General features: G+C 38.3%; 1 protein-coding gene, 1 non-coding gene and 1 pseudogene across 2 annotated transcripts; 1 reads left to right on the forward strand and 2 right to left on the reverse strand.

Annotated features, from left to right (window-relative positions):
- Nucleotides 1-9,929: 9,929 nt before the first annotated feature.
- LOC112754905 (thioredoxin-like 1-1, chloroplastic) lies at nt 9,930-13,510 on the forward strand. Its single transcript, XM_025802705.3, has 4 exons — nt 9,930-11,121; nt 11,283-11,459; nt 11,918-12,082; nt 12,756-13,510. The coding sequence occupies exons 1-4, from the start codon at nt 10,852-10,854 to the stop codon at nt 13,011-13,013; spliced, it is 870 nt and encodes a 289-aa protein (XP_025658490.1). The 5' UTR covers nt 9,930-10,851; the 3' UTR covers nt 13,014-13,510.
- Nucleotides 13,511-26,792: 13,282 nt separating this feature from the next.
- Nucleotides 26,793-26,899, reverse strand: LOC112761796 (small nucleolar RNA R71). Its single transcript, XR_003182173.1, has one exon. It is a non-coding gene; the product is annotated as a small nucleolar RNA R71 (small nucleolar RNA).
- A 19,639-nt stretch (nt 26,900-46,538) lies between these two features.
- On the reverse strand, nt 46,539-50,822 carry LOC112757500 (U11/U12 small nuclear ribonucleoprotein 65 kDa protein-like; annotated as a pseudogene).
- Nucleotides 50,823-72,089: the final 21,267 nt, after the last annotated feature.

Genomic DNA, 72,089 nt, shown 5'->3' on the forward strand with positions numbered 1-72,089 from the left:
GATGCCTGTTTTTCACAAATTCTCTTTTTATATTTTATTAATTTAATATAATTGTTCTTACAAATAGGTTGTTAGTATGAAAGACTTGGTAATTTAAATTAGACATTAAACACTTGATATATGCTACTCATGCCTTTGCCTGCATGCCAATAAACACCTTGCATTTAATTGTCTTCATATGCACTGCTATATTCCCGTTTAGGATTTTTCACATGTAGTCATGACCATGTGTCAACATCATTTATCTTTTAATGTGCATTAATTACCACCTCTCCTATTCTCTTCCTTGCTCTATCCCTTTGAATTTAAGTTACTTTCTTCTTCCCTTTTCAGGATGGCCACCAAGAAGGGTAAAGCGAAAGCTACTCCTAAACCACCGGCAAGGAAAGGAACAAAAAGAGCCCCAGCTGAGGAACCACAACCCCCATCCACTTGCACATCCTAGCATGCACCGAGGACGGTGCAATCTTTAAGTGTGGGGAGGTCGATACCGATCTCCGTGGGTTAGTACTTTCCTGTCTCAACACCAATGTTTAAATTTTGTTTGTTCATTGTTGCATTTGCATGTTTAATTACATATTTATTTGATTTTATGCATTTAGTTACTACTTGGTTAAAGTAATAAATTTCTTTTTAGGACTCTAATTTTGAAAATTTTCACTAATTTAAATTGAAAATTTTTTTATGTTAAATTTGTTTGAAGTTGTATTTGGAACATGGTTTTTGAGCCAAAAAACACACAACCTGTGAGATTTGAGCTTATTTATATGGTTACATTATTTAACCATAAATATTTTATTCTTGTGTGTTTACTTCTCTATAATTGCAATCTTTACTTTGTTCCACTCTATATGTCCATTATTTAGTGTATTTACATGCTTACATATGATTGAGGCCATTGTTTGATTTTAGCTCACTTATCCCAAATAAGCCTACCCTTTAAATCACCCTTGTCAGCCACTTTGAGCCTTTTAATCCCCATTTATTCTGTATTTTACCACATCACTAGCCTTAAGCAGAAAAATAATTAAATATCCTAATTGAATCTTTGGTTAGCTTAAGATAGAGATTGTGTAACAATTAAGTGTGGGGAAACTGTGGGAACATGGGTTAATAAGGGAATGTATCATGTTTCTAATTTTGAATATTGAGAAATTTGGGTACCTACTCATGTAAAACAGAAAATTAAAAATTCCATATGCATTGATATGTTATTTTAGTTTTTATGTTAAAAAAAAGAGAATATATATATATATATATAATATAATATAAATAAATAAATAAGGGGACAAAATTACCCCCAATGTTAAGTTAATAAAAGATCAATGCATATGTGATAAAATTAAAAAAAATTGATACATGAGTATGTAATGCAAAAGTGAAGACTATGGGTAGCTAGGCAGGATTATAGAGTTATATAGAGTATATGTATGTTAGGTGAAAGCTTAGGTTAATTAAAGATTCAATTTATAAAGCTCACTTCGCCATATATATATATACCCTCACCCTTACCTTAGCCCCATTACAACCTTGAAAAGACCTCATGATGTTTGCATTGGTGCATTAAATTTTTGTTGATTGGTTAGATGAAGAACAAAGTTTAGAAAGCATGACTAGAAAAGAGTAGAGTGATTAACCCTAGACACTTGAGAGTTAGAGTGATATACACCACCAGTAAGGGTTCAGTGCTTAATTCTATGTTCCCTGCTTTCATGAGCTATCTTCTTACAAGTTTACTTGTCTTTTATTGTATGATTTAGATTAGTGGAATTTGATTTATATTTGTCTTGGAGAACTTATTTACTTTTGACCAAGTAGGTAGAAACATTTTTGTATTTAGTTGCATTCATATAGATAGGTTGCATTTCATATTAATCTACCATTCCTCTTCATCTTTATAGCTTCTCTTGAGCTTAAGCATGAGGACATGCTAATGTTTAAGTGTGGGGAGGTTGATAAACCACTATTTTATGGTTTATCTTGTGCTCAATTGAGTGGTTTTTATCAACTCTTTACCCACTTATTCATACTATTTGCATGGTTTTACAATTCCTTCCCAGAATTTGTGCTATGACTGAAAACATGCTTCTTTGACTTTAAATTACCAAATAATAATCCTCCCTTATTACCATTAGATGCCTTGATATGTGTGTTAAGTGTTTTCAGAGATTACAGGGCAAGAATGGCTTAGAGGATGGAAAGGAAGCATGCAAAAGTGGAAAGAATACAAGAAGTTGAAGGAACTGCAAAGCTGTCCAGCCAGACCTCTCTGCACTCAAACGGTCATAACTTGAGCTACAGAGGTCCAAATGATGCGGTTCCAGTTGCGTTAGAAAGCTAACATCTGGGGCTTTGATTTGATATATAATATGCCATGGTTTCCTTGATGATAGGCGACACGAACGTGTGCTCCACGCGGTCGCGTCGCAGTGACAAAAAATCAGCGTGTTTGAATTCGCAACTAGCGAATTCTGGGCTGTTTCTGACCCAGTTCTCGGCCCAGAAAACACAGATTAGAGGCTATAAAGTAGGGGAATGCATCCATTCATAAACAAGCTTTCATATTTACAATTTTAGGATTAGATGTAGTTTTTAGAGAGAGAGGTTCTCTCCTCTCTTTTAGGATTTAGAATTAGGATTCATTTCACTTTATGATTATTTCATCTTCTGCAATCACAGGTCCAATGTTCCTTTTTATTTATTTTTCCAATTAAATTTATGAACTTTTCCATGTTATGATTTGAATATTTTATTTAATATAATTGAGGTATTTCAGAATTATGATTGCTTTCTTTTATTTATATAAATAATTTAGATTTTTCCCTTTTGGCTTTGGTTGAGTCATTGGAGACACTTGAGTTATCAAACTCATTGTTGATTAAAAATTGGAATTCTTCAAGAATTAATTCGAGTTCCAATAACTCTAACTTTTCCCAAGGAAAGACTAGGACCCGAGGAATAAAAATTAATTCATCCACTTAACTTACCTTCATAGTTAGAGGTTAACAAAGTGGGAGAAAAATCCAATTCTCATTACAATTGATAAGGATAACCAGGTTATGACTTCCAGTTTTTATACCTTGCCAAGAATCTATTTTATAGTTATTTATTTATTTTATTCTTCTTATCATTCAACATACTGCTTCCTTACTTTCAAAACCCCAATTTACAAACTCATAACCAATAATAAGAACATACCTCCCTGCAATTCCTTGAGAAGACGACCCGAGGTTTGAATACTTCGGTTATCAATTTATTTAGGGGTTTGTTACTTGCGACAACCAAAACGTTTGTAAGAAAGGTGGTTTAGTAACTATACTTGCAACGAGAGTTTACTATAACTTCTAAACCATCAATCTTCAGTTTTTCAAAAGACTAGAGTTATTGGAGTACAAATTAACTAGCAGAGAATTCCAATTTCAATCAACAGCTGAGTTTGATAACTCAAGTGTTGCTAATTACTTAACCAAAGCCAAAAGGGAAAAATATCTTAAATTAAATTAAAAGCATTCATAAATAAAATAAAGCAAAATCAAATCTGAAATACCTCAATTTATATTAATTAAGAAAATCCTAACATGAATGGTTCATAAGCCAAATTGGAAAGATAAATGACAATTAAAGTAATAGAATCAATAAAGGTAGAAAATAAATTAAAGGAACATTGAACCTGTGATTAAAGAGATCATAGCTTAAACATAATAGAAATCCTAAATCCTAATCCTAAGAGATAGGAGAGAACCTCTCTCTCTAAAAACTACATCTAATCCTAAAATTGTGAATTATGAGAACGTGTTCTAGTATCTCCTGAGTCTCTGCATGTTCTCTGGCTTTATTCTGCGTTTCTGGGCCGAAAACTGGGTCAAAACGCGGCTCGAAATCGCCCCCAGCGATTTCTGTTAATTCTGTAGATCGCGCTTGTCACGCGTACACGTTGGTCTCGCGTACGCGTCACTGGTCGAATTTTCTTTCCACGCGTGCGCGTCAGGCATGCGCTCGTGTCGTTGTGCTGATCTGCTTCTACGTGTACGCATCAAGCACGCGTTCGCGTCGCTGCGAATTCTCCATTTCGTGCGTTCGCGTGGGCCATGCGCTCACGTCATTTCTCGCTGGTCATCTCCTTAGTTTCTTGTGTTCCTTCCATTTTTGCAAGCCTCCTCTCCAATTTCCAAGTCATTCATGCCCTATGAAGCCTGAAACACTTAACACACGGATCACGGCATCGAATGGGATAAAGGAGAATTAAAATATATAATTAAAAGTCTCTAGGAAGCAAGTTTTCAACCATGGAGTGATTTTGGAAAGGAATTGTAAATACATGCTAATCATATGAATAAGTGGGTAAAGATTTGATAAAACCACACAATTAAACACAATATAAATCATGAAATAATGGTTTATCAATCATCCATCAAATCTCAATTCTTGGCCGATTTCATTGCCGAATTCACAGTCCCAGATGCAACCGAAGATTCACCGGAATGGTCTTTATATGTAGATGGCTCCTCTAACCCACACAGGTGTGGAGCTGGAATCATACTAGACGACGGAAATGGTAATGTCGTCGAACAATCACTGCACTTTTCCTTCAAGGCAAGTAACAACCAGAGTGAGTATGAAGCTCTTATTGCCGGGCTCAGACTCGCAGCCGATCTCAACATCGTCGAGCTTAAGGTATATTGTGATTCCTTGCTCATCGTTCAGCAGGTAAACAAGCTATACCAGGTAAAGGATCCTTTATTATCCAAATACCTTGCAATTGTTCAAACCTTACTTTCAAAATTTCATAAATGTGACGTTGAACATATACCTCGGGAGGACAATAGCAGAGCTGACACCTATCTAAGCTCGCCAGCACTCAAACAAATAATTCCTCCCTTCACCAATCTACGCTAATTATACCCAGTATACAATTAATAGAAGTTCTAAATGTTACACAGGATGCAAACTAGAGAACACCATACATAAACTATCTTCAGACAGGGAACTAGCCAGGCGAAGTCGAAAACATTCGACACTTTCGTTGGCAAGCTTCGTTTTTTACTATATATAACAATTGCCTATATAAATGAGGATTCTCTCATCCTTTACTAAAATGTCTCTGCAAATCAGAAGCCGATCTTGCTCTAGCCAAGGCACATGAAGGTATTTGTGGTACACACCTTAGAGCCAGGCGCCTGTCTTCCAAAATCCTCCGAGCTGGTTTCTACTGGCCGACATTGCAACAAGATTGTAAAATAAAAGTCAAAACCTGTGACAACTGCCAGAAACACAGTCTAATCACACACCTCCCAGCAGAACTCCTACACAGTTCCGAGGTAAGTTGGCCGTTCAACCAATGGGGGCTCGACATCCTCGGTCCCTTACCCTTAGCGGCCGGGCAGGTAAAATTTTTAATAGTAGAGATTGCTTACTTTTCAAAATGGATAGAGGCGCAACCCTTAGCAAAAATTGTCTCACAACAAATGGTTTCCTTTGTATGGAAACATATTATCTGCAGATTCGGCATACCTCGGCACATTATCACTGATAATGGTCGCCAGTTTGTCGATCAAAAAATCATTTCCTTTTTGTAGAACTTAAAAGTCAAACAGCATTTCTTATCAGTAGAACACCCATAAACAAATGGGATAGCAGAAAGCCGCGAATAAAGTCATCCTACATGCCTTAAGGAAGAAACTCGATGAGGCAAAAAGCCTTTGGGCCGAACTCATTCCAGAGATCATATGGGGATACAATACCACCATCCACTCAACAACAAAGGAAACACCTTTCCGAATGGTGTACGGCTCCGACGCAATGATACCTGTGGAGATCTCTCAGGCCTCACTCCGAACTCATATGGCCGACCATACTACAACAGATAAAGCTCGGCAATCCAAACTAGACCTCCTTGAAGAACTCCAATCTTCAACAGCAATCACACACCGAGCTATGCAACAACATATAGCCCAGTGATACAATCAGAAAATTCACCCAAGGTCCTTTGAAGTAAACAATCTTGTCCTCAGAAGAACAAAACAGGCCAGAAAATCACCAAGCCATGGCAAGCTGGCAGCTAACTGGGAAGGCCCTTTCCAAATTATTGAGGTCATCGGCAACGGAGCCTACCGATTACAAACCCTAGATGGTAATATTATACCTAACACTTGGAATGTATCATCTTTAAAGTTATACTATAGTTAAAAGTCAGGGACAGGTGAGTACTCTTTTTCCTACTGCCAAGATTTTTCCCAAAAAACGGGTTTTGCTTAGAGAGGTTTTAACGAGGCTGGCCTACCTGCACCTTTGTAATCAAAGGTCTTTCAATATACATAAGTTTCTTATTTTTGAATTCCTTTTCTCACATTAAGTTCCTTTCTTTTCTCAAACTATACTCTTATCATTCCGACCTCTATTCACAATCAAACCCGTCAGGGGTTACCGATCAAACAACACTTACCGAGCAAACAAGAATTGCCGATCAAATACAAATGGCCGATCACATTGGAAAATTACCGATCACACAACAATTGTCGATCAAACTACAAATAAACAATCACCAATCAAATCGGACATCACCGATCAAACAATAATTGTCGATCATATGACAATTGCCGACCAAATCAGACAAACCAATCTGTTCATCTATATACAAAGAATCGGTATCGTACAAATACATCCTTCTATTCTTTGTAATTTGGCAAAATAGAAATAAAATCATCTATCTTCCCAAAATCCCAATTGGTGGATCATTAATCCATCCTCAATATTCAACTAAGGTTCAAAAACTACAGTTTCAAAAGGCATCCTTACAGCAATGCCTACTCAAGCAAATTACTGTTAAAAACCAATTCATGGAAACTAACTTCATATATTGTCATGGAATAAAATGCCTTTTTAGACAAGGTATCTACAAAAACATTCAAAAAAGCTCCAAAAGGAGCGACCAGTTTAATTGCACCAATTACTCAAGAGTTCAAACCAACAAACAAAATCTAAACAAAATGAATTAGAAGACACAGTAATCTATTCAAACATTTTCGGCCTTTTCCTCTGCACCACCATCATCTTCAACCATGACTCCATCCTGAACTATCTTCCCCGGATCCATCTGAGAAAAATCGGCTCCTGCCATAAAAAACTTTGCTTGGATAGATGCTCGTTCAAAACCTTCCACAAAGGAGTCCAATATTTTCGTCTCTTTGCTTTTTTCTAAAGCCTTCATTTGGGCAGTTACCTCAATCATCCTCGTCTCTATGCTTGTCAAATCAGCCTCCTTTTTCTTCAAATCATCGACTCCCTTGACATAGTTCTCCTTCAGTAACTTCAGTTCCTCCTCACTTTCACCCAACTTAGCTTCCAACTGAGAAATCGTTGCTTTCTTTGACTCCAACTCCTCCTTTAATAAGCTCGGATCTTCTGTACGACCAACCAGCTTCTTATGCTTCAGCTCTTGGCTACGACCCAGATTGGCAAACCTCAAACTAACAACCTAAAAACACAAATGATCAGTACACGAAACTGTTCACTATATATATATATATATAACCTAACCACTACCTGCATATACTGGCCAATAGCCACCTCCCCGAGCTTCTTTGCCAAGCTCACTTCAGTAGATAATTGGCAAACATCATCAGCTACAACCATGAAAGGAAAGTCTCTACTCCAAACAGATAAACCATCACTTTGATCAGTAGTGACATGAAGCTTTTTATGGTTATCCATAAAATTATGAATTTCCTCAATGCGAAGTTCATCGCCATCATTATCCGATTTCCCGGACAGATCCACCACATCCGTTTTTCTCTTCTTCAAAATGACCTTCTTCCTTCTCGGACGAGGTTGATTAACCTCTCCTACAGTAGTGGCGACCTTCTCTGGTTTAGAAGTCGATCCCTCTTTGTCTACATTTTTACTCCTAACCCGAACCCTCAACGTAGCTGTAGACTCTAGGATATTTACCACCTACCAAAAACATCAGAAAAATTTTTCGTAAGGAAAATTGAATATCTAATAAGCAGAATGGTCAAAACACAGAATGGATACCTAAGTAATCCATCACAGCATGTCTATTATCGTCTCACTGTAACAACTCAAAAACAGATATCAAATTTTTACGGTCAACAACTTCAACCAAATACTGAATCACACACTCAACTCTCGGATCAATGGTTTCGAATCCGAGGATATTCTGAGGTTCCGAACACCACCACAAAGGAAACCTCTCACACAAGTCCTCGTCTAAATAAAAAGGAAAATCATCCTCAACACTCCGAACTTTGACGTACATCTCCTTAAAATTCTTAAACGAAGATTTATACAGCTTTAAAATAGCGAAACCCAGCGAGCTATTCAGATTCACCCAACCCCCTTCCACACCCCTTTCGCCTGAAACATCGAAAAGAACAACTCTAATGTGGGTTTCTCCTCCAGATACTCCGTTAACACTTCAAAACCTCGAAGGAAGGTCCAACCATTAGGATGAAGCTGAGACGGAGCACAATTCATCTGTTTCAAAACTTGGCATTGGAACTCTGAAAAAGAAAGCTTCACCCTCAACTCCTCTAAGATGCAACTATACATATAGAAGAACTTAGAAGAACCACCTCTATGAAAAACACGATCCTCCCTAGAGCAAAGATAACAACTCCAAACGTAACCCAGAGCCTACTCTCATTACCTTTTTCAAATCTATTTCTTTAATGGCATCAGAGTCACAAAACAAAGGCACTCGACTACTGACGTCTTCATTAACCCAATCGTACGACCAATCTATCCTCTCCTTCTTATCTCTCTCAAACCCCATTAGCAAATAACAACAACAGAACGACAAACACAGAAACTCAATAAAGCAGAAATTAGAAGGGGAAAAATCTACCACATACCTCTTTTATTCATTTTCTTTTCTCTGGAACCTTCACAACCAATTTTATCTCAAATGTCACAAATGATTTGGAAACCACACTATTCGTATTCCAATGCAGTTAACCAAGAGTTACACAACCCGTTCAACCGTCGAGGGAAGCATTGGAATGACAAGCTACTTAATGCCACATTACTTCTCTCTCTCTCTCTCTCTCCTCATTAAAAACGGTTACTTTTACTATTCTTTAATTTTTATTTCATATTTTTAATAAAGCATCTTGAACTGGGGGCTCCAAGCCTAACCCATTTGCCGAAGTTATGCATCTACTCAATGGCCGACTTATGCTTCATTAAAAGTTCAGCCTGCTTCATTAAAACACTTTTTCAGGCTAAACTTGGGGGCTATGAACCGGCCGTTACAAATCCAACATCATAACTCGACATTATCAATCATAACTCGACAAGTTACATTATTACTCGGCAAGTTACGTTATAACTAGACTCAACGAATTATGTCTTGAAATCAAAATGCCCAATGTAACGTCATCACCCATCAAAACCTAATCATTACTCTTCAATTCAGGAGACTAACAGAAATGTAACCGACCTATCTTACTTCACCTATAAAGATATGATATTCTATCTTAAAGAGAACACATTAAATTCTCAATACTAATTTAAGTTTCGGAGTGCCTTTGTAGGTATACTCCCCCCTTTTCTTGTTCATACTCTACACGAAAAGCTCGAAACTATCCCAAGGGTCATAGATCGGTATCGAAGATAACTCGGCACCGATTCTCAGCAGCCGAAATATCCATACAGAAACACTATAAAAATAAAAATAAAAATAAAAAATCTAATACATTTTAGTCAAATCGCTATACATTGTTTATTTTGATAAATAAATAAATTTATTTATTGAAAAAAAAAATCCTACATATTAAGTAAATCTTTAAAAAAAAAATTGTGCTTTTCTGACTTCCAAGTCACAATGAGGTGGCAAACAAAGAAGCTGGCGGGTGGCCTTATCCAAAAGCACTAATTCAATAACTTCAAAATCAAAACCCATCACAACGATTATGAAACGTGTTGCAGCCTGCGACCTTTCACCACATACAATGCTCCCCACCAAACCTTAAATAAATTTAAAATACTTACTCTTGTGTAGTATAAAATTGCGTTCCACCACGGGGCCACAAGAAATTAACACGTGTCCAAACTGATCAATCCACACCATCCGATCTTTCCGACGACCCCATCAGAAACTCGAAGTTCAATCCAATCCACGCAATAATTCAACATTATCTGTTTTATAATCTTACCCTTTAGCCACTACTAGGTTTTAGAGGCTTCGGTTATCGGTATCGGTTTTTTATTTGCACATAATTAAAATTTTCAATAAAAATAAATTTTTACAATATACATTAAATTTTTCTAAAGTTACCTAAGGAATAAGTATTTTCAAATTTTATAGTCTCTTAATATAAAAATAATACAATAAATTAATTTAGAGTTTAATTCAAATTAATATTATATATTTAAATAAAAATATAAAAAATATTTTATGCGTTAACATTTATTATGTTATAAAATAATATTTAATTGTTAGGTAAATCCTTCAAAAATACCAGAATAATCGCGCCATAATTGTTTTTGTAAGAAAAATTATTTTTGTTATTTTTTTTTTTGGTGACTAATTATTTTTGTTATTTGTTTATTAATAACGTAATATGTTATATATTGCTTTTCTAATACTTCCGTTTACCGTTTCAAACAACTTGTATCTTTTATCCCACTTCTCACGTTTGTTTGACGTTGCTTTTCAATAAAGCTTTTTTCTTTTCAATCCCTTATCCGTCGCCGGTTTTTTCTTTTTCTTCCTTCTCCATCTAAATTTTCTCGACAAAACCCGAATCCGAAGATAAAATATTGAATCTGAACGGAGAATTTGTTCTGATTTTGTGAAGTTCTGAAGAAATTTCAAACGGAGATAAAGAAAAAATGGCCGAGCTTTTGACCAAGACGAGCTTGGTTTCTTCATGGCATGGAGATACACAACATCATCATAATCCTAGGGTTTCTGTCGTTCCTAAGAGTTATAGCTTTGGTTATGGTTTGAAGAGATTCCCTTCTTTGAAGATGAAATCACAGGTGCTCAGATCTTCAACTCTGTCATCTGATTTTCATGGCAAAAAGCTCGTATTTCGTGTGAATAGATCATCATCGCCTAACAGGGTTAATTCGCAGCTTCGGCCTTCTATAGTGTCTCAGGTTGGTTAAAATTAATTTTTTGTTTTTAAAATATACTTTTTGCTTGAATTTGAGAAAAGACCCCTTCTTTTCTCTGGATATTAGGGATTTTGTTATTTTTTCATGAAATAGTATCCGATTTCTTCCAATTCTCTTTGTTAATTTTTAATTTTTTTGGTCAGATGACTGGTAGAATTGGTAAGGTTCAGAAATGGTGGGAGAAAGGGATTCAACCTAACATGAGGGAAGTGATTTCCGCAGAGGACCTTGTGAATTCACTATTGAACGCAGGGGACAAGCTTGTTATTGTTGATTTCTTCAGTCCTGGTTGTGGTGGCTGCAAAGCCCTTCATCCTAAGGTATATAAATTCTTCACAAACAACCCCCTTCTCTTTTGGTTTATAGTTATAGAGATTAGGGTCAGGGAAAATAACTGTTTCAAATTTTGGGTGCTTTGTTTCAGATTTTTAAAGAAATAATTGTGTGTGTTTTTGTGGTTTTTTTTTTTTTGCCCCGCGCCGGGGGGGGGGGGGGGGGGGAGGGGCTCCGGGTTTGATTATTTTATGAATTGTTACAAAATATGAAAAATGTTTTTTTTTTTTAAAAGTGGTTTTTTGGTCCCTAGTGGTTGAATTCATGTTCCTTATATGTATATTCTCTTGTATGAGAGACTAGATCTGAAACTGTTGACTCTGCCATCAACAGTTCAGACTAAATCCCATATCTATTAAGCCCTATCTTTGTTCATGACTCTTATATTTGGCTAATTTGGAACGTTTCTGATTTTTAGTGTTACTTTTTGGTTGTGGTTTTGCAGATATGTCAATTGGCTGAGATGAATCCTGATATTCAGTTCCTTCAGGTGAACTATGAGGATCATAGATCCATGTGTTATAGCCTCAATGTCCATGTTCTTCCCTTCTTCCGCTTCTATAGAGGAGCTGAAGGTCGTTTATGCCAGTTTAGCTGTACCAATGCTACGGTTAGTGCAGCATTCTGTTGTCAATCTCAATCTTGTTCCATATGTGATCAAATACTTGTTTACTTTCCTTGTTTGGTTAATTCATATTGTGCATGTTTGAAATCTTTAGCACAAGCCATGGTCATTATTGTATTGTTCCCCTTTTCAATGTTAACTCGTTGACGATGAGTTTACAGTTCACAATTAAACTCTTAAAACTTTGAAGTTGTATTTTTCCAGTCTAAGTAGAGTTTGATTACCTTGCCCACTTTATTGCCTAATATGGTATTGGATAAGATTATGAGCTATGACTGTTTGATTTGAGGAATAATGTTAACGTGAGACCAAGTATTGAATATTTAGAAATGTTTGGGAGACAATAAAAACTAGTCCAAATCAATCCAAAGTTGTCATATTTTACATTCATTAATTACCTCTGAAATAAGTACATAACATTAGATGTAATAAGTATGTATTTTTGGACGTTATATACATGAATTTTAGATGTTAAGTTAATTGTCACCCTAGCATTATTGTCAATATTTGCTTTCACCTTCATAAATTATAGATGTTTAATTCTTGTATTTCCTGACGGATTTGTTCATTTTCCTTGTTGGCTTAATTGGTAGGGAACATAATAATTAAACAGTATTCAAATTTCAAACTCACTCAGTTTATTTTTATCAAACTACAGATAAAGAAGTTTAGAGATGCATTAGCTAAACACACTCCAGAAAGATGTAGCTTGGAGCCAACAAAAGGGTTAGAAGAGAAAGAACTTCTAGCACTTGCTGCCAACAAAGAACTCAACTTCACATACACACCAAAACCAAAACCAAAACCGAAACCAGTTCAACCTGCTGCACCCAGTTTAAATCCCCTCCGTTTACCCTCATTCATAGCAAATTCTGATGTCTCCAACGACAGAACCTTGGCCACTTCTGGGAGATGATAGATGTGGGGCCAGTTTAAGCAAAAGAACCCCATGTAACTTCATCCCTTGTACAGTCTGTAATATATATAGCCTGTGATATTGAGAATGAGGATAATCATTGAAGATGAGGGCACACAATAGGTGTGTGAATCCTCCATGTAACTTCTTCATCCCTTGTACAGTGTGTACTATCTCCTTGTAATATTATAGTATGTGGGGTTGAGAATGGGGATAATCATTGAAGATGAAGTCACAATAGTGTGTGTATTCCTCCATGGGTCTTGGATTTCTGTTTTTTTCGAATCCAAGCCTTGTTGGATGGTATTAGAGGGAAGTTAGGGGATTTTTTTTATGCATGTCTCCTCCATGCTTTTGGTTAGGAGGTGGGGATTATAGGATTATTATTAGTTTCCATTTTCTTTGTTTGGTGTGTTTTAAGAAAGCACTGAATCATATTTATGTAAGATAAGAGCCATTATGTTATTGAATGAGAGTTTACTTTTCTGTTCTATTTATTTATATAAGCCTACTATTATTTCTTGAGAACAACCCCCCCCCCCCCTATCTTTCTCTCTCTCTCTCTTTAAGAAGTAATAATTATAAAACTGATACTGCATTCGTGTTTAATAGAATAGAATATAATAGTAGGGTGCTAAGAAGATCTTTTATATTCTACAATGCGCTTACACGCATACGAAACATGACACAAACACGTAACGTATATATATAAAATATAATATAAAGTATTTGATATTCTATTAATATTAAAATTAAAATATAAATTAATTTTTAAATTTTTTTACACTTAAAAATTAAGAAAGAAAACAAAAGCGAGGAATTGCTTAAACAAAGAATAGTCTCGCTTAAACAAAGAATAGTCTTGCTTAAGACCATTTTTAAATTCCTCCCAAAAAAAGGGAAGTTTTATTTGATTAAGTTGTAATTTTATTGACATCTTTATCATGCCATAGTGTGTTTGCATATCTCATAATAAAACGAAAGTTTACTCATTAATTCTAATACATGATATTCTTTATTTTAAACACCAACAGATTAATAAATCCAAAATCATCTTTATGATTAGTAATAAGATTAAACGTCTCCACACAATTCGTCTCACAAATAATATCTTGTGGATCCACATTCTATACTAAGAGATAATCTCTTCAAATAGCAAATAATTTTCCTACTATTACTCTTAATCATTTCAAACACCTTCTTTCCCAACACCTATTACAATCTCTAATAACGAGAGCAAAATCAATACTATCATCAAAATCAGGATAACTAGCATCACAATTAATCTTAAAAGTATCTATTGATACGGATTTTACAATTCAATATCCGCAAAACTACCGGCAAGTGCAACGGGTCGTACCAAGTAATAAACTCACGGTGAGTGAGTGTAGATCCCACGAGAATTAATAGATTAAACAATCAATGGTTAATTAATTGTTCTAGTTAGATGATTCATACTGGGATGATGAGCAATTAGAGAATTAAATGACTTAAACAAACATAAAATAAAGCAATAACTGACTTGAATGTAAATAGCGAAAATGTAAATTATTGGGAATTAAAATGCAAGAATATTAAATTGCAAGAATAAAAAGAACTAGAAAGTAAATAACAACGAATTAATAAACATTCAATTGACTAGAGAAGTAAGGATAAGCTGTAATTAAAGAGAATAAAAGGAAAGCATATAGATAACTTGTAATGTAAGAGAGCAGTAAAAGACTAGAAATTTGATATGAATTAAAGACATTAGGGATTGGAGATGCTGAATCTTTCGGAATAATTCTCACTTCCCTCTTAATCATGCAAAGTTAGATTTCTGACAAATCATAAGTAACTGAATTCCAATTCCTTGACAATTCAATTTCTCTAAACTTGATCAATTGTCAATTCCTTGATCTATTGCTCATGAGAAGAGGTGAAGCATAAATTCTAATCCCAAGCCACACAATTCTTAAGATCTTGATTTAGACCGAGTATATGTCACATATCAGATTCTGAATAAAAAAAATCAGAAGACTTATGAGGATAGAGTTTTAAACCAAATTACTATGATCCCTTTTCCAAATTTTCATAGAATTCAAATAGATTCAATTCCTCTTCCGATAGAATTGAATCCGTGAAGAGCAAAAACTCTCCATTAGATTAACAAAGCTTGAATCAAGAAGAGAAGAAAGAGAACATTAATTCATTATTATTCAACAACGCTCCTCCCCAATGGAGAGAAAAGTTAGTGACTCATAGCTAAAAACATCCTTTCAAAAAAAATTGAAAAGCTAAAAAGAAAAAGAAGAGGTCCCTTTCTTATGTCTTCATTCTGCAAGGTTAATACTCAAATTAGTCCCTGAAAGATCACGCGATCTTCATTTTCGTCCCCGAATGATATTTTTAATCAAATTAGTCCCTGAAAGATAAAATGTAAGTCAAATTAGTCCTTCCGTCAGTTGGATGATGACGTGTCACGTGAAGTGCCACGTGGCATGATGACGTAACACGCCACGTGGCATGATGTCGTAACACGCCACGTGGCAGGTCAATGACACGTGATATGCCACGTGGCAGGTCAGTGACACGTGTCACTTGACATGTAAAAAAAATTTTTATAGTCAAAATAGTCCTTGAAAGTCCAGACGTAAGTCATTTTCATCCCTCAAATTTTAAAAATTAGTCAAATTAGTCTTTATATAATTTTTTATAATATTAAATTTACAAAATTTTTTGATACTACTAATTTTAATATTTTTTTTTAAACCTTAATAAACAAAATTCTCTTTACATAAAATAATAAAAATAATTAAATTTTTATAAAGTTATTTCGTCATTTGTATTTTAAAATTTTACATTTTCAAATTGTAATTTTTTATGTGAATTTTTTTTATTTAAATGAGTTTATCAAATTATTGTTGATTATATATTTAAAAATTTAATATTTTAAATTTTACTAAATAATATAGTAATTATTTTAAATTTTAAATCTTTTAAATTTTTTAAAATTATAATTTTTATTATTGTTTAATTTATATAGTAAAACTCAATAATTGAAAAACTGATTTATGGAATCACTTTTTGAATCTTAATATTCTAATATAATTTTTTAAATATTTCATTTAAAATAAAAGGAATTTTATTTTAATACGAAGCATATCTATTTATATAATGTACTAGTGCGGAGTAGCCTGTGTTATGCATAGGTATAATGTTTCCTATTTCATTTTATCTCATTAATTTGTGAAATTAAAAGAAAAATTTGTTTAGGTTAACATACATAAATTTTGATTTTGAGCATATAACTTTGTTTAGGTTAATAAATACATACATTTTAATTCTGAGTATATATATATATTCCAGCAAAATGTAATAATGTAAGAAAAAGGTTTTAAAATAGAAAAGAATATGAGAGATTTTGAGAAGAATTAAAGGAGAGAGATAATTTTATTGAAAAAATTTTAAGAAGAAAAGATACAATTACTAATGTTTTGTTTGTCAATTACATTTCTATTAAAATTAGTAGTATCAAAAATATTTCAAATTTAATATTATGAAGAAAAAGTAAAAAAAAATTATATAAGGACTAGTTTGACTAATTTTTAAAATTTGAGGGATGAAAATGACTTACGTATGGACTTTCAAGGACTATTTTGACTATAAAAAACTTTTTTACATATCAAGTGGCATGCCACGTGTCACTGACCTGCCACGTGACGCGTGCCACGTGTCACTGAACTGCTACGTGACGTGCCACGTGTCACTGAACTGCCATGTGGCGTGCCACGCGTCACTGACCTGCCATGTGATGTGCCACGTGTCACTGACCTATCACGTGTCGTGTCACGACATCATGCCAAGTGTTACTTAACGTGACACATTATCATCCAACTGACGGAAGGACTAATTTGACTTACATTTTATCTTTCAGGGACTAATTTGATTAAAAAAATCATTCGCAGACGAAAATAAAGATCGTGTGATCTTTTAGGGACGAATTTGAGTATTAACCCTTACTCCGCATTTATATACTACTCTAGCCTTCCAAATTCAAATTCAACTCAAATTACAAATTTACATTTCGTTTACTACCCATAAGGCTTGCTCTTCTGAATTGGATCTCTTTTTTGGGCTCTAAATTGCAGATTTCAGGATAGATTTTTAGCTTTGGCGCTAGTACAATTAACGCTTTGAGATTGACAGCGTTACTAATGCTTTGGCTTTGGTCCAAATGGAGTTCACAGGAATTACAACATCATTTATGGTGTCAGTGAAGATGGCGCTCCCTCAAGGCTGCGTTACTAATGCCCAAAATGTGCCAATTTGAAGCTCTCAGGTCCTATAACTCGTCGAAGGTGTTAGTGAAGGTAACACCTCACTTCATTGGCGTTACTAACGCTTCTGATTCTCCATGCAAGATAATGGTGTTGTGCGAACGCATGAGTGTCGCGTACGCACAAGTCTTTTTTTTTTTTTCGCGTACGCAAAGGTGTCGCGTGCGCATGAGTGCCTTGATTTCTACATTTTTGTACGATCGAAGGTGCCTCCTGAAGTAATGCTTTAGCTTTGAGGCGTTACTAACGCCATGCTCCTAATGTCATTTCCCATTGTTGCTGGCGCCCCCTTGGATGGCGCTTCCTCAAGGCTGCGTTACTAACGCCATGCAAAGGCTGGAGGGCTTGAATACTGGAGAGTGCTGGCACTCCCTCTGAGTAACGCTTCACCAACTCAGCGTTACTAACGCTTCTTTGTTGTCAAATTTCATGCTCTAGGGTGATGGAAGTGTCGCTGGCACCCCCTTGAAGTAACACTTCACCAACTCAGCGTTACTAATGCTATGCATTCTGGAGCTGGGACTTAGTGAGGGCGTGGTCGGAGGTGGCGCTTTGTTGCATGTGTTGTTGAAAGTGGCATTTCACAAATGAAGTGTTACTAACACACCATGCATTTTTGTGAACTTGAAAGTCTTGGGAAGTTGCTTGTTGCTTGCTTCATTAAGCTTCTAAGTTATGATTATGCATGGCTTGCATGCATGAATACACAACATAATCTTTAATGCCATTTCTTATTTTTCACTAATTTCATCCTTGAGCAACTTGAATCTCACACCATTCTTCACTATCATTCTTCTAAAAATCATTAAACATAACTGTATCAATGCTTGGTTCTTAATCTCATGAATTAACACAAAATGAGCTAATGTACATAAGTGCAACAAACTTAGTTCTATTAGTCACAAAATTACCTAATATACACAAGTGCATCAATCTTAGCTCTTATATTCATGAAATGATTCTTTGCATGCAACATAATTGGGAATTAACCACAAAAACACTTGATTAGTAAGCAAGATTCATGATTTATTTGATGAAAAAGAGTCTTAAACTAACTAGCTAAGATGCACGTGCATCACAACACCAAGTTTAAACATTACTTATCCTCAAGAAAGCTAGAGCAATGCACAAATGTTGTTCTTAAGCAACTTGAGTGAAGGAAGTTTAAGACCTGTGTAAGGCAATCAAGAGATGATGAGATAATTACTATTGTAACCATGCATGAAATTCCTCAATTGTTAATTCCTACATTGAAATTCTCAAAACTTGGGGATTCCTTTTAAATGATGTCACAGAGGTCTCTTTATATGTTGTCACCTTGAAATAGCATTGCACTTTTTCTTTCATCTTTATTTTCCTTTCTTGATTCTCTTTTTGCTTAACTGCAACTCTCAACTCTAGATGTTTTATCTCAAAGCAGCTCTTTAGATAAGTTTTCAATTAACACTCTCAAATCAGTTGGTCTAAGGTGCTAGGTGTAGATGAAGCACCCCTAAAATTTTACTTGCTCAAGTCTCTCTCTTTGACACAAGTTCACCACAAGCATTTACTAGGATCATACTCTTTGAATTTCTTTTGTTTCTTTCTTAGATTTTCTAGTAATTGATGCTCAGAACTTTGGGCCACGATTTCTTTTACTCATTTGTGCTACTACTTCTTAATTGTATAGATGTTTGAGAGCCTTTGTAACATCTCTCCAAATGTCTTCCTCAATCATAAAGCTTCATTTTATGGTTTCATCATCAAATTTTACTTCCTCTCAACTCATTTAAATTAATTTTTTAAATTCAATTATCTTCTTTTATCATGTTTGTCATCAAGAGAGAGATTGTTGAGTTAGGTTTGATTTTGGGGCTCATATATGATGACAAACATTATTTGGATTGAGAGTCCAAGTTGGTTTAATGTGTGTACTAAGTGATGCAGGCCCATTTATATGTTGCTTCAGTCCAAGTTAGTATTGCTTTAACATCTTAAAGAGTTACAGCTCCAACACTTAAGTCCATTACTTGCTAATGGGCAACAAATCAGTACATGAGCCAAGAGAGAGAGAGAGAGAGCACCGAATACAAATGGTGGGAACAAAAAGAAGAAAAAGCAAGAAGAACATTTGGCATTACACAAGGACAGCTGTAACACCAAGACAAAAATAAGGACAGTTGGGGACACTCTCAGTACAAGGACATCAGCAAATCAAAATGCAGAAGATCACAAGTAAAGTTTGTAAGAGTAAAACAAAAACACAGAGCTATAGACAGCAGTTGGAATGGCTCAAAAATAGAAGTGTTTTGCATTCCAAGGAAGACAGCAGCTCCAAGGACAACAGAGGTTGGTAGATCAGACCCTCCAACAAGCAGCGTTAGTGGAGCAGAATGGAGCAAGGAAGAACCAATGGGAAGAGAAATCTGATTCTATAAGAGATGCCCCACTTCAACATTTGATAGCAAGAAAAAGAGAGCACATTCAAGAGCATCATCTCAACACTTGAACTGAATTTGTTTTCTTCTACTAGAGCTTCATTTATGATTTATTTTGTTATGGATATCTTGTGTCATCTTTTGTATTGAGAAAAGGCTGAATATGTGAGTAGAAAAAGTCATGAGAGAAAAGGCAAGAGTGATGCATGAAAGAGCCATTGAAATTCTGTGTAATTGAGTTGTTGAACTAGGACTAGTTCCCCTTGCCAAGTTGGGTTAGCACTTTGTGAGTTTGAATCTGTTTAGGTTCTCCTTCCAAGTTGGGACAGCACTTGAGAAGCTAAACTTTGGTGAAGAAAGTTTAGTGGTAGATACTAGTTGAATTAAGTTGTAATTCAATAGTATTAGTGATTGTAATCAGTTGATTATAGTGGAAATTCCACCATGGTTGTGGTGGAGACTGGACGTAGGATTCATGACACTTAGAATCTGATCCAAGATACATGTTGGCCTCTTTCTCTTCTTTCATTCTCTATTTCTTTTCTAAGTATGAGACAAAACAAAAAAATCTCCTGCAAAATTAGCTTCCGCAAAAACAGAAGTTGAAACGTTTATTTTTGAGCCAACTTGATTCAACCATCCTTTCTCAAGTTCAACAGTTCTATCAATTGGTATCAGGAGCAAGGTCTCAAGGAGTCAAGCTTCACAGCTTGGAGCAAAGATCCATGGCCAACAATATGGGTCCTAACATCATGGCGTACACTCTCACTGAAGGATAGTCGAATAATAGACCTCCTTACTTCAATGGCAGTAACTATTCCTTCTGGAAAGAGAGAATGAGAATCTTTGTGCAGTCAATCGACTACAACATTTGGAAGATTATTCTCAATAGATCAGATGTTCCAACTAAGCAAAATGCTGATGGAGAAGTTGTGGCTAAAGAAGACAACGAGTGGACAGAGGAAGAAAAGAAGAAGGTTGAACTCAATGCAAAGGCAATCAACCTAATGCACTGCACAATCAGTTTTGAAGAATACAGAAAAGTTTCAAGGTGCAAGACAGCTAAAGAAATCAGGGACAAGCTCAGACTCACCCATGAAGGTACTAAACAAGTAAGGGAAACCAGAATTGATATGCTGATGAAGGAGTATGAAATGTTCAATATGAATGAGGAAGAGAGCATCGATCAAATGTTCGAAAGGTTTTCAATAATCATCAACAATCTGGATGCCATGGGAAAGAGCTATTTTGAAGAAACCTTGGTAAGGAAGATCTTAAGGAGTCTTACGAAGAAGTGGGAAGTAAAAAGCACAACCATCTCTGAAAGAAATGATTTGATAAAAATCACCTATGATGAGCTAACAGGCATGCTGCTGGCCTATAAAACTACTCACATGTCTCAAGACAAAGATGACAAGAAGAAAAGTGTAGCACTGAAATCAAGAATGACAATCAAAGAAGAAGAATCTGATGACAGTTTCTCGGATGAAAAAATGGTGCTCTTTGCTAGAAAAATGAGGAGATTACTGAGATTAAAAAACAAAGGCAAAGGAAGTTATTCATCTAAAGATTTCAAGAAGGATCAAGCCAAGTTCACATGTCACCACTGCAAGGAACCAGGTCACTTCAAGTCAGATTGTCCTCAATTAAGGAAAGGCGAAAAATCAAAGAAGGACCAAAAGAAAGTGATGATGAAAACATAGAAAGACTTGGAAAATGACACCAGTTTTGAAGACTCAGATCAAAAGGCTCAACTATGCTTGATGGCTGATCACGATGATGAAGATGAGGTAGATCTCTGTGACCTATCTATTGATGAATTGCACTACATTATCAAAGACTTTACTATGAACTCTAAGAAACTCTTAAAAAAATATGTTAAATACAAGAAAGATAATGAAGCATTGAGAGATGAAAACGATTTCTTACTAGAAAAAGTAAAGGCAACCGAAGCTTGTGATGAAATTTCTTTAAAAGAAGAAAACAATGCTTTAAGAGCTGAATTAAACATATTCAAACTCAAGCATACGGTCACTGCCTCCACTAATTTAATTGCTAAAAATAAAAGGTTAATGAACAAATTAAAAACTTTAATGAAGACTTAGCAAAATTTATTCAAGGTTCACAAAATCTTGATAAATTACTTGCTTGTCAGAGATTTAGTGGTGAAAAATCTGGACTTGGATTCAAAGAGGAAAGTAAGGCTGTTTTCAAACAAAATGTTAAAAAATCTGAAGCTTCCTCTTCCAAGATTTTCAAACCAAAAATTTTCAGTAAACTTAAAAAATCAGTGAGTAAGAACCATTGCTATAAGTGCAATAGAAAAGGTCATGATCCTCAACAATGCTTCATCTTTCTAAGGTCTTTTGGTAATGATAGTAAATTATATAAAGTTGTTCATGATTATAATGCTCTTGGGCAACCAACAAGATTTCACATAAGAGGATCCAAATGGATTTGGATATCTAAGGTCAGTTGAAGAACATGCAGGTTTGCCTTACATCCAAGAAGAAATTGGACATGTTGTATCTTGATAGTGGATGTTCAAGGCATATGACCGGAAAGGATACTTTCTTCATTAAACTCAACAAGTATGATGGAGGATTTGTCACTTTTGGAGATAATGGTAAAGGTAAAATAATTGCCATTGGTAAGGTTGGCAAAGATTTTTCTACTTGCATTGATAGTGTCTTTTTAGTAGATGGATTAAAGCATAACCTATTGAGCATAAGTCAATTGTGTGACCTTGGATATGTTGTAACCTTTAGGAAAGTAGATTGTATGGTCATTAATGAGAAAACAGGGGTTGTTTTGTTTGTTGCAAAAAGAAGTGACAATGTTTATGGTCTCACACTAGATGATCTTAAAGTTTAAAATGTGACTTGTTTCTCTTCAATGGAATTTGAAAAATAGATGTGGCATAAGAGATTAGGACATGCTAGTATGTTCCAAATCTCTAAACTTGTTAAAAAGGGCTTAGTAAGAGGTCCTCCTAACATCAAATTTGATAAAGATATCACTTGTGATGCTTGTCAAATGGGTAAATAAACAAAAACCTCTTTTAAACCCAAGGAAGATGTCTCAACTAAGAAACCATTGGAGCTGATGCATCTTGATCTGTTCGGACCAACTAGAACTCAAAGTCTTGGAGGAAAAAATTATAGAATGGTTATTGTGGATGACTACACTAGGTTTGGTTGGGTGTTTTTTCTCGCTCCTAAACATGAAGCATTTTCTTTTTTCGAAAAATTCAGCAAGAAGATTCAAAATGAAAAGAGTTTAAAAATTATTTCAATTAGAGGTGATTGATGAGTGGATAATTTATATGCTTTTTGGCATTGTTTTTAGTATGTTTTTAGTAGAATCTGGTTACTTTTAGGGATGTTTTCATTAGTTTTTATGTTAAATTCACATTTCTGGACTTTACTATGAGTTTGTGTGTTTTTCTGTGATTTCAGGTATTTTCTGGCTGAAATTGAGGGACTTGAGCAAAAATCAGATTCAGAGGTTGAAGAAGGACTGCTGATGCTGTTGGATTCTGACCTCCCTGCACTCAAAGTGGATTTTCTGGAGCTACAGAACTCAAAATGGCGCGCTTCCAATTGCGTTGGAAAGTAGAGGGCTTTTTAGAAATATATAATATTTCATACTTTGCCCAAGTTTAGATGACGCAAACTGGCGTTCAACGCCAGCTCTCTGCCCAATTCTGGCGTCCAGCGCCAGAAACAAGTTGCAAAGTGGAGTTCAACGCTCAAAATGGCACAAAAGCTGGCGTTCAACTCCAGAAAGAGACTCTGCACGTGTAACATTCAAGCTCAGCCCAAGCACACACCAAGTGGGCCCCGGAAGTGGATTTATGCATCAATTACTTACTTCTGTAAACCCTAGTAACTAGTTTATTATAAATAGGACTTTTTACTATTGTATTAGACATCTTTGGATCATCTTTTGATCTTCGGATCATCTTTGGACGCCTGGTTCTTAGATCATGGGGGCTGGCCTCTCGGCCATGCCTGAACCTTTCACTTATGTATTTTCAACGGTAGAGTTTCTACACTCCATAGATTAAGGTGTGAAGCTCTGCTGTTCCTCAAAGATTAATGCAAAGTACTACTGTTTTTCTATTCAATTCAACTTGTTCCGCTTCTAAGATATTCATTCGCACTTCAACCTGAATATGATGAACGTGACAATCATCATCATTCCCTATGAATGCATGCCTGACAACCACTTCCGTTCTACCTTCGATTGAATGATTATCTCTTAGATCTCTAAATCAGAATCTTCGTGGTGTAAGCTAGATTGATGGCGGCATTCATGAGAATCTGGAAAGTCTAAACCTTGTCTGTGGTATTCCGAGTAGGATTCAGGGATTGAATGACTGTGACGAACTTCAAACTCGCGAGTGCTGGGCGTAGTGACAGACGCAAAAGGAGGTGAATCCTATTCCAGTATGATCGAGAACCTCAGATGATTAGCCGTGCTGTGACAGAGCATTTGGACCATTTTCACAAGAGGATGGGATGTAGCCATTGACAACGGTGATGCCCTTACATAAAGCTATCCATGGAAATGAGTAAGATTGATTGGATGAAGACAGCAGGAAAGCAGAGGTTCAGAGGAACGAAAGCATCTCTATACGCTTATCTGAAATTCTCACCAATGAATTACATAAGTATTTCTATCCTTATTTTATGTTTACTTATTATTTAATTTCGAAAACTCCATAACCTTTTGATATCCGCCTGACTGAGATTTACAAGGTGACCATAGCTTGCTTCAAGCCGACAATCTCCGTGGGATCGACCTTTACTCAGGTAAGGTTTATTACTTGGACGACCCAGTGCACTTGCTGGTTAGTTGTATCGAAGTTGTGACAAATCATGAATTGAGATTAGAGCACCAAGTTTTTGGAGCCATTACCAGAGATCACAATTTCGTGCACCAAGTTTTTGGCGCCGTTGTCGGGGATTGTTCGAGTTTGGACAACTGACGGTTCATCTTGTTGCTCAGATTAGGTAATTTTTTTTTTGTTTTATTTTCAAAAATTTTTTCAAAAATCTTTCAAAAAAATTTTCTCCTGTGTTTTCGAAAAAAAAAAATATAAAATCCAAAAAAAATCATAAAATCATAAAAATAAAAAATATTTCATGTTCTTGTTTGAGTCTTGAGTCAAGTTGAAAGTTTGGTGTCAATTGCATGTTCATCTTGCATTTTTCGAAAATTCATGCATTCATAGTGTTCTTCATGATCTTCAAGTTGTTCTTGTAAGTATTCTTGTTTGATCTTGATGTTTTCTTGTTTTGCATCTTTTCTTGTTTTACATGTGCATTTTTGCATCTATAGAGTCTAAACATGAAAGATTTCTAAGTTTGGTGTCTTGCATGTTTTCTTTGCATATAAAAATTTTCAAAAATATGTTCTTGGTGTTCATCTTGACATTCAAAGTGTTCTTGGTGTTCATCTTGACATTCATAGCATTCTTGCATGCATTCATTGTTTTGATCTAAAAATTTCATGCATTGCATCATTTTCATGTTCTTCTCTCTCCTCATTAAAAATTCAAAAAAATAAAAAAAAATATCTTTCTCTTTTTCTCTCTTAAAATTTCGAAAATTAGATTTGACTTTTTCAAAAATTTAAAAAAAAATCTAATTGTTTTTATGAGTCAAATCAAATTTTCAATTTAAAAATCCTATCTTTTTCAAAAATCAAATCTTTTTCATTTTTCTTATTTATTTTCGAAAATTATAAAAATATTTTTCAAAAATCTTTTTCTTAATTTTATCTCATAATTTTCAAAAATAACATCATCAATTAATGTTTTGATTCAAAAATTTCAAGTTTGTTACTTGCTTGTTAAGAAAGATTCAAACTTTTAGTTCTAGAATCATATCTTGTGAATTCTTGTGAATCAAGTCATTAATTGTGATTTTAAAAATCAAATCTTTTTCAAAACTAATTTCAATCATATCTTTTCAAAAATATCTTCTTATCTTATCTTTTTCAAAAATTTGATTTCAAAATATCTTTTCTAACTTCCTAACTTCTTATCTCCTTATCTTTTCAAAATTGATTTTCAAACTTGTTTCAACTAACTAACTAACTTTTTGTTTGTTTCTCATCTTTTTCAAAACTACCTAACTAACTCTCTCTCTCTAATTTTCGAAAATATCTCCCTCTTTTTCAAAAAAATTCTTTTTAATTAACTAATTATTTTAATGTTGATTTTAATTTTCGAAAAATTACTAACCTTTTTCAAAAACTATTTTCGAAAACCACTAACTCTTTTTCAAAAATAATTTTCGAAAATCCCCCTCTCTCATCTTATTCTATTCATCTACTAACATCTCCTCATCTCAAATCACTCCTCCTATCCTTACCCTTGTGTTTGGATTCTTCATTCTTCTTCATCCCTATTCCTTTTCTTCTTCTACTAACAATAAGGAACCTCTTTACTGTGACATAGAGGATTCCTCTTATTTTCTTGTTCTCTTCTCTTTCTTATGAGCAGGAACAAGAAAAAAGGCATTCTTGTTGAAGCTGATCCAGAACCTGAAAGGACTCTGAAGAGGAAACTAAGAGAAGCTAAATTACAACAATCCAGAGACAACCTTATTGAAAATTTCGAACAAGTAAAGGAGATGGCAGCCGAACCCAACAACAATAATGCAAGGAGGATGCTTGGTGACTTTACTGCACCTAATTCCAATTTACATGGAAGAAGCATCTCCATTCCTGCCATTGGAGCAAACAACTTTGAGCTGAAACCTCAATTAATTTCTCTGATGCAGCAGAACTGCAAGTTCCATGGACTTCCATCTGAAGATCCTTTTCAGTTCTTAACTGAATTCTTGCAGATATGTGATACTGTTAAGACTAATGGAGTAGATCCTGAAGTCTACAGGCTCATGCTTTTCCCTTTTGCTGTAAGAGACAGAGCTAGAATATGGTTGGACTCTCAACCAAAGGATAGCCTGAACTCTTGGGATAAGCTGGTCAAGGCTTTCTTAGCCAAGTTCTTTCCTCCTCAAAAGCTGAGTAAGCTTAGAGTAATGTTCAGACCTTCAGACGGAAAGAAGGTGAATCCCTCTATGAAGCTTGGGAGAGATACAAAGAACTGACCAAAAAGTGTCCTTCTGACATGCTTTCAGAATGGACCATCCTGGACATATTCTATGATGGTCTGTCTGAATTAGCTAAAATGTCATTGGACACCTCTGCAGGTGGATCCATTCACCTAAAGAAAATGCCTGCAGAAGCTTAAAAACTCATTGACATGGTTGCTAATAATCAGTTCATGTACACTTCTGAGAGGAATCCTGTGAGTAATGGGACTCCTATGAAGAAGGGAGTTCTTGAAATTGATACTCTGAATGCTATATTAGATCAGAATAAAATATTGACTCAGCAAGTCAATATGATTTCTCAGAGTCTGAATGGAATGCAAGCTGCATCCAACAGTACTCAAGAGGCGCCTTCTGAAGAAGAGGCCTATGATCCTGAGAACCCTGCAATAGCAGAGGTAAATTACTTAGGTGAACCTTATGGAAACACCTATAACTCATCATGGAGAAAGCATCCAAATTTCTCATGGAAGGATCAACAAAAGCCTCAACAAGGCTTTAATAATGGTGGAAGAAACAGGTTTAGCAACAGCAAACCTTTTCCATCATCCACTCAGCAACAGACAGAGAACTCTGAACAAAACACTTCTAATTTAGCAAACTTAGTCTCTGATCTATCTAAGGCCACTGTGAGTTTCATGAATGAAACAAGGTCTTCCATTAGAAATTTGGAAGCACAAGTGGGCCAGCTGAGTAAAAGGATCACTGAAATCCCTCCTAGTACTCTCCCAAGAAATACAGAAGAAAATTCAAAAGGAGAGTGCAAGGCCATTGAAATAACCATCATGGCCGAAACCACAAAAGAGGAGGAGGACGTGAATCCCAAGGAGGAAGACCTCCTGGGACATTCAGTGATCAATAAGGAGTTTTCCTTTGAGGAACCAAAGGAATCTGAGACTCAACTAGAGACCATAGAGATTCCATTAAACCTCCTTATGCCATTCATGAGCTTTGATGAGTATTCCTCTTCTGAAGAGAATGAGGATGTTACTGAAGAGCAAGTTACCAAGTACCTTGGTGCAATCATGAATCTGAATGCCAAATTATTTGGCATTGAGACTTGGGAAGATGAACCTCCCTTGTTCATCAATGAACTGAGTGATCTGGATCAACTGACATTGCCTCAGAAGAAACAGGATCCTGGAAAGTTCATAATACCTTATACCATAGGCACCATGATTTTTGAAAAAGCTCTGTATGACCTTGGTTCAGGGATAAACCTCATGCCCCTCTCTGTAATAGAGAAACTGGGAATCTTTGGGGTACAAGCTGCTAAAATCTCATTAGAGATGGCAGACAATTCAAGAAAACAGGCTTATGGACAAGTAGAGGACGTGTTAGTAAAGGTTGAAGGCCTTTACATTCCTGCTGATTTCATAGTCATGGATACTGGAAAGAATGAGGATGAATCCATCATCCTTGGAAGACCCTTCCTAGCCACAGCAAGAGCTGTGATTGATGTTGACAGAGGCGAACTAGTCCTTCAAATGAATGAGGACTCCCTTGTGTTTGCAACTCAAGGTCATCCTTCTGTAAACATGGAGAGGAAGCATAAAAAGCTTCTCTCAAAACAGAGTCAACCATAGCCCCCACAGTCAAACTCTAAGTTTGGTGTTGAACTCCCATATCCAAACTCTAAGTTTGGTGTTGGGGAGTCTCAACAATGCTCTGAACATCTGTGAGGCTCCATAAGAGCCCACTGTCAAGCTATTGACATTAAAGAAGCGCTTGTTGGGAGGCAACCCAATCTTTATCTAATTATATTTTTATTGTTCTTTCATGTTTTATTAGGTTCATGATCATGTGGAGTCACAAAATAAATATAAAAATTGAAAACGGAATCAAAAACAGCAAAAAAAAAATCACACCCTGGAGGAAGACCTTACTGGCGTTTAAACGCCAGTAAGAAGCACCTGACTGGCGTTCAACGCCAGAACAGAGCATGGTTCTGGCGCTGAATGCCCAAAATGGGCAGCATCTAGGCGTTTGAACGTCAGAATTGCACCCTGGAGAAGAGCTGGCGCTGAACGCCCAGAACAAGCATGGTTCTGGCGTTCAACGCCAGAAATGGGCAACAAATGGGCGTTCAACGCCCAGAACAAGCACCAATCTGGCGCTGAACGCCCAGAGTTGTGTGCAAGGGTATTTTGCATGCCTAATTTGGTGCAAGGTTGTATATCCTTGAACACCTCAGGATCTGTGGACCCCACAGGATCACCACCTACCTCCACTCACTTCTTCTCACCCCTCTTTCACACAATCCCATAAACACTCTTCCCCAAAACTCTTCACCAATCACCTCAATCTCTCTTCCCTATCATCACTTCACCACTCACATCCATCCACTCTTCCCCATAAACCTACCTCATAAACTCCACCTACCTTCAAAATTCAAAATCAATTTCCCACCCAACCCACCCTAAATGGCCGAACCTAACACCCTCTCCCCCCACTATATATAGCCCTCCATTCTTCCTCATTTTCACACAAGACCGGAGAATCCTCTAGAAAAGGGAAAGGAAAGACAAAAGCTTCCACCTCCGAGTCATGGGAGATGGAAAGATTCATCTCCAAAGCTCATCAAGACCACTTCTATGATGTTGTGGTCAAGAAGAAGGTGATCCCTGAGGTCCCTTTCAAACTCAAGAGAAATGAGTATCCGGAGATCCGACATGAAATCCAAAGAAGAGGTTGGGAAGTTCTAACAAACCCCATCCAACAAGTCGGCATCCTAATGGTTCAAGAGTTCTATGCCAATGCATGGATCACTAGGAACCATGATCAAAGTAAGAACCCAAACCCAAAGAATTATATTACAATGGTTCAGGAGAAATACTTAGATTTTAGTCCGAAAAATGTGAGGTTGGCGTTCAACTTGCCTATGATGCAAGGAGATGCACGCCCCTACACTAGAAGGGTCAACTTTAATCAAAGGTTGGACCAAGTCTTCATGGACATATGTGTGGAAGGAGCTCAATGGAAAATTGACTCCAAAGGCAAGCCGGTTCAATTAAGAAGACTGGACCTCAAGCCTGTGGCTAGAGGATGGTTGGAGTTCATCCAACGCTCCATCATCCCCACTAGCAACCGATCTGAAGTTACTGTGGATCGGGCCATCATGATTCATAGCATCATGATTGGAGAGGAAGTAGAAGTTCATGAAGTCATCTCCCTTGAATTCTACAAAATAGCCAAAAAGCCCTCTCCTGGGGCAAGGCTAGCTTTTCCTCATCTTATTTGCCATCTATGTTACTCAGCTGGAGCTCTCATAGAAGGAGACATTCCCATTGAGGAAGAGAAGCCCATCACTAAGAAAAGGATGGAGCAAGCAAGAGAGCCCATTCATGGAGCTCAAGAGGCGCATGAAGCTCATCACCATGAGATCCCGGAAATGCCTCAAACGCATTTTCCTCCACAAAACTATTGGGAGCAAATCAACACCTCCCTAGGAGAATTAAGTTCCAACATGGGACAATTAAGGGTGGAACATCAAGAGCACTCCATCATCCTTCATGAAATAAGAGAAGATCAAAAAGCAATGAGGGAGGAGCAACAAAGACAAGGAAGAGACATAGAAGAGCTCAAGGACATCATTGGTTCCTCAAGAAGGAAACGCCACCATCACTAAGGTGGACTCATTCCTTGTTCTTATTTTCTGTTTTTCGTTTCCTCTATGTTAAGTGCTTATCCATGTTTGTGTCTTCATTACATGATCATTAGTATTTAGTAACTTTGTCTTAAAGTTATGAATGTCCTATGAATCCATCACCTCTCTTAAATGAAAACTGTTTTAATTCAAAAGAACAAGAAGTACATGAGTTTCGAATTTATCCTTGAACTTAGTTTAATTATATTGATGTGGTGACAATGCTTCTTGTTTTCTGAATGAATGCTTGAACAGTGCATATGTCTTTTGAAGTTGTTGTTTAAGAATGTTAAATATGTTGGCTCTTGAAAGAATGATGATAAGGAGACATGTTATTTGATAATCTGAAAAATCATAAAAATGATTCTTGAAGCAAGAAAAAGCAGCAAAGAACAAAGCTTGCAGAAAAAAAAATAGGCGAAAAAAAAAAAGAGAAAAAGCAAGCATAAAAAGCCAAAAGCTCTTAAAACCAAGAGGCAAGAGCAAAAAGCCAGTAACCCTTAAAACCAAAAGGCAAGGGTAGATAAAAAGGATCCCAAGGCTTTGAGTATCAGTGGATAGGAGGGCCTAAAGGAATAAAATCCTGGCCTAAGCGGCTAAATCAAGCTGTCCCTAACCATGTGCTTGTGGCGTGAATGTGTCAAGTGAAAACTTGAGACTGAGCGGTTAAAGTCAAGGTCCAAAGCAAAAAAAGAGTGTGCTTAAGAACCCTGGACACCTCTAATTGGGGACTTTAGCAAAGCTGAGTCACAATCTGAAAAGGTTCACCCAGTTATGTGTCTGTGGCATTTATGTATCCAGTGGTAATACTGGAAAACAAAGTGCTTAGGGCCACGGCCAAGACTCATAAAATAGCTGTGTTCAAGAATCATCATACTGAAATAGGAGAATCAATAACACTATCTGAACTCTGAGTTCCTATAGATGCCAATCATTCTGAACCTCAATGGATAAAGTGAGATGCCAAAACTATTCAAGAGGCAAAAAGCTACAAGTCCCGCTCATCTGATTGGAGCTATGTTTCATTGATAGTTTGGAATTTATCTCTTCTTTTTATCCTATTTGATTTTCAGTTGCTTGGGGACAAGCAACAATTTAAGTTTGGTGTTGTGATGAGCGGATAATTTATACGCTTTTTGGCATTGTTTTTAGTATGTTTTTAGTAGAATCTAGTTACTTTTAGGGATGTTTTCATTAGTTTTTATGTTAAATTCACATTTCTGGACTTTACTATGAGTTTGTGTGTTTTTCTGTGATTTCAGGTATTTTCTGGCTGAAATTGAGGGACTTGAGCAAAAATCAGATTCAGAGGTTGAAGAAGGACTGCTGATGCTGTTGGATTCTGACCTCCCTGCACTCAAAGTGGATTTTCTGGAGCTACAGAACTCAAAATGGCGCGCTTCTAATTGCGTTGGAAAGTAGATATCCAGGGCTTTCCAGAAATATATAATAGTCCATACTTTGGTCGAGTTTAGACAATGTAAAAGGGCGTTGAACGCCAGTTCTACGCTGCTGTCTGGAGTTAAACGCCAGAAACAAGTCACAAACCAGAGTTGAACGCCAGAAACACGTTACAACCTGGCGTTCAACTCCAGAAAGAGCCTCTGCACGTGTAACATTCAAGCTCAGCCCAAGCACACACCAAGTGGGCCCCGAAAGTGGATTTATGCATCAATTACTTACTTCTGTAAACCCTAGTAGCTAGTTTATTATAAATAGAACTTTTTACTATTGTATTAATCATCTTCGGATCATCCTGGATTGTATTTTGATCCTGTGATCACGTTTTGGGGGCTGGCCATTCGGCCATGCCTGGAACTTTCACTTATGTATTTTCATACGGTAGAGTTTCTGCACTCCATAGATTAAGGTGTGGAGCTCTGCTGTTCCTCAAAGATTAATGCAAAGTACTACTATTTTTTCTATTCAATTCAACTTATTCCGCTTCTAAGATATTCATTCGCACTTCAACCTAAATGTGATGAACGTGACAATCATCATCATTCCCTATGAACGCGTGCCTGACAACCACTTCCGTTCTACCTTAGATTGAATGAGTATCTCTTGGATCTCTTAATCAGAATCTTCGTGGTATAAGCTAGATTGATGGCAGCATTCATGAGAGTCTGGAAAGTTTAAACCTTGTCTGTGGTATTCCGAGTAGGACTCTGGGATTGAATGACTGTGACGAACTTCAGACTCGCGAGTGCTGGGCGTAGTGACAGACGCAAAAGGAGGGTGAATCCTATTCCAGTATGATCGAGAACCTCAGATGATTAGCCGTGCTGTGACAGAGCATTTGGACCATTTTCATAAGAGGATAGGATGCAGCCATTGACAAGGGTGATGCCTCCAGACGATTAGCCATGCAGTGACAGCGCATCAGACCATTTTCCAGAGAGAATTAAAAGTAGCCATTGGCAACGGTGATGTCCTTACATAAAGCCAGCCATAGAAAGGAGTAAGATTGATTGGATGAAGACAACAGGAAAGTAGAGGTTCAGAGGAACGAATGCATCTCTATACGCTTATCTGAAATTCTCACAAATGAATTACATAAGTGTTTCTATCCTTATTTTATGTCTATTTATTTATTAGTTATTTTTGAAAACTCCATAACTATTTTATATCCGCCTGACTGAGATTTACAAGGTGACCATAGCTTGCTTCATACCAACAATCTCCGTGGGATCGACCCTTACTCACGTAAGGTTTATTACTTGGATGACCCAGTGCACTTGCTAGTTAGTTGTATCGAAGTTGTGAATGAAAAACGATTTATTAAGACGTGTGTATAGAGTTTCTGGCACCGTTGCCTGAGATCACAATTTTGTGCACCACCTTATAACTACTGATAATAAAGACGACGATGAAGCCTCCAATGATTCAAACTCTGATGCCTAGAATATTTTCATCTCTTCTGCGAATTAGACTGTTTTACTTGAACTCTTTTATTTTTCTTTCATTTGGATGACTGTAACCCATAACTACTCTACTGCTTGATGACTCTTTTGGTTAGCCACTAATAGATTTTTGTAGGGTCTTTTTCCTCCTTGATGATAAAAAGGGAAGAAAAGAAAATAAAAGAAAAAAAAGAAAAGAAAAGTTAGAATTGGCTTAGGTCACAGACAATGAAGCTAAATGATATCTGTTGCTGTGTTACTTTGATTAACTTTAAATTGCTCTGTGACTAATTGCTCTATGTTCTGTGTTATTGTTGCTGTGATATATTACTTTGGTAAATTGTTCTTGGCTATTTTAATTTTTATCCACTTGAAGATATAAGCCATGATTAAGGGGGAGAAATGCTAATAGTAAGGGGGAGATTAAAGGAAAGTGCTCTCAACTTATTTAAATTAATTTTTTAAATTCAATTATCCTCTTTTATCATGTATGTTATCAAGGGGGAGATTGTTGAGTTAAGTTTGATTTTGGGGCTCATATATGATGACAAACGTTATTTGGATTGAGAGTCCAAGTTGGTTTAATGTGTGTACTAAGTGATGCAGGCCCATTTATATGTTGCTTCAGTCCAAGTTAGTATTGCTTCAACATCTTAAAGAGTTACAGCTCCAACACTTAAGTCCATTACTTGCTAATGGGCAACAAATCAGTAAAAAAGAAAAAGAAAAATCAAGAAGAACATTTCGCATTACACAAGGACAGCTGTAACACCAAGACAAAAATAAGGACAGTTGGGGACACTTTCAGCACAAGGACATCAGCAAATCAAAATGCAGAAGATCACAAGTAAAGTTTGTAAGAGTAAAACAAAAACACAGAGCTATAGACAGCAGTTGGAATGGCTCAAAAATAGAAGTGCTTTGCATTCCAAGGAAGACAGCAGCTCCAAGGACAACAGAGGTTGGTAGATCAGACCCTCCAACAAGCAGCGTTAGTGGAGCAGAATGGAGCAAGGAAGAACCAATGGGAAGAGAAATCTGATTCTATAAGAGATGCCTCACTTCAACATTTGATAGCAAGAAAAAGAGAGCACATTCAAGAGCATCATCTCAACACTTGAGCTGAATTCGTTTTCTTCTACTAGAGCTTCATTTATGATTTATTTTGTTATGGCTATCTTGTGTCATCTTTTGTATTGAGAAAAGGCTGAATATGTGAGTAGAAAAAGCCATGAGAGAAAAGGCAAGAGTGATGCATGAAAGAGCCATTGAAATTCTGTGTAATTGAGTTGTTGAACTAGGACTAGTTCCCCTTGCCAAGTTGGGTTAGCACTTTGTGAGTTTGAATCTGTTTAGGTTCTCCTTCCAAGTTGGGACAACACTTGAGAAGCTAAACTTTGGTGAAGAAAGTTTAGTGGTAGATACTAGTTGAATTAAGTTGTAATTCAATAGTATTAGTGATTGTAATCAGTTGATTATAGTGGAAATTCTACCATGGTTGTGGTGGAGACTGGACGTAGGATTCATGACACTTAGAATCTGATCCAAGATACATGTTGGCCTCTTTCTCTTCTTTCCTTCTCTGTTTCTTTTCTAAGTATGAGACAAAACAAAAAAATCTCCTGCAAAATTAGCTTCCGCAAAAATAGAAGTTGAAACGTTTATTTTTGAGCCAACTTGATTCAACCATCCTTTCTCAAGTTCAACAGTTCTATCAATTGGTATCAGGAGCAAGGTCTCAAGGAGTCAAGCTTCACAGCTTGGAGCAAAGATCCATGGCCAACAATATGGGTCCTAACATCATGGCGTACACTCTCACTGAAGGATAGTCGAATAATAGACCTCCTTACTTCAATGGCAGTAACTATTCCTTCTGGAAAGAGAGAATGAGAATCTTTGTGCAGTCAATCGACTACAACATTTGGAAGATTATTCTCAATAGATCAGACGTTCCAACTAAGCAAAATGCTGATGGAGAAGTTGTGGCTAAAGAAGACAATGAGTGGACAGAGGAAGAAAAGAAGAAGTTTGAACTCAATGCAAAGGCAATCAACCTAATGCACTGCGCAATCAGTTTTGAAGAATACAGAAAAGTTTCAAGGTGCAAGACAGCTAAACAAATCTGGGACAAGCTCAGACTCACCCATGAAGGTACTAAACAAGTAAGGGAGACCAGAATTGATATGCTGATGAAGGAGTATGAAATGTTCAATATGAATGAGGAAGAGAGCATCGATCAAATGTTCGAAAGGTTCTCAATAATCATCAACAATCTGGATGCCATGGGAAAGAGCTATTCTGAAGAAACCTTGGTAAGGAAGATCTTAAGGAGTCTTACGAAGAAGTGGGAAGTAAAAAGCACAACCATCTCTGAAAGAAATGATTTGATAAAAATCACCTATGATGAGCTAACAGGCATGCTGCTGGCCTATAAAACTACTCACATGTCTCAAGACAAAGATGACAAGAAGAAAAGTGTAGCACTGAAATCAAGAATGACAACCAAAGAAGAAGAATCTGATGACAGTTTCTCGGATGAAAAAATGGTGCTCTTTGCTAGAAAAATGAGGAGATTACTGAGATTAAAAAACAAAGGCAAAGGAAGTTATTCATCTAAAAATTTCAAGAAGGATCAAGCCAAGTTCACATGTCACTATTGCAAGGAACCAGGTCACTTCAAGTCAGATTGTCCTCAATTAAGGAAAGGCGAAAAATCAAAGAAGGACCAAAAGAAAGTGATGATGAAAGCATAGAAAGACTTGGAAAATGACACCAGTTTTGAAGACTCAGATCAAAAGGCTCAACTATGCTTGATGGCTGATCACGATGATGAAGATGAGGTAGATCTCTCTGACCTATCTATTGATGAATTGCACTACATTATCAAAGACTTTACTGTGAACTCTAAGAAACTCTTAAAAAAATATGTTAAATACAAGAAAGATAATGAAGCATTGAGAGATGAAAACGATTTCTTACTAGAAAAAGTAAAGGCAACCGAAGCTTGTGATGAAATTTCTTTAAAAGAAGAAAACAATGCTTTAAGAGCTGAATTAAACATATTCAAACTCAAGCATACGGTCACTGCCTCCACTAATTTGATTGCTAAAAATAAAAGGTTGAATGAACAAATTAAAAACTTTAATGAAGACTTAGCAAAATTTATTCAAGGTTCACAAAATCTTGATAAATTACTTGCTTGTCAGAGATTTAGTGGTGAAAAATTTGGACTTGGATTCAAAGAGGAAAGTAAGGCTGTTTTCAAACAAAATGTTAAAAAATCTGAAGCTTCCTCTTCCAAGATTTTCAAACCAAAATTTTCAGTAAACTTAAAAAATCAATGAGTAAGAACCATTGCTATAAGTGCAATAGAAAAGGTCATGATCCTCAACAATGCTTCATCTTTCTAAGGTCTTTTGGTAATGATAGTAAATTATATAAAGTTGTTCATGATTATAATGCTCTTGGGCAACCAACAAGATTTCACATAAGAGGATCCAAATGGATTTGGATATCTAAGGTCAATTGAAGAACTTGCAGGTTTGTCTTACATCCAAGAAGAAATTGGACATGTTGTATCTTGATAGTGGATGTTCAAGGCATATGACCGGAAAGGATACTTTCTTCATCAAACTCAACAAGTATGATGGAGGATTTGTCACTTTTGGAGATAATGGTAAAGGTAAAATAATTGCCATTGGTAAGGTTGGCAAAGATTTTTCTACTTGCATTGATAGTGTCTTTTTAGTAGATGGATTAAAGCATAACCTATTGAGCATAAGTCAATTGTGTGACCTTGGATATGTTGTAACCTTTAGGAAAGTAGATTGTATGGTCATTAATGAGAAAACAGGGGTTGTTTTATTTGTTACAAAAAGAAGTGACAATGTTTATGTCTCACACTAGATGATCTTAAAGTTTAAAATGTGACTTGTTTCTCTTCAATGGAATTTGAAAAATAGATGTGGCATAAGAGATTAGGACATGCTAGTATGTTCCAAATCTCTAAACTTGTTAAAAAGGGCTTAGTAAGAGGTCCTCCTAACATCAAATTTGATAAAGACATCACTTGTGATGCTTATCAAATGGGTAAATAAACAAAAACCTCTTTTAGATCCAAGGAAGATGTCTCAACTAAGAAACCATTGGAGCTGATGCATCTTGATCTGTTCGGACCAACTAGAACTCAAAGTCTTGGAGGAAAAAATTATGGAATGGTTATTGTGGATGACTACACTAGGTTTGGTTGGGTGTTCTTTCTCGCTCTTAAACATGAAGCATTTTCTTTTTTCGAAAAATTCAGCAAGAAGATTCAAAATGAAAAGAGTTTAGAAATTATTTCAATTAGAGGTGATCATGGAAAAGAATTTGATAATCAACACTTTAAATCTTTTTGTGTTAAACTAGGCATATCACACAACTTCTCATGTCCAAGAACACCACAACAAAATGGTGTTGTAGAAAGAAGAAATAGAAGTTTACAAGAAATGGCTAGAGCTATATTGTGTGAATATGAGGTTCCCAAATTCTTATGGGCTGAAGCTGTGAATAGAACTTGTTATGTTTTAAATCGAACTCTCATAAGAAAGTTTTTGAATAAAACTCCATATGAACTTTGGAAAGGACATCCACTTAATTTTAACTACTTTCGTGTGTTTTGTACTGAATATCAAAGAAAATTTGGGAAAATTTGATCCTAAAACACATAAAGATATATTTCTTGGTTATTCCATAAATAACAAAGCTTATAGTTTATAACAAGAACTCCAAAACTGTTGAAGAGACCATGCATGTCACATTCTGTGAGTCTAACTCTATTCCTAGTGTTTGTATAGATGATAGTCCAGGTTTGGAAGTTGAAATGACCAAAAATGCTGAGACAGTTCAACAAAATTCGAATCCTCAAGAAACTGCATTTGCAAGCAACGAAAATACTGATTCTGCAGGAGACAATTTGGAATTATCTCCTGTCGCAACAGAAAATCCTGATGCTTAGGCAATTGTTGATCAAGAGGAACCTGAATCCTCAACCTAAACCAGAAGGCCTAGAGAATGGAAATTTCTGAGAATCTATCCTGAAGAATTCATAATAGGTGATCCCTCCAAAGGAATGACTACTAGATCATCTTTGAAAAGAGCCGAATCCAACAACATAGCTCTTATATCAAAGATTGAACCTCAAAATATCCAAGAAGCACTTGCTGGTCCATCTTGGGTATTAGCCATGGAGGAGGAATTGTAGCAGTTTGAGAAGAATCAAGTCTGGACCTTAGTGCCTCACTCAAATGGAAAGAAAGTCACTAGCACAAAATGGATTTTCAGAAATAAATTGGGTGAAAATGGAACCATTGTTCGAAACAAAGCAAGATTGGTTGCTCAAGGCTATGATCAAGAGGAAGGGATTGATTTCGATGAATCATTTGCACCTGTAACTCGAATAGAAACCATTAGATTACTCTTAGCCTATGCGGCTCACTGCGGCTTCAAGCTATTTCAAATGGACGTAAAGTGTGCATTCCTCAATGGTATAATAGATAGAGAGGTCTATGTGGCTCAACCTCTTGGGTTTGAAAACAAAAATTTCCTAACTATGTTTTTAAACTAGCTAAAGCCCTATATGGTTTAAGACAAGCTCCTAGAGCTTGGTATGAGAGGCTTAGCTCATTTTTATTGAAAAATAATTTTCAAAGAGGAGCCACTGACAGCACTCTATTTATTAAAAATTTCAATGATCATTTTATTCATGTGCAAGTTTATGTTGATGATATTATTTTTGGTTTAGTTGATGAGACTTTGTGTGAAGATTTTGTTAAGCTAATGACAAGTGAATTTGATATGAGAATGATGGGAGAATTAAATTTCTTCCTAGGCTTGCAGATCAAGCAAACTGCAGAGGGCATTTTTATTTATCAAGAAAAATATGCCAAGGAACTTGTCAAGAAATTTGGGCTGGAATGTGCTAAGCCAATGGGAACCCTTATGCATCCAAATATCAAGCTTGACAAGAATGAACATGCTAGAGATGTTGATGAGACAAGATACAGAAAGATGATTGGTTCCTTGATGTATCTAACCTCCTCAAGGCCTGATATCATACAAAGTGTTGGTGTGTGCTCAAGATTCCAATCAAAACCCAAGGAATCTCACATCTTAGCTGTCAAGAGGATTATTCGATATGTGCTTGGTATCACTAATTATGGTTTATGGTATCCCAAAACTAATTCCTTTCAATTAGTAGGTTATTGTGATACAGATTTTGTTGGGGACAGAATTGATAGAAGAAGTACAAGTGACATGTGTTTCTTTCTTGGAAAATCATTCAATGTATGGTCAAGCAAGAAGCAAGCAACAGTGGCACTATCCACTGCCAAAGCTGAGTATATTACAGCCTCTTCTTGTTGCTCTCAATTACTATGGTTGAAAACTCAGTTAACAGATTATAAACTGAAAGTATCTAATATTTCATTATTTTGTGATAATATGAGTGCTATAAATATTTCAAAAAATCCTATTTTGCACTCAAGAACAAAGCACATTGAAGTTAGATTTCATTCTATAAGAGAACATGTGCAAAATGGAAAGTTATATATTCAGTTTGTTAAATCTGAAAATTAACTAGCTGATATTTTCACTAAACCATTAATAGAAGAGAGGTTCTGCAAATTAAGAACTGCACTGGGCATTCTTAATTCATATAATTTTTCTGATATTCTGGTTTAAGCATTTTGTCTCATAGATCGAGATGAAATTATTTTGGGCAGATGATGAGTAGGCTTCATTAACTCATTGAGAAGCTAACTGGACTTGTTGATGGCTCGTTAGACTTACTGGACCTGGTGTGTTTGACCGTTTATTATCAAATGGGCCACCTAAGTTGAAGCACCTTGGGCCCTCTCTGGACTTGGATCTCAGAAATTTGGTTTTGGTCCCAAAACTTAACATTATTTTATATGTTGGGCCTTCTTTCAAATTGCTTTGCATTTTAAATTAATTTTTTAAAATTGAAATTACAGTGGTTACAGTTGTAAAATTCAAAGGTTCTCAAAGTTTTTATTTTTATCCTTTTTCAAGATGAAACCTTTACACTACCCAAGGCCTATATTAATGCTCCACTACATGCATCCTTTCACACTCAACTCCTCCACTCCTCCTTCACTCCACTCCTCACATTTTGAAACTAACCTGTGTCGTATAAGTATGACTCGCAAGAAAAGAGCAGTCCGCAGAGGCTCTCATAGTGGTGCTCACTCTTTACATTCTCAACCCTCCACTCCTATCTCAGTAAACACTGAATCATCTCCTTCTCCATCTCCCACCAACTCTCCTCCCACCTCTCCTCAAAATAACTCTCCTGAAATGGCTCGCACAAAGACCACAGCTCGCCGTCCCGGCATTACTCCTCGTCCTACCTCCACTCCGCCTAATGTTTCACAGCCCAGTTCATCTCAACCCAGTTCTTCCCGGGGTAAGAGACCCTTTCATGAAAAAGACGAAGAGCTACCATCATCCCATGCTCGTCACAGTCACGGTACAGCCATCGACTTTCATCTTCACTCTGTTTCTGAACCAAAACTTTCCAATCTGATTGCCTACAAATCCTTCTATGCTGACTTTCCCAAAAAGTCTTTTGATCGTCGCCGTTATAATTCCTTCATGAACTACATGTTTTTCTGCAAGGATATTTATAAGCGTATTCTCTATCCATCTAAACTTGTAAATCTAGACAAACTTCGTAGAAAAGGTTTAAACTTTACACCTTTGTTTGCATGTCAAGGATGGATTCCCATCCTATCCATCCGTGAAAAAGTTTATCCTGATCTAGTGAATCAGTTCTATAGCAACCTGTCATACAAGGAAGGAAGAATCGCATCCTTTGTTAAAGGTCGCACAATCATTCTCGACAAGTACCACATTAGCAAAGAACTTGATGTGTTCACCTCTGGTAAGTGGGACGAGTCTCTCAATGTGTCGTATTTTGAAGCCTTAGCAACTGTTTGTGTCAACATTCCCCTCCTAGCAAGTACCACTCTCACTCATAAATCTCTTGGTCCAGTCCGTGCCTAGTTGCACAGGATTGTGAATCATATAATTCTACCTCAGAGTGGTTCTTTTCAGCAAGTCTCCTTCTATGACACATTGGTTATGTTTTCTCTTCTCTCCAAAATTCTAATTTCTTTTGCTTACTTGTTAGTGAGACACATGCATGCTTGTGTTAGTTCTAAAAATGCTATACCTTATGCAATGCTGCTCACTAAAATTTTTCAATATTATAATGTTGATTTTGGGGCTGAGATTTCTAGAGACTGTAACTTTTATATCAAAGGGGGTGGTGCAGTAAAAAAAAATAGCGACTAGGCGCAACAACACTGATGAAGGCACAGAAGTTCCATCCCATGATGAAGATCCGCTAATTCCCACTTTCGATTCCTCTAAGATCAGAGTCCTGACAGGTATCATGAAAAATGTGCTCCAAGAGTTCGTCAATCTCACCGACCTTCTCATCAACTATGGAGCCGAGCGTAAAAGGAATAAGGTTATGAAAGAGAATGCTCTCAAGAAAACAAACGGGAGAATTCGAATTCTGAGGGTTAATGTGGAGGACATAGAGGCTGGCCTTATAAATACTGATAATAAAGACGACGATGAAGCCTCCAATGATTCAAACTCTGATGCCTAGAATATTTTCATCTCTTCTGTGAATTAGACTGTTTTACTTGAACTCTTTTATTTTTCTTTCAATTGGATGACTGTAACCCATAACTACTCTACTGCTTGATGACTCTTTTGGTTAGCCACTAATAGATTTTTGCAGGGTCTTTTTCCTCCTTGATGATAAAAAGGGGAGAAAAGAAAAGAAAAGAAAAGAAAAGTTAGAATTGGCTTAGGTCACAGACAATGAAGCTAAATGATATCTGTTGCTGTGTTACTTTGATTAACTTTAAATTGCTCTGTGATTAATTGCTCTATGTTCTGTGTTATTGTTGCTGTGATATATTACTTTGGTAAATTATTCTTGGCTGTTTTAATTTTTATCCACTTGAAGATATAAGCCATGATTAAGGGGGAGAAACGCTAACAGTAAGGGGGAGATTAAAGGAAAGTTCTCTTAACTCATTTAAATTAATTTTTTAAATTCAATTATCCTCTTTTATCATGTATGTTATTAAGGGGGAGATTGTTGAGCTAAGTTTGATTTTGGGACTCATATATGATGACAAACATTATTTGGGGTGAAAACCCAAGTTGATTTAATATGTGTGCTAAGTGATGCAGGCCCATTTATATGTTGCTTCAGCCCAAGTTAGTATTGCTTCAGCATCTTAAAGAGTTACAGCTCCAACACTTAAGCCTATTACTTGCTAATGAGCAACAAATCAGTACATGAGCCAAGAGAGGCAGCACCAAATACAAATGGTGGGAACAAAAGGAAGAAAAATCAAGAAGGACATTTGGCATTACACAAGGACAGCTGTAACACCAAGACAAAAACAAGGACAGATGGGGACACTCTCATTACAAGGACATCAACAAATCAAAATGCAGAAGATCAAAAGTAAAGTTTGGAAGAGCAAAATAAAAACGCAGAGCTATGGACAGTAGTTGGAATGACTTAAAAATGGAAGTGCTTTGCATTCCAAGGAAGACAGCAGCTCCAAGGACAACAGAGGTTGGTGGATCAAACCCTCCAACAAGCAGCGTTAGTGGAGCAGAATGGAGCAAGGACTGCATGCAATCAGAGACAGCTCCAAGGGGTTGATAGTACAAGGAATTGGAAGAGGCAAGGAAGAACCAATGAGAAGAGCAATCTAGTTCTATAAGAAATGCCTCACTTCAATATTTGATAGTAAGAAAAAGAGAGCACATTCAAGAGCATCATCTCAACACTTGAGCTGAATTCTTTTTCTTCTACTAAAACTTCATTTCTAATTTTATTTTGTTATGGCTATCTTGTGTCATCTTTCGTATTAAGAAAAGACTGAATATGTGAGTAGAAAAAGCCATGAGAGAAAAGGCAAGAGTGATGCATGAAAAAGCCACTGAAATTCTGTGTAATTGAGTTGTTGAACTAGGACTAGTTCTCTTTGCCAAGTTGGGTTAGCACTTTATGAGTTTGAATCTGTTTAGGTTCCTCTTCCAAGTTGGAACAACACTTGGGAAGCTAAGCTTTAGTGAATAAATTTTAGTGGTAGATACTAGTTGAATTAGGTTGTAATTCAATAGTATTGGTAATTGTGATCAGTTGATTAGAGTGGAAATTCCACCATGGTTGTGGTGGAGACTGGACATAGGATTCATGGCACTTAGAATCCAAACTAGGATACATGCTGGCCTCTTTCTCTTCTTTCCTTCTCTGTTTCTTTTCTGAGTATGAGACAAAACGAAAAAATCTCCTGCAAAATCAGCTTCCGCAAAAACAGAACTTGAAATGTTCTTTTTTGAGCCAACTTGATTCAACCCCCGTTCTCAAGTTCAAGCAGTTCCATCATAAATAAATAATGGAACTAATTTGAAGGACCAACTATAACATCTCCTAGCTATCACGGAACAGTAACAATTGAATTGCGTTGTATTTTATCCGAAGAGGATTAGTCTGTGCTTCACGAAATTTTTTTTTTGCAATATAGTCAATAAAACATTAAAAAGAGGGGGAAGAAGCAGATTTAACGATTTTTGAAATGATTATGTACTCTATTTTTATTTTTACATATATATGAATATTTTTGCGAAAATTGTTGTTGCACATATTATGGGAAGGATGGGAGAATCTTGGTAGTTTTTTCATGCATAAAGAAGTCCAAGGAAACTTCTAAGCAGAACTATTAAGGTAGATTTGGATTTTAGTGTTTTTGATTATAAGCATATAGGATACTCTGGCTTACCTTAAGACAAGGGCTTGATTGTTGTGTGGAATATACCATGCCTTGCTATTTAAGTCAAACTATTAATATATAGATTTTAGTAGTTCAACTATGGGTTAGGATCTTCTCATGTTTGCTATCAACGTGGCCATGCCTTGTCATTTCAGAGATAGATGCACATAGATGGAGCACTCTTATAAACTACAATAGGTTATGGATGCACTATCACTTGATCAGTCTATCATTTTTTCTGGTTAAATCATATCTGGTCAATGAAATCTCGGAGATGTTCCACCTCAATTGATTTCCATCTCAATTTATGTAGTGTTGTTTGTCTGTTGGTATTGTGTTTGAGTTGTCCTGATCTTTTACATTTTGCAAGTGGTAGTTACATTTTTGTTAGCCCAATTGGAGAGAATATCTGCTATAGCATTAAAATTACTGAATTCAGTGTGCAGTATCGAGCATTTACTATTAGATCGTAATTTATAATTGCTAGGTAGAGCAACTTCTATTATTGAAGCATATTACCAACTAACAACAACAACAAAAAAACCTTATCCCAATGGGTGAAGTCGGATGATATTACCTACTAACGGCCATGCTTTAACAGTCAACATAGTTAAATTTTTTATCATTTTATTTTATTTTTTGTTAAATTATTTTTGCAACGGGTAATTAGTTTATGTGATTTGTTTTTCTGTTGTCTTTAGACCCAAGTTTTTGCTACAATATTTATATTTCGTTAATTTTTTGACATCCTTTTAATGCCATTAATTTTTGGTACTAATATTTTTCCTTTCAACAGAACGTTGCATATGACAGATCAAGTGCTCCGGTATGGATTCCGTTATTCATCCAGAGAGGATGTTTCTCCTATCAGAATTCACATATGACCTTGACAAGAGCAATGCTCAAACTTTCAAGTTGCTGGACTCAACAAGTTCTGTTGTTGTCGATAGAGATTAGGAAGGACTCTTTGTTATTGTTAGAACAGGCACTAATGGTCCTTACAGTGTTTCTGCTTCAGATTGATTTTTTATGTAGTGTAAGATCCCTGAGTTAGGTAGATGGTTGATTTTGTATGTGTCTTATTTAACCTTTCTTTCAATGATGAGCCAAATTAGCCATCTAAGTTAAGCCACTTCTTTACTAATGTGGATGTCTTTCTATACATTTTGTACATTCAACATGTCTGTAGATAAATCCTGTTTTCTTTTCTCTGGTTGGTAAACTAAACCTATTGTTTTAAGTGAGGACACCATTATTGACAGGAGTGATAACTACCTTGGCTTTCGTAACCAAGTTGCATTTGTCAAAAAGTTTTATATAACTTAGATGATATACACATGGTTTATAAGAAAAATGATTAACCACTAAAAATGCTTTTCGAAATAATGCTCTTAAAATATTCTGTTCTTGACAAAAATGACTCCCATTTTTTATATCGGTAAAAATACCCTTTAATAATTTATAAAGAAGGTTTTAGAAGTTTAGGATAAGAGTGGTGTTGAGAATCTAAAAGATTTGGGAATCACCATCATGAATCATTTTAAAATTGGAGTTTGTTTTAATTAAAATTTAAAAAATTAGTGTTTTAAATTAGGATAGTGTGCTAGCCATGTCGTCATTCTATTTGCCACATCAAACATTCACGATAATAGAAAATGTTTCTCTTAACAAATGAGTACTTATCCACGTTTTTAAATTATTGAAAGATATTTTTATTGCTAAGAAAAATGAAAGCCATGAATATTTCGAGGACACTTATCGTACTCTAATAAAATATCAATCATTCATTTAAACAAAATTATACACAAACAAAAATGTTCGCAATTCATATATTTTAATTATTTTTAGTTACTTTAGAATCACTGGCTTCCACCGATAATATAAATTACATTTGTAATAGCTATATAGTGAGAATAAATAAATGCAATTTATTTGTAAATTTATCAAAAAATTCATGTCATAATTTATACTTATATAGTAAATCACAAGAAAGCAATAATCATTTGCATTTCTTAAATTTACGATGGTGGTCTTGTGATGTGACATTATAAACATTTCAACAATCAAAACATCAAGAAATCAATGCATCAGTTCTATTTAGAGGGAGACAAGATATCATGGGAAAATGAAGAACTGAATTCATAAAAAACTAAACTATTCCCCAATTTTGGTTTAATATATTCTGCTCACTGTGCTTTTCCCACAATGTTATGGGTCCATTTATCCAGCTATAAGAAGCAAAGATTTAAAGAGGTAGCTCTATATTACTAAATTTACAATTTAGGCATCATGTTTTGTATGCTAAATTTAACCAACCACATGATCCTCACACAAAGTGCAGAATCTAGAATCTATTTAGTGTTTCCTCAGTTGTCTCCTATACCAGTAACGAATTAACGATGGCTTATAGAAACAACAATTCTACTTGGCTTATCCTTTGTAGAATGGATTCTATAGAAACAAGCAATACCATCAGTGCTTAAATATAGTAACCTTAATCCAAATTACAAACCTATCTTGCGAAACTTAACATCATTCATCATACAAGTAAACTTTTTACAACCTGGAATCGCCCTTCCATGAGAAATGTAAATGGCAGCATCAAGATCAATGCTATATCACAAACATTCCAAAATGTCGTCTGGAGCTATGTAGTTCAAAGCGGAGTCATCTCCCAGTCGACATAAAGGTGCAGCATTAGCCATCTATCGTTTTACATTTAGACAAGGGGAGATGAGTAAACGACCTCATGCGATTCTCAGATCTGAGATCACAAAACTAGTGGTGCATCCCTCCTGTGCCCACAGAATCAAGTTCCTTTAGTGGCACCAGGATTTCGACCAAACTGGATTATCATTGGCTTGCCTTTAAATACATATCCATTCACTAGATTCTGAAACCAAAGGTATGTGATATAAACCATTTAATAAGATCGCCCTATCTCATGGTTTAGCAAATTCTGGAAGAACTATATGACAAATGAATAAAAAATATCGTAATGGAAAATCAGAAAACGAAATCATGTTGCACATATCAGAAATTAAAACACAGGAAAGCAAGTCTGCTGTGAGAAATATACCAGTCCCTGATGAGCCAGCTCAATTGATGGGAATGTTAAAAATGCTTGACTTCTCATCCTTCCTTCCTGAAACTCAGAACTAGTCATTAATTTTAGTCATGCTTATGCTACCAACGAATATTTGTTTTGGAAGTCTCTTTGTATGGCATCAACACCAAAATGAAATTCATACCGTTTTAAAAGCCAATCAAGGTCTCTTACCTGCATCAGTTTTACATGAAGGCAAGACTTGGCAGTCTCAATACTTCCAAACAAGCACCCTGCCATAGCAAAAGACATATGCAGAACTTAATTGACATCCGAATGATAATTATGTTATAATGAACTCATTATGTCACATATTTGGTAAAGTTATTATTCATTTTAGGCTACTCAGATGCTCATTAAGGTAATTATTATTTTTTTTAGAAGTGTATGTACTAGTCTAAACACAAATCATGTACTGATAAAACCAAATCTGAATCAGCTAAAAGTATAGCAGCTTACCAAATATGAAAAAAAATCTTCACCAACCACATCTTTTGCCAAACTCTTAATATACAACACAGGAGCTGGATTTTCAGTGGTATAGTTCTGCACCATCCATCAATTCAAAAACACAAATTCATTACACATGGAATTTCGCACTACAATGTTTTCATAATATCCAAGTACGTGACCACTAGAAAATATTCACATATTAAAAGAAATTTTTGTTGAGAAAAAAGCAAATAAAAAGAAATGTCAGAGCATATAACAGATTAGATGCATTGAACAATTAGCAGTTGTCAAGTTCTGTTAGATTAACCACAAAATGATGAAACAAGTGGGCGAACAAAGAATTTTGTCACTTGAAACAAATTTGAGATTGTATACAGGAAAACTTATAAAGGTAGCTTCAGTAAGATCAAGACAGGGATATTTTAAGCTACTCACAATTCTTTATTTCAACACTTGATCTCACAAAGTAGTTACCAATTTCCATAATAGAGGCAAGACAGTTTGCAAATGCTAATGGAAAACTGGAAAAACTTGATCAGTTAATATGATAATCTGGTTAGATATGCAAGTCTGTCTACAAATAGTCTTTTACTAGAAACAAATTATCACAAAAAAATTTCTAGACATTACTTAATGGAGGCCGATATAACGACAATAGATACAAGATACAACAATATGATGCGCATGAAATTCCTTGAGAAAATTAATGTAATATAAAAACAATAGATTTTTAAGTGAAATATATTTTGTTTATTTAATAAAACTTGCCAGAACAGTGTAGGTACCACTACATTCAATGAACATATGTTAAATCATTATATTTATGGCATTGATGAGAATCGTTTTCAACCCAGCAGGCAGATACTATATTTAGAATGTAGCACTTCGACACCTAGAAGGATGAGACTTAGCAATAAAATGTGTAGATATTGAGCTACATTCAAAGTACAAACCTTAAACATTGGAAGAGATAATATTTCTTCAGGAGGCAATTTTCTACTCTCTAATTCTTCTGGAGTCAAGAATTTATGTGGATCTGGACTATCTTTTTCTAGCTCCTGTAAATCTTGACTTCTATCATCATTTTTACACTCATCCTTAATTTCTTTGGGAGCAATATTGATATGCAAAATCATCAAGAAAAGCAACAACTGTAAGCTATAATAATATGCTACAAGAACCAATCAGATGGAAAGTAAACAAATACCTACAAAACAGGGTTCTTCTTCTTGATTAATGGGATTTCTTTTGGGACTAAATTGACTGGTTTTATTCCAACATCCTCATGAGCTACATCTTTATCAATGGCAGGGCCAATAATTGTCTCACGCCTGGCACGCTTCTTAGTCTTTTTTGTTGTTGGCTCTACCTCCTAAAATTCTTTTTTGTTACTTTCCTATGGCAACTTAAGAATAATGAATGAAAACACACACACACACACACACACACACACACACACTCTTGTTGGTATTAAAAAAGACGTGCATGAAATAAATGCTTTACATGAATTTGAAGCATTTAAGCATTTTCCATTGCATATATACATCGCAGTGGATTAGAGCTAAGGAAGCAATGGTGATGATACCTCTTCTGAAGATTCCATCTTTGATTCACCACTTGATAGATCTGCAGACTGAGGCTTAAAAGGTACCGGAGGAAGGGGAGGTGGTGGTGTTGGCACGGGTGGAGGTAATGGCGGTGTTGGCAATGCCATACGAAATGGAGCTGGAATGTTCATTTTGTTCACTAAGTGTAGAACCTATATTAGATAGGTAGAAAAATTGTGATCACTATTTGCTACTCAGTAGAAAAATAAAATAAAATGAAAAAAAAAAAGAATTCCATAGGTGCTAGAGAAAGAAACCAATGAATTTTTGCATCCTCAGTTAATACTGGAACAACCTGAGTGTAAAATCGGGGAACAGCAATCAGAGCATTGGCAATGTTGGTCAATATATTTTCATCTGGCGGAGGGTAAGCATACCTGTTAGACCAATTTGATTACAGTATACCAAAACCAAACCAAATTTTTATACACCACACTGCAAAGATGGTTCAAAAACCATGCATCGTACTTTCTACGACTAAAAAGTAGGATACATGACAACATACTATAAGTACACATAATTATCATTCATAGCTATTCATGTATTCAGCAGCAAAGCACTAAAATAGTAAAATATAGATTAAAATAACAGTTGTCAAAGTTAGTTATCAGTGGTTATCATTTGAAGTTTCCATTTTAAATTGAACATTAGGGCAATAAATGGCTACAATGCATCACCAGATAATAATCTATATCTTTTTTCATCATGTGAAATAGAAGAACAAATATACAAATTGTAAGATACTGTAGGTTGCAGTGGCATTCTGCTTCGCCTAATATGTTATTCTTAAATTGCCTGCAATAAGTAAACACCAAACACAACATGATGTTAAGAGAGACTTGAAAAAGATGAAAATCATGAGGGAGAGCAATTAAATGAACATACAAAATATAGACTTGATTGAAGAAATTCTCATTGAAAAATTTCACGATTCTATACTCTCACAGCCTCAACAACATATAAGTAGAATCAGATTTTTAATCTACTATGATTTTTTAATGTCTTTTCATTAATCTGTTTTTTATTTAATCTTCTTGACCTATTTAAGTGCCAAGGGAATCCTAAAGCAATAAAAAGCAACAAATACAAAAGACTGTAATGTCAGCATACTCAAGGTGAGGTGGAAATGGATAGTCAACACCAAGTCTTTCAGCAATTGGCTCAGCAACAGGGAAACATCCTGATTTTGTATCTCCGTTAATAGCTTTGGTTACAGTTGTATCTTTAACCACAGACGCTTTAAAGTCCTTTCCCAGCTGAGCTACACTGCCTTTTCGCCACTTGCCATTGGATTATTAGCTCTCTCTGCTGACAAGACTTTACCAAGAAGCCTCAACCTAACCAACCCCATGAAAGTGAAGTCACAATCATACAAAGAATACAGTTTCTAATAAACTTTACAGCGTTATATTTATATTAACCAATTTTAGGGCAAGTATTTTACTCATAAAGTTAAAAAATCAGGAATCAATTGAAAAGGATATCAGGATAAATGAATATGAAGTAGAAATATAGAATTAAGAAACAACAACAAAACCTTGTCCCACTAGGTAGGTGGGGTCGGCTACATGGGTCCACAATGCCTTTGCACCCTATCATTTATAGTGTCTGAAATAAGCTCATTTGGGCTTAAATTTCTCCTGATCACCTCATTTATAGTGTCTTTGCACCCTATCATTCATAGTGTCTGAAATAAGCTCATTTGGGCTTAAATTTCTCGTGATCACCTCATTTAGAGTATTCTTAGGTGCCTCTCTGCCCAGAACCATTGATCTATCCTCCTAACCAAAGGTTCTGCTAGTTTTCTCTCCACATGTTTATACCACCTAAGACAATATTCCACCATCATTTCAATAATAGGTGACACCTTGACTTTCTCTCATGTTTTTGTTCCTTATTCTGTCCATTCGAGTATGACTATTATTCATACCCTGGGTCGAGCTGTTTGACCCGGGATGTTTAGCGACAAGGCGACCAACCTCTTCAGGTCTGACTATCCGACCTCTTCTCAAAGAAATCGGCCAAACTGTCAGGAAAGCCCAGTAAAGGGCCCAAATAGAGGAACACGACCCATATCCAACGGCAGTCCAAGCCTATAGAGATAAAGGCGGTTCCCTTAAAGATAAGCTAACCTCACCCGAAGATAAGATAACTAACTTATCTTATCTAAGAAGGACAGCCCACGACCATTATAAATACACTGGAGCACCCAGGTATAACTCATACTCTGATTCTACTAAAAACCTGTTAATACCCTTGCTAACTTAAGCATCGGAGTCCCTTGCAGGTACCCCAACCCTCCGGTGACGAAGAATTAGCAGTGTAGCCAGCTCAACAAGTCGGACACGATAGCTCCGGCCGCCACCCACCAGCCGGACACGTCATCTCCGACCAGTATAGAAGATCTCGTCCGAGATCGACCTACAGTTTCAGGTAACCCTCGGAACATTGGCGCCGTTGCCGGGGAACCTGGAAGTCATCCCATCACCATGGCGGACGACCATGACAACGACCACGATTCGGATTTAGAAGATAGAACGCCGCACAAGAACGCGGACACTACACCAAAAGATACTCCTCAACCTAACAAAAACAACGATTCATCAACCGTCGGAGCCATGGAGGCACTTCAAGATCGCTTAAAGCAACTCGAAAAAGAGGCGGAACATCAGCGAGAAGCTGAGAAAAACCTACAAAGGGAAATAAGACGACGTCGGAAACTGGAGGACAAACTCCTAAAAATCGAAGCCGATCTCAAGGCCAAAGCTAATCGATCCTCTCATGAGGATAACTCCCGCAAGGACCAAGATCCATTCACCAAGGAGATCATGAAGACCAAAATCCCAAAGGATTTCAAACTTCCGGACATGACTTTGTACGATGGCACTACAGATCCGGGCCATCATCTCAGCAATTTCAGGAGTAGAATGTATCTCACCGACGCCTCAGATGCAGTTCGCTGCAAAGCCTTTCCAACTACTTTAATAAAGACGACAATCAGATGGTTCGATAATCTACCTTCTAGGTCCATCTCAAGCTTCGATGACTTAGCCAAAAAGTTTCTGGCCAGATTCTCCATCCAAAAAGATAAGGCTAAACACGCCCCAAGTCTATTAGAAATTAAGCAAGGAGATCGGAAAAGTCTTCGCAGTTACATGGAAAGATTCAACAAAACATCCCTGGACATACAAAGCCTACCAACAGAGGTTGCCATTATGGGCCTCATCAATGGCTTGCGAGAGGGACCTTTTAGTCAATCTATATCGAAAAAACACCCCACATCTCTGAATAAAGTACAAGAACGAGCAGAAAAGTACATCAACATGGAGGAAAACTCTCGACTAGGAGAGACCTCAAAATCTGGATTCACCTATCCCTCCCGGGATAAGGATAAAGAGTCCAAAAAGAAGGAAGATCGACATGGGGAAAAAATAAAAAAATACCACAATTACACCCCTTTTTGGGTGTCCCTTGTGGATGTCTACAGGAAAGTTTGCCACATTGAAAAAATACCCCCAGCCCGGCCACTCAAAGGCAAAAAAGGAGGAGGAAATTGGACCGAATATTGCGAATATCATCGAATCCGCGGGAATTCCACCAACGAATGTTTTGACTTAAAAAATGTCATAGAAAAATTAGTAAGAGAGGGAAAACTAGATCGGTACCTGGCCACCCGAGACGATGAACAAAGAAAAAGAAGAAGAGACGAAGATGTCGGACGAACCGAACGTTCACCTCGTACACCAGAAAGACACGTCCATATGATACACGGCGGATTTACGGGAGGAGAAATCTCCAAGTCATCTCGCAAAAGATATCTCAAAGAAGTATATCATGTTGAGGGAAAAGAAGAAGCACTCGACATCCCCGCAATCACTTTCACCAAAGATGACGCATCCGGTATCATCTTAGGACATGATGATCCCATGGTCATCACTATTATACTGGCAAACGCAAATCTCCACCGCATACTGATAGACCAGGGGAGCTCCGCCGATATCTTGTTCAAAACTGCCTTCGACAAGCTCGGTCTGGAAGAAAAAGAAATTAGAGCATATCCAAACAGTCCGTTCGGATTGGGAGACACCCCAGTTCAACCACTTGGATACATCTCACCACACACTACTTTCGGAAAAGGAAATCAATCCAGAACACTCAAGATAGACTACATCGTGGTCGATGTGAGTTCAGCCTACAATACCTTAATAGGTCGGACAACATTGAATCAACTCGGCGCAATAGTCTCAACTCCACATTTATGCATGAAATTCCCAACTGCAGAAGGAATAGCTACAATAAAAGCAGATCAGAAGATAGCGCGTCGCTGTTACAATGAAAGTCTAAACCTCAGAGGCAGAGGAGAGGAATTCCACGCAATTGAACTAGGGGGAGTTCAGAGGCGGGAAGAACTCCGCCCACAACCCGAAGGTGAAGTAGAGAGAATCCAGATCGGAGACACCCCAGACAAAACAACCAATATTGGTACGATTCCAAGAGGAGATATAAAAGAATTACTCGTATAGTTCTTACGAGATAACGTCGACCTCTTTGCATGGAAAGCTGCAGACATGCCAGGTGTTCACACCCTGGGTCGAGCTATCCGATCCGGGATGTTCAGTAACAAAGCGACCAACCTCTTTAGGTCAGACTATCCGACCTCTTCTCAAAGAGTTCGGTCAAATCGACAGGAAAGCCCAGTAAGGGGCCCAAATAGAGGAACACGACCCAAATCCAAAGGCAATCCAAGCCTATAGAGATAAGGGCGGTTCCCTTGAAGATAAGCTGACCTCAACTTAAAGATAAGATAAGATAAGATAACTAACTTATCTTATCTAAAAAGGTCACTCTACACCATTATAAATACACTGGAGCACCCAGGTATAACTCATACTCTGATTCTACTAAAAACCTGTTTAATACCCATGCTAACTTAAGCATCAAAGTCTCTTGCAGGTACCCCACCCTCCGGTGACCAAGGATCAGCAGTGCAGCCAGTCTAACAAATCGGATACGACAGCTCGGGCCGCCACCTACTAGCCGGACACGTCATCTCCGACCAGTACAGAAGATCTCGTCCGAGATCGACTTACAGTTTCAGGTAACCCTCGGAACACCAGGCATAGACCCCAAATTAATGTGCCACAAATTGGCGGTCTATCCAGGATCTTAGCCAGCACAACAGAGACGGAGAAAGCTCGGACCAGAACGATCCCAAGCTGTGGAAGAGCAGGTACAAGCTTTATTGGAGGCAGAATTCATAAGAGAAGTCAAGTACCCACTATGGCTAGCTAACGTCGTCTTGGTGAAAAAATCAAATGGGAAATGGCGAATGTGCACCGACTACACTGATCTCAATAAAGCCTGCCCAAAAGATCCTTATCCACTCCCAAGTATCGACGCCCTGGTGGATGCCTCCTCCGGATATAAATACCTCTCGTTCATGGACGCATATTCGGGATACAATCAAATCCCAATGCATCCACCCGACCAAGAAAAAACCTCATTCCTAACCCCAAAAGCAAACTACTGCTACATCGTAATGCCTTTTGGTCTTAAAAACGCGGGAGCTACTTATCAAAGGTTAATGAATAAAGTCTTTTTGGATCATATCGGAAAAATCATGGAGGTCTATGTGGACGACATGTTAATAAAGACACAAAGTGAAGAGACGCTATTGTCCGACCTAACCCAAGTGTTCAACACTATAAGAAGGCATGTCATGCGACTCAATCTTGCAAAATGCACCTTCGCAGTAGAAGCTGGCAAATTCCTGGGTTTTATACTCACACAAAGAGGAATCGAAGCAAATCCGAATAAATGCCGGGCCATACTCGACATGAAAAGCCCGACTTGCGTCAAAGAGGTGCAGCAACTCAACGGGAGGTTGGCATCCTTGTCCAGATTTCTAGCCGAATCGGCAATAAGATCTCTCCCATTCTACACTACTCTAAGGAAAGAAAAAAAGTTTGAATGGACAACAGAGTGCGAGCAAGCCTTCCAAGAGTTCAAGAGAACCACTCATATTGTACCTCGCGGTAGGAAGTCGAGCAGTAGCCTCAGCACTAGTTCGAGAAGACGACAGTGGGCAACAACCCGTATACTTCATCAGTAAAGCATTACAAGGATCCGAGCTGAACTACCAAAATATAGAAAAATTTGCCTATGCCCTCATACTAACATCTCGGTGATTTCGTCCATACTTCCAAGCTCACACCATTAGGATTCGGACCAACCAGCCCATAAAGTGGATTTTACAGTAAACGGACTTAGCAGGTAGAATCTCGCAGTGGGCCGTCGAGTTGTCTGAATTTGATCTTCAATACGAAGCTCGGACAGCCATTAAATCACAATATCTGGCCGACTTCATTGCAGAATTTACAAACACTCCGGAAACCCCCACAGAATGGAACCTCTACGTGGACAGTTCCTCAAATAAAAATGGAAGTGGCACGGGTGTGATAATTGAAAGCAACCAAGGGACTCAAATTGAACTCTCCCTTAAATTCGGGTTCCCTGCCTCAAACAATCAAGCGGAATATGAGGCACTACTAGCTGGTTTGAAGTTGGCCAGGGAGATCGGAGCTCAAAAGCTTACCATATTCAGCGACTCACAAGTAGTCACTTCACAAATAGCAGGGAGCTACCAAGCCAAAGACCCCACCATGAAAAAGTACTTGGACAAAATCAGGGAACAACTCGGAGAATATGAGGTCCGTCACATACCCCGAGAACAGAATGCCCGAGCTGATGCACTCTCAAAGTTAGCCAGCACCAAACCAGGAGGCAACAATAGAAGCCTCATCGAAGAAATACTGTAGAGTCCATCAATCTCAGAAGAAGAAAAAGTCCTAGCCATAACAGGTCAGGATCAAGGATGGATGTCTCCCATAATTAACTACCTCAAAACAGAAACACTCCCTACAGACGAAAAGGAGGCAAAGAGGTTAAAACGAGAGGCACAACATTACACTATCATAAACAATACTCTATACATGAGAGGGATCTCAATCCCATTATTAAAATGTCTGCCGACTCCCAACACAAAGGAAGTTCTAGAAGAAGTACACAGTGACATTTGTGGCAATCATCTCGGAGCACAAGCTCTCGCCAAAAAAGTACTCCGAGCAGGATTTTATTGGCCAACACTACAAAAGCAAGCTACAGAGTTTGTAAAGACATGTCTACCATACCAGAAACATGCCAACTTTTACATCGCCCCACCAGAGGAACTCATCAGCGTGACCTCACCATGGCCATTTGCAAAATGGGGACTCGACCTTCTTGGACCCTTCCCTCAGGGATCAGGACAAGTTAAATTCCTTATAGTAGGCGTAGACTACTTTACAAAGTGGATCGAGGCAGAACCCCTAGCTAATGCCACTGCTCAAAGAAGTCGAAAATTCCTATATAGGAACATTGTCACGAAGTTTGGGGTTCCATACTCCATCACCACAGACAATGGCACCCAATTCACAGATGCAGGCTTCAGAAAGTTAGTGGCTGACTTGAACATAAAACAACAATTCACTTCTGTAGAACATCCCCAAGCCAATGGACAAGCCGAAGCTGCCAACAAAGTCATATTGGCCGGGATAAAACGAAGATTACAGGACGTAAAGGGAGCTTGGGATGAGGAGCTCCCACAAGTCCTATGGGCATATCGAACAACGCCATATTCCACCACAAAGGAATCATCCTTCCGATTAATATACAGAATGGAGGCAATGATCCCAGTAGAGATTGAAGAAGGGTCGCCTAGAGTGATCCACTATAATGAACAAGCTAACTCCCAACTTCAAAGGGAAGAACTCAACCTACTCCCGGAAGTTCAAGAAAGAGCTCGGATCAGGGAAGAAGCACTAAAACATCAAATGGCTTCGAGATATAATCAAAAGGTAGTGCCACGAGGTTTCGCTGAAAATGATCTCATCCTAATCCGAAATGATATCGGAACAACTCGACCTGGAGAAGGAAAGCTGACAGCAAACTGGAAAGGACCCTACCGAGTCGTAGAAGTACTGGGAAATGGCTACTACAGACTGTTCGAACTCGATGGATGAGAGCTTCCTAGGTCATGGCACGCCTGCAACCTAAGAAGGTACTATAGTTAGGGATGAAAAAGGATCTTAGGACAAGGCGCACTCTTTTTCCTGAAAAGGTTTTTTAATGAGGCGCCAAGCCAAGACCTATAAATCGCCCAACTTAGAGGGATAAAGCTTCCACATGTATATTTGCATTTTCTTTTGAATAAAATATGTTTAGATATTCTACAAATTTTCAAGCCGCATTAATATGAAACACTCATCGTCCGATTATAAAGTGACAGAGGCAGAAAGTGAAAATCGAATTCCCTGCACGATCGCGATAAAGACCAACAGAGATGAAAACCAAATTCATCAAAAGGTCGACCAAGCGAGGATTAAACCCAATTTCTATAAATTGGCAAAGATGAAAACAGAATAATACAAGAAGTTATCGAAAGTGATCCATAGAAAGGACCTGACGAGGTCCTAATAAAATGGATTGCTAAAAAATAACTTAAAGACTGGCCGACGCTAAGAAGTCGGACCAGTCACAATAACCCAAGTTATAAGTAAATCCCTAGAAAGAGGTCTGGCCAGTCCTATAAAAGAGGATTACTGTAAATCCCTGAAAGAGACCGGAACAAGGTCCAAGAAAGAGGATTACAAAAATAACTTAGAAGGGCCCGACATGACGAAGTCGGCCCAAAACGTAAAAGTTATAGAAGTAATCCCTGAAAGAGACCGAAACAAGGTCCAAGAAAGAGGATTACAAAAATAACTTAGAAGGGCCCGACATGACGAAGTCGGCCCAAAACGTAAAAGTTATAGAAGTAATCCCTGAAAGAGACCGGAACAAGGTCCAAGAAAGAGGATTACAAAAATAACTTAGAAGGGCCCGACATGATGAAGTCGGCCCAAAACGTAAAAGTTATAGAAGCAATCCCTGAAAGAGACCTGAACAAGGTCCAAGAAAGAGGATTACAAAAATAACTTAGAAAGACCCGACATGACGAAGTCGGCCCAAAACATAAAAGTTATGGAAGCAATCCCTGAAAGAGACCTGAACAAGGTCCAAGAAAGAGGATTACAAAAATAACTTAGAAGGGCCCGACATGACGAAGTCGGCCCAAAACGTAAAAGTTATAGAAGCAATCCCTGAAAGAGACCTGAACAAGGTCCAAGAAAGAGGATTACAAAAATAACTTAGAAAGACCCGACATGGCGAAGTCGGCCCAAAACATAAAAGTTATAGAAGTAATCCCTGAAAGAGACCTGAACAAGGTCCAAGAAAGAGGATTACAAAAATAACTTAGAAAGACCTGACATGACGAAGTCGGCATCCATAAAATAATAAAGTTATAAAAATTAATACCTAGAAAGAGACCTCATAGAAGGCCCAAACAAAGAAGGATTACTAGAAATAACTTCTGAAGCCTCAAAGGAATCAAAGCCACAAGAAGGAAATATAAAGGCAATCCAAAGAGGTCGAGCAACAAGACTCCAACACTATCGAAAACCTAAGAAAGGGTACCAAGATAGATAAGGACCGACAAGATATTAAAAGCATGAAGTTGTAATAAGAACAAGCTCAAAGAGGCTACCCAAATCATCCCCAAGAACTTGGAAGCTGTTCCGAGGGTTACTTGAAACTGTAGGTCGATCTCGGACGAGATCTTCTATGCTGGTCGGAACCGATGTATCTGGTTGGTGAATGGTGACCGGAGCTGGTACGTCAGACTTGTTTGGACTTGAACGTGCTGCTGATCCTCTATCACCGAAGGGTGGGGGGGTACCTGCAAGAGACTCCGATGCTTAAGTTAGCATGGGTATTAAACAGGTGTTATGTAGAATCAGAGTATGAGTTATACCTGGGTGCTCCAGTGTATTTATAATGGTGAGATGTGACCTTTTGGATAAGATAAGTTAGTTATCTTATCTTATCTTTATCTTTGAGTTGAGGTCAGCGTATCTTCCAACGGAACCGCCTTCATCTCTATAGGCTTAAGCCGCCTTAGGATTCGGGTCGTGCTCCTCTATTTGGGCCTTTAACTGGGCTCTCCTGTCGATTTGGCCGAGCTCTTTGAGAAGAGGTCGGATAGTCTGACCTGAAGAGGTTGGTCGCTTTATCTCGAATCATCCCAGGTCGGATAGCTCGACCCAGGGTATGAGCAGTGCCCCCTGCTTGAGCTCGATCTTCTTTTTGAGGTCGAGTCCTTGACTTCGGTCCTTCTTAAAGTCGAACTCAAGCATTTGTCGATTCCTTTCTTTGTAAAGTCTTTTTTGAATATAGAATGTTTTCCTCTAAAAGCGCACGCTTTTGTATTAGCGCTTTTTTTGGGAACGCAAGCGGTTTTAATATCCGCATTTAATTGGCATTAATTTGCCCTTCATTCTCTCTTGGCTTTTATTTTGAATTTCGCGATCAAAAACGGTTTCTCTTCTTCATTTCTTCTTCGTAACTTCTCCCTTTACTCTCTCATTTTCTATTTCTCTCATCTGTTCTCTGTCTTTCGCTTGCGCTTCTGCTTTCTTGTGTTTGCGGCGTCACTTGGCGTTTTTCTGGACAGCCCTTATCTCTACGCTTCCACTCTTCCTCGAAGCTTCTTCCGTCTCCAGGTTAGTCCCATTTCGTATTTTCCTCATTGTTTTTTACTTTGCGATGGAGTTTTCCTTTTAATCTTCTTTTTGGAGAAAGTTTGGATCTTTTCTGTTTTTATCATGCTTGATTTGTTACATGCTCTGGAATTTCTTCGTTTTTTGGTGCGAATCTTTTTCTTGTTGCCTGAATCTTTTCTTTTGCATGTTGCCGCCGTTTCTGTTTGTGCCTTGGCTGATGATTTTTTGCTTGAAAAGTTTGCGCCTTTGCTGCTTGGCCTTTTTGGTATTTCTGATATACTGTAGAAGTATTGTTTTTTGCTGGTAAACTGTAGGAGCAATGCTTTTCCTGATAAACTGTAGAAGGGTGGACCTTTTGCGTTTTTGCTTCCTTTGTTTTCTTTCTGGATTTTATTTTGATGAGTGCTGGGATGTAGGATGTAGAAATAACTTGAAGACCTTGTATGTTTACTGCCTCCAAGGGATGCCCCGAGACTTTTTGTCTTAAGTCTTGGGGTTTTCCCTTTTTTGCTTATCCGCCCGTCGAGATGTTTTGCCCCCTGTCCGAGATGTTTTTAAGTAATCCATTCTTCTTTTCTTTTTGTAGGATTTAGTTGACCTCATGTCTTCCCGAAATAACGTTGTAGAGATGCCTTCCCAGGTCCCTGCGGGTATGGCCGATTGGGTGGACTCCATGGTTCTCATGTGTGTCTCGCTGGTTGATTCTGAGTTTTGTGCTCAGCTTAGGCAGTTTCATAGTGTCTGTAGTAATTCTGGTGACGAGAAGAACTATGAGCTTGTTCCTCTTTCTTCTGACGAGAGAGTCTGCTTCTCGACTCGAGTTGTTGACAATCGCCCCTTCTTTTATGCTTACGATTTTTTCTTTGGTCAACTAGGTATTACCCTTCCTTTTACTCAATTTGAAACCAACCTGTTATGGTCTTGTAATGTTGCCCCTTCTCAACTTCACCCCAACTCCTGGGGTTTCATAAAAATTTTCCAATTGCTGTGCGATGGTTTTGGTATTCCTGCTTCCCAATCTCTTTTTTTCTATCTGTTTGTCTTGACTAAGCCCGGTGTGGTAAAAAAGAAGTCAGCTTGGGTCTCCTTTCGTTCTACCCAAGGAAAGAAGGTTTTTTCCATGTTTGACGAGTCGTTCCGTGATTTTAAGAACTACTTTTTCAAGGTCCGAGCTGTTGAAGGAGCTCGGCCCTTTTTTCTGGATGAGAATGACGAACCTGCTTTTCCCTTGGAATGGCAAAAAGATGTGAGGGTCTCTCGGTATTCGTGGGAGATGTTAGATGAGGCCGAGCTAGCCTTTGTGACTATCTTGGAAGAACGCTGGGGTCAACCTCCCCATCTTGACACAAAGAAATTTCTGACCAATCCTTCTCTTCTTCAAACTGAACTGGGTATCTTATGTTTCTTGTTTATGTTGCTTGTAGCTGTCTTTTCCGACTTATCCGACTTGTAGCTAATTTTTTGTTTTGCTTGCAGAGGCAATGAAGAATAATGAAGCTATGAAAGCTTTTAAGAGGGCACAGAGGGCGACTGCTGCCAGAAATGTTGCTGCCAGGGCAGCTGGGGAGGGATTCTCCCAGGCGCGCGAGAAGCCATCAGTGCAGATTTCCGTTGGGGTGAAGAAAGTGATCCCTACACCCCGAGTTCGTTTGGTAGATCCTTACGTCGCCTCTGCTGCTCCTTCTGTTGCTCCTCCCAATAAAAAACAAAAGACCGCTGAGCCTTTCGACCTCGATGCTCCTGATTTTAATGCTATTGAATTCGTGGATCAACAAATCGGTCCCTACGGCGCTCTCTCCATGGACGATGTGTCCATCCTTTATCACTTGAAATTCATGGCCCAAAATCATGTGAAGATGGCGTATATGTCGGCTGCCATATATTGTACTGCTCAGAATCTCCCTATCCACGCCACTAAAGCGTTTATGGAGGAGGCGAAACAAGAGTTTGATCGGATGAAGGAGTTAAAGGAGGAGCTTGAGACGAAGGTGGCCAAGCTGGAGAAGGACTTGAAGAATGAGGAGGCGAGTTCTCAGTCATTGGCAGCTTCATTGAGGTTAGCTGAGGACGCAGTCTTGATGCACAAGGATAGTTACGTTACCTCTTATCGAGAGGTGCTGCGCCTGAGGGAGGAGCTCGACCATGCCCGGGAAGATTATTCTGAGCTTCAAGGTCATCTCGTTGGCAGCGTGACTGCTGCTTATGAGAACTTGAAGGAGCAAGTTCGGGTCATTGCTCCCGAGGCCGATCTTACCAACTCCCCCTGTGTCTTCTACCAAAGTGCCGACCTCTTCGGTTCCTCCTGCTGTGCCCGACTCGGATTGCCAGATCCTGAATTGGGAGGATGGAACTGTGGATGCTGTGCCGATCCAGACTCGCCCTCTTTCTCCTTGTCCTGATGCTGCCAAGAAGGTTCCTGATTCTTGTTGATCTCTTCTTGAAAATTTGTGTAGTTGGCCCGGCTTGTGGGCTCTCTTAGAACTTTTTATTTATTTGCTGACGCTTTCTAGTTGCTTGTCTAGCAACTTTTTATTTTGAAAAACAAAAGGTAACTTGTTATCTCTTTGTGGTAGGTTTTGGTGGCCTTCCAGGCCTTATAACTTTATAAAGTAGAAGTAGTTGTTTGACTTGACATCTTTTTGTTTTTCTATTGATGTTCGAAATCTTGCTCGACCTCCTTGGATTACTTTGTTGTTTGTAGCTTGAATCCTTTGAGGTTACGATTTGTGGAGTCCAACTTGTTTCTCGGTTTTCCGTATTTGTGGCCGGTTCCTTTGCGTTGGTCCCTTTCTAAGTTATTATTGTAATCCCCTCTTTCAGAGATTACTTTTATAACTTGTTTGTAGGAGATTGACTTCGTTAGGTCGATCTTTTTTTAAGTTATTTTTGTAATCCTCTTTCTTGGACCTTTGTCAGGTCTCTTTCAGGGATTACTTTGATAACTTCTTGGTAGTAGGAGTCCGACTTAGTTATGTCGGTCTCCCTTAAGTTATTTTTTGTAGTCCTCTTTCTTGGATCTTTGTCAGATCTCTTTCAGGGACTACTTTGATAACCTTTTGGTAGTAGGAGTCCGACTTGGTTATGTCGGTCTCCCTTAAGTTATTTTTTGTAGTCCTCTTTCTTGGATCTTTGTCATATCTCTTTTAGGGACTACTTTGATAACTTTTTGGTAGTAGGAGTCCGACTTGGTTATGTCGGTCTCCCTTAAGTTATTTTTTGTAGTCCTCTTTCTTGGATCTTTGTCAGATCTCTTTCAGGGACTACTTTGATAACTTTTTGGTAGTAGGAGTCCGACTTGGTTATGTCGGTCTCCCTTAAGTTATTTTTTGTAGTCCTCTTTCTTGGATCTTTGTCAGATCTCTTTCAAGGACTACTTTAATAACTTTTTGGTAGTAGGAGTCCGACTTGGTTATGTCGGTCTCCCTTAAGTTATTTTTTGTAGTCCTCTTTCTTGGATCTTTGTCAGATCTCTTTCAGGGACTACTTTAATAACTTTTCATTTTGGGCTGACTTTGTTATGTCGGGCCCTTCTAAGTTAAAGTAATCCTCTTTAATAGGGTTGGCCAGACCTCTTTCCAGGGTTTACTTATAACTTGGTTTGACTTGGTTCGACTTCATAATGTTCGACCAATCTTTAAGTTATTATTTTAGCGATCCGTAAGACCTCGTCAGGTTCTTTTTTAGATCACTTTCGATAACTTCTTACATTATTCTGTGTTCATCTTTGCCGATTTGTAGAAAGTGGTTGTCATCTCTAGATCGTCCTTTGGGTGAATCGCGTTTTCACCTTTATCGGACCGTTGTCTTTATCGTGATCGTGCAGTGAAATTCTTTTTCACTTTCTGCCGATCTGTTGCTTTATAATCGGATGATGAATGCTTCAGATTAATGCGTCTTGAAATCTTTGTAGAATATCTAAAATATATTTTATTTAAAGGAAAAGTGCAAATAGATACATATGGGATTGTCTGAGTCTCAACTTGGTGCCTCATTAAAAAACCTTTTCAGGAAAAAGAGTGCATCCAATGATGAGATCTTTTATCTCTTCTTAACTGTAGTACCTTCTTAGGTTGCAAGCGTGCCACGACCTGGGAAGCTCTCGTCCATCGAGTTCAGACAGTCTGTAGTAGCCCTTTCCAAGCACTTCTACAACTCGGTAGGGTCCTTTCCAATTTGCTGCCAGCTTTCCTTCTCCTGGTCGAGTTGTTCCGATATCGTTTCGGATTAGGATGAGATCATCCTCTACAAAACTTTTTGGCACTACCTTTCGATTATATCTGGAAGCCATTAGGCGCTTTAGAGCTTCTTCCCTGATCCGAGCTCTTTCTTGGAGTTCGGGTAACAAGTTGAGCTCTTCTCTCTGAAGTTGGGAGTTTGCTCCCTCATTGTAGTGAACTACTTTGGGTGACCCTTCCTCAATTTCTACTGAAATTATTGCCTCTATTCCGTATGCTAATCGGAAGGGGGATTCCTTCGTGGTGGAATGTGGCGTTGTTCGATATGCCCATAAGACCTGTGGAAGCTCTTCTGCCCAGGCTCCCTTTGCATCTTGTAATCTCCATTTTAATCCGGCCAGTATGACTTTGTTAGCAGCTTCGGCCTGTCCGTTGGCTTGTGGATGTTCAACGGAGGTGTACTGGTGCTTTACATTCAAGTCGGCTACTAGTTTTCTGAAGCCTGCGTCTGTGAATTGAGTGCCATTATCTGTGGTTATCGAATATGGAACCCCGAACCTCGTGACAATGTTTTTATATAAAAATTTCCGGCTTCTTTGAGCGGTGGCATTGGCCAGGGGCTCTGTCTCAATCCACTTTGTAAAGTAATCTACCCCTACTATGAGGAATTTAACTTGCCCTGATCCCTGTGGGAAGGGGCCGAGAAGATCGAGTCCCCATTTTGCAAATGGCCAAGGTGAGGTCACACTGATGAGCTCTTCTGGCGGGGCGATGTGAAAGTTGGCATGTTTCTGACATGGTGGGTATGTCTTTACAAATTCTGTGACTTCTTTCTGTAGAGTTGGCCAATAAAATCCTGCCCGGAGCACTTTTTTGGCGAGAGCTCATGCTCCGAGATGATTGCCACAGATACCGCCGTGTATTTCTTCTAGCACTTCTCTTGTGTTGGAGGTTGGCACGCATTTTAGTAAAGGTGTTAAGATTCCTCTTTTGTACAGGATGTTGTTTATGATGGTGTAGTACTGTGCCTTGCTTTTTAACCTTTTTGCCTCCTTTTCTTCTATGGGGAGCGTTCCTGTTTTGAGGTAGTTGGTTATAGGGGTCATCCATCCTTGGTCCTGATTTATTATAGTCAGGACTTTTTCCTCTTCCGAGATTGACGGATTCTGCAACATTTCCTGGATGAGGCTTCTGTTGTTACCCCCTGGTTTGGTGCTGGCTAGTTTTGAGAGTGCATCAGCTCGGGCATTTTGTTCGCGGGGTATGTGGCAGATCTTATACTCCCCGATTTGTCCGAGCTGTTCCTTGGTTTTATCCATATACTTTTTCATGGTGAGATCTTTGGCTTGGTAGCTCCCTGTTATTTGTGATGTAACCACTTGTGAATCGCTGTAAATGTTGAGTTTTTGAGCTCCGACCTCTCTAGCCAGCTTCAAGCCAGCTAATAATGCTTCATATTCCGCCTGGTTGTTTGAGGCCGGGAACCCGAACTTGAGGGAGAGCTCAACTTGGGTTCTTTGGTTGCTTTCTATTATCACGCCTGCGCCGCTTCCAGTCTTATTTGAAGAACCATCCACGTAAAGGTTCCATTCTGTGGGGGTTTCTAGGGCATCTATGAATTCTGCGATGAAGTTGGCCAGATATTGTGATTTGATTGCTGTCCGAGCTTCATATTGGAGATCAAACTCTGACAACTCGACTACCCATTGTAAGATTCTGCCTGCTAGATCTGTTTTCTGCAATATTCCTTTTATGGGTTGGTTAGTTCGAACCTTAATGGTGTGAGCCTGGAAGTACAGGCAGAGTCGTCGAGATGTTAGGATAAGAGTATAGGCGAATTTTTCTATTTTCTGGTAGTTCAGCTCGGATCCCTGTAGTACCTTGCTAATGAAGTAGACAGGTTTTTGTCCATTTTTGTCTTCTCTTACTAGTGCTGTGCCACTGCCTTGCTTCCCACTGCGAGGTATAATATGAGTGGTTCTCCAACTCGCGGTCGGGATAGGATAGGTGGCTGTCCTAAGAACTTCTTGAGGTCTTGGAAGGCTTGCTCGCACTCTACTGTCCATTCGAATTATTTTCCCTTTCTTAAGGTAGCATAGAAGGGAAGAGATCTTATCGCGGCTCCTGCTAAGAATCGGGATAGTGCGGCCAGTCTCCCGTTGAGTTGTTGTACTTCTTTAACACAGGTTGGGCTCTTCATGTTGAGTATGGCCTGACATTTGTCTGGATTTGCTTCAATTCCTCTTTGAGTGAGCATGAAGCCTAAGAATTTGCCTGCTTCTTCTGCAAAGGTGCATTTCGCAGGATTGAGTCGCATGTCATGCTTCCTTATGGTGTCGAATACTTGAGCTAGGTCGGACAATAGTGTCTCTTCGCTTTGTGTTTTTATTAGCATGTCGTCCACATAGACCTCCATGATCTTTCCAATGTGATCCGAAAAAACTTTATTCATTAGTCTTTGATAAGTAGCTCCTGCATTCTTGAGGCCGAAGGGCATCACGATGTAACAGTAGTTCGCCTTTGGTGTTAAAAACGAGGTTTTTTCTTGATCTGGTGGATACATGAGAATTTGGTTGTATCCTGAATATGCATCCATAAACGAGAGATATTTATATCCAGAGGAGGCATCTACCAGGGCGTCAATACTTGGGAGTGGGTATGGATCTTTTGGACAAGCTTTGTTGAGATCGGTGTAATCGGTGCACATTCACCACTTCCCATTCGATTTTTTCACTAAGACGACGTTGGCTAGCCATAGCGGGTATTTAACTTCTCTTATAAATCCGGCTTCCAGTAGTGCCTGTACTTGTTCTTCCACAGCCTGGGATCGCTCCGGCCCAAGCTTTCTTCGTCTCTGCTGTACCGGTCGAGATCCTGGGTAGACTGCCAACTTGTGGCACATTAGCTTAGGGTCTATGCCTGGCATGTCCGCGGCTTTCCATGCAAAGAGGTCGACATTATCTCGTAAGAATTGTATTAGCAATTCTTTTAAATCTCCTTTGAGGATTGTGCCGATATTAGTTGTTTTTTCCGAGGTGTCCCCGATCTGAATTTTTTCTATCTCGCCCTCTGGTTGGGGGCGAAGATCTTCTCGTCGTTGAACTCTGCCCAACTCGATTGCGTGGAACTCTTCTCCTTTGCCTCTGAGGTTTAGGTTTTCGTTATAACAGCGACGTGCCATCTTTTGGTCAGCTTTTATCGCGGCTATCCCTTTTGGAGTTGGGAACTTCATACATAGGTGTGGGGTCGAGACTATTGCGCCGAGTTGGTTGAGTGTTGTCCGACCTATGAGAGCATTGTAAGCTGAACTTACATCGATTACGATGTAGTATATTTTGAGGGTCCTGGATTGGTCTCCTTTTCCGAAGGTTGTATGTAGTGATATATATCCTAGTGGTCGAACCGGGGTATCTCCTAACCCGAACAGACTGTTTGGATATGCCTTAAGTTCTTTTTCTTCTAAGCCGAGTTTATCAAAGGCTGTCTTGAATAAGATGTCGGTAGAACTCCCTTGGTCTATTAAGGTGCGGTGTAGGTTGGCGTTTGCCAATATGATGGTGATGACCATGGGATCGTCGTGTCCTGTGATGATGCCGGACGCGTCCTCCTTAGTGAATGTTATCGCTGGGATGTTGAGTGCTTCCTCCTCTCCTTCGACATGATATACTTATTTGAGATACCTTTTGCGGGAAGATTTGGAGATCCCTCCTGCTGCGAATCCGCCATGTATCATGTGGACATGTCTTTCTAGTGTCTGAGGTGATCATTTTGTTCGCTCGGTATCTTCATCCCTTCGTCTTTTTCTTTGATCATCATCTCAGGTGGCCAGGAATCGATTTAATTTTCCTTCCCTTACCAATTTTTCTTTGATATTTTTTAAGTCGAAGCATTCGTTGGTGGCGTGTCCTCTGACCCGATGATATTCACAATATTCCTTCCGATTTCCTCCTCCCTTTTTTCCTTTGAGGGGCCGTGCTGGGGGGATTTTTTCTGTATGGCAGACCTCTTTGTATATTTCGACTAGGGATGCTCTGAGGGGAGTATAATTATGGTATTTTTTAATTTTCTCCCCTTGTCGGTCTTCTTTTCTTTTAGATTCCTTGTCTCTGTCACGGTAGGAGGTCCCCGATTTTGAGGTCTCTCCTAACCGAGCGTTTTCTTCCATGTTGATGTATTTTTCTGCCCGTTCCTGCACTTCGTCTAAGGAGGTCGGGTACTTTTTTGATATAGACTGGCTGAAAGGTCCCTCTCGTAGGCCGTTGATAAGTCCCATGATGGCGGCCTCTGTGGGTAAGCTTTGTATGTCCATGCATGTTTTGTTGAATCTTTCCATGTAGTTGCGGAGGCTCTCCCGATCTCCTTGCTTGATCCCTAGTAGACTGGGGGCGTGTTTAGCTTTATCTTTCTGGATGGAGAATCTGGCAAGGAACTTTCCGGCTAGGTCGTCAAAGTTTGAGATGGACTTGGGAGGTAAGCTGTCGAGCCATCTGATCGCCGTCTTCGTGAGGGTTGTCGGGAAGGCTTTGCAGCGAATGGCATCTGAGGCATCGGTAAGGTACATTCTGCTTCTGAAATTGCTGAGATGATGGTTGGGATCGGTGGTGCCGTCGTACAAAATCATATCCGGGAGTTTGAAGTCTTTTGGAATTTTGGTTTTCATGATTTCCCTGGTTAACGGATCCTGTTCTTTGCGTGAGCTTTTCTCAGGAGTGACCCGAGGGGCTTTTAGATCGGCTTCTAATTGTTGTAACTTGTCTTCCAATTCTCGACGTTGCCGTACTTTCTTTTGTAGATCTTTTCCGATTTCTCGTTATCGTTGGGTTTCTTCTTCAAGTTGTTTCAAGCGATCTTGAAGGGCTTCTATTGCTCCCGGTTTAGTTGAATTTTTGTCTCCATTGGATTCCAGAGTGTCTTTTGGTGGGGCATCCGCATTTTTGTGCGGTGTTCTATTTTCTAGATCTGAGTCGTGGTCATTGTCATGGTTATCCGCCATGGTGATGGGATGACTTCCAGGTTCCCCGGCAACGGCGCCAATTTTCCGAGGGTTACCTGAAACTGTAGGTCGATCTCGGACGAGATCTTCTATGCTGGTCGGAACCGATGTATCCGGTTGGTGAATGGTGACCGGAGCTGGTACGTCCGACTTGTTTGGACTTGAACGTGCTGCTGATCCTCTATCACCGAAGGGTGGGGGGTACCTGCAAGAGACTCCGATGCTTAAGTTAGCATGGGTATTAAACAGGTGTTATGTAGAATCAGAGTATGAGTTATACCTGGGTGCTCCAGTGTATTTATAATGGTGAGATGTGACCTTTTGGATAAGATAAGTTAGTTATCTTATCTTATCTTTATCTTTGAGTTGAGGTCAGCGTATCTTCCAACGAAACCGCCTTCATCTCTATAGGCTTAAGCCGCCTTAGGATTCGGGTCGTGCTCCTCTATTTGGGCCCTTAACTGAGCTCTCCTGTCGATTTGGCCGAGCTCTTTGAGAAGAGGTCGGATAGTCTGACCTGAAGAGGTTGGTCGCTTTATCTCAAATCATCCCAGGTCGGATAGCTCGACCCAGGGTATGAACAGAAGCTATTTTTGTTTTTCAAAATAAAGTTGCTAAACAAGCAACTGAAAAATTGTCAACAGTCAGCAACATTACAAAAAGAAAGTTTTAAAAGCCCGCAGGCCAGGCAATCTACACAAAACATTTACATAATCAGGGAAGATCCGAAGGCTTCTCGGCGGCACAAGGTGAAGGAGGGCGAGTCTGAAGGGGCACTGCATCCACCGTCCCGTCATCCCGATTTAATATCTGACAATCAGGCTCTGGTTCGGGATGACTAATCCCAGCGGGAGGAGCGGAAGAAGTCGGCACAACAGTGGCTTTGGTGACCGGCACAGGAAGGGGTTCGACATCATCGTCATCAAGATCGTCAGGGACAATCTTGCCATCCTTTACAACATTATCCAGACTGAAGAGAGTAAGGTTGGCCTCAGGTGCAAGAACTTGAACCTGCTCCTTCAGGTTCTCATAAGCAGCAGTTACGCTGCCTACAAGATGACCCTGGAGCTCGGCATAATCAACCTGGGTAGACTTCAACTCCTCCCTAAGACGCATCACCTCCCTGTAGGCCGTAACATAGCTATCCTTGTGCCTCAAAGCCATGTCTTCAGCCAACTTTATAGAAGCCGCCAAGGCAATAGAACTAGCCTTCTCGCCCTCTAACTCTTTCTCCAGCTTGGACACCTTCACCTCGAGCTCCTCCTTCAAACCTTTCATCCGATCGAACTCTAATTTGGCCTCCTCCATAAAGGCCTTCGTAGAATGAAGAGGAAGATATTGAGCAATCCGATATAAGGCTGCCCCCATATGTGCCATCTTGACACTACTCCGAGTTATAAAGTCTAAATGGTGAAGGAGTGACACATCATCCATAGGGAGGGCACCGTAAGGACCGATCTGCTGATCGACAAACCCAACAGCATCGAAGTTAGGGGCATCCAGATTGAAGGGTTCAACAGTTCGAGGTCTTTTTGAAGGTGGAACAACCGGAGGAGAAGATGCAGCAGCAACAGAAGACTGTGGAGGATCCACCACACGGACTCGAGGAGTAGGGATCATTCTCCTCGGGCCGGGAGAGCTCGGCACAGACGGTTTCGACGTCACCCGTGAAGACCCTTCCCCATCCGTTTTGGCCGAAATGTTCTGAGCGGCAGCAGCCTTTCTCGCCTTCTTGAAAGCTTTCATCGAGTCATTATTCTTGGCCATCTCTGTAAAATAGAAACCAGTAGTTTTACAGACCAGGAAAAAAGAGGAAAGCAAAGTAAAAACAGAAGCAATATATATCAACTAATACCCAATGCGGTTCGAACAAGGGAGGGGTCCCCCAAGGATTTTTTAGTATCTAGATGAGGAGGTTCCCCCCAAAGGTCCTCCAAAACAGTTACAAAAGCCTGCTCAATCTCGTCAAGCATTTCCCATGTATATCGAGATACTACTACATTCTGCTGCCAACACAGAGGGAAGGATGGCTCATCATTCACTTCCAGAAAAAAGGGGCGAGCTCCCTCAACAGCTCGAATCTTGAAGAAATAATTCTTGAAGTCCCTAAAGAACTCGTCATACATGGTAAAAACCTTATGTCCTTGTGCAGATCTAAAAGAAACCCACGAGGCTTTCTTTTTCGAAGAAATCCCGGGCTTAGTTAAAACAAACAAATAAAGGAAAAGAGTTTGAAAAGGGGTAACATCCAATTCTTTGCAAAGAAGCTGAAAAATCTTAATAAAATCTCAGGAGTTCGGGTGAAGCTGGGACGGAACTACATTACACGACCATAGCAAATCAGTCTCAAAGGAAGTAAAGGGAAAAGTAATGTCCAACTGGCTGAAAAAAATAGTCGTAAGCATAAAAGAAAGGGCGCTCCCCTTGGGTCGGGACAGGAAAGCAAACCCTCTCCTCGGAGTCAGGTGCCACCAATTCATAATTCCTCTCTTGACCTCTATTCTTGTAGAAACGGTGATGTTTTCTAAGCTCTACACAAAATTCAGAATTGGCTAAAGAAACACACAACAACACCAGGGAGTCCAACCAATCAGACATCCCCTCGGGAACCTTAGAAGACGCCTCGACAATATTTTTGCTAGAAGACATGGCCAACTAGTCCTACAAACAACAAAAGAAGAGTGGATTACTAAAAAACATCTCGGACAAAAGACAAAACAACTCGGCTAGTATAATTCAGACAGCACAAACAACAAAAGGAAAACCCCAGGACCCACACTGAAGGTCCAGGGGCATCCTTGGGAGGCAGGCACAGAACA

This window comes from Arachis hypogaea, chromosome 16 (assembly GCF_003086295.3).
Source record: "Arachis hypogaea cultivar Tifrunner chromosome 16, arahy.Tifrunner.gnm2.J5K5, whole genome shotgun sequence".
Lineage (NCBI taxonomy): Eukaryota > Viridiplantae > Streptophyta > Magnoliopsida > Fabales > Fabaceae > Arachis > Arachis hypogaea.

Coding starts and splice junctions, on each gene's coding strand:
- LOC112754905 (XM_025802705.3), top strand. CDS start 10,852: ATGGCCGAGCTTTTGACCAAGACGAGCTTGGTTTCTTCATGGCATGGA. Junction 11,122..11,282: donor GGCCTTCTATAGTGTCTCAG/GTTGGTTAAAAT, acceptor TTTTTTGGTCAG/ATGACTGGTAGAATTGGTAA. Junction 12,083..12,755: donor TTAGCTGTACCAATGCTACG/GTTAGTGCAGCA, acceptor ATCAAACTACAG/ATAAAGAAGTTTAGAGATGC.